At 54.8% G+C, this 61,486-nt stretch overlaps 3 protein-coding genes across 3 annotated transcripts; 1 reads left to right on the forward strand and 2 right to left on the reverse strand.

Annotated features, from left to right (window-relative positions):
* Window positions 1-843: 843 nt before the first annotated feature.
* On the reverse strand, window positions 844-16,265 carry ATG13 (autophagy related 13). Its single transcript, XM_078601697.1, has 15 exons — window positions 16,135-16,265; window positions 15,294-15,390; window positions 12,356-12,436; window positions 11,250-11,369; window positions 10,332-10,378; window positions 9,864-10,004; window positions 9,314-9,354; window positions 8,725-8,821; window positions 8,536-8,634; window positions 8,059-8,149; window positions 7,307-7,392; window positions 6,791-6,878; window positions 4,712-4,897; window positions 3,362-3,490; window positions 844-2,777 (listed from the first exon to the last, which is right to left on the reverse strand). Exons 2-15 carry the CDS (start codon window positions 15,378-15,380, stop codon window positions 2,700-2,702), a joined length of 1,371 nt encoding a protein of 456 aa, XP_078457823.1. The 5' UTR covers window positions 15,381-15,390; window positions 16,135-16,265; the 3' UTR covers window positions 844-2,699.
* A 2,699-nt stretch (window positions 16,266-18,964) lies between these two features.
* LOC144723104 (muscarinic acetylcholine receptor M4-like) lies at window positions 18,965-20,365 on the forward strand. Its single transcript, XM_078601696.1, has one exon. The coding sequence runs from the start codon at window positions 18,965-18,967 to the stop codon at window positions 20,363-20,365; it is 1,401 nt and encodes a 466-aa protein (XP_078457822.1).
* Window positions 20,366-21,400: 1,035 nt separating this feature from the next.
* LOC144723106 (diacylglycerol kinase zeta-like) lies at window positions 21,401-49,415 on the reverse strand. Its single transcript, XM_078601698.1, has 34 exons — window positions 48,135-49,415; window positions 46,524-46,635; window positions 46,197-46,295; window positions 45,678-45,752; window positions 45,475-45,531; window positions 44,873-44,941; window positions 44,003-44,074; window positions 43,504-43,620; window positions 43,262-43,333; window positions 43,037-43,132; window positions 42,269-42,351; window positions 41,784-41,844; window positions 41,521-41,634; window positions 41,272-41,409; window positions 40,608-40,686; window positions 40,438-40,493; window positions 40,250-40,312; window positions 39,369-39,442; window positions 38,924-39,035; window positions 37,979-38,178; window positions 33,890-33,993; window positions 33,508-33,587; window positions 33,270-33,314; window positions 32,568-32,634; window positions 30,141-30,181; window positions 29,566-29,696; window positions 29,356-29,469; window positions 28,806-28,925; window positions 28,658-28,683; window positions 27,654-27,691; window positions 24,866-24,986; window positions 24,031-24,067; window positions 23,750-23,885; window positions 21,401-22,232 (listed from the first exon to the last, which is right to left on the reverse strand). The coding sequence occupies exons 1-34, from the start codon at window positions 49,298-49,300 to the stop codon at window positions 22,116-22,118; spliced, it is 4,092 nt and encodes a 1,363-aa protein (XP_078457824.1). The 5' UTR covers window positions 49,301-49,415; the 3' UTR covers window positions 21,401-22,115.
* Window positions 49,416-61,486: the final 12,071 nt, after the last annotated feature.

Here is a 61,486-nt window from a genome sequence, read left to right on the forward strand (position 1 = left end):
GTGTGGTGTCGTGGCCTACAGTGTGGTGGGTGCGAGTGAGCGGGTGTGGTGTTGTGGCCTGCAGTGTGGTGAGGGCGAGTGAGCGGGTGTGGTGTTGTGGCCTACAGTGTGGTGGGTGCGAGTGAGCGGGTGTGGTGTTGTGGCCTACAGTGTGGTGGGTGCGAGTGAGCGGGTGTGGTGTTGTGGCTTGCAGTGTGGTGAGGGCGAGTGAGCGGGTGTGGTGTTGTGGCTTGCAGTGTGGTGAGGGTGAATGAGCGGGTGTAGTGTTGTGGCTTGCAGTGTGGTGAGGGCGAGTGAGCGGGTGTGGTGTTGTGGCCTGCAGTGTGGTGAGGGCGAGTGAGCGGGTGTGGTGTTGTGGCTTGCAGTGTGGTGAGGGTGAATGAGCGGGTGTGGTGTTGTGGCCTGCAGTGTGGTGAGGGCGAGTGAGCGGGTGTGGTGTTGTGGCTTGCAGTGTGGTGAGGGCGAGTGAGCGGGTGTGGTGTTGTGGCTTGCAGTGTGGTGAGGGCGAGTGAGCGGGTGTGGTGTTGTGTCTTGCAGTGTGGTGAGGGCGAGTGAGCGGGTGTGGTGTTGTGTCTTGCAGTGTGGTGAGGGCGAGTGAGCGGGTGTGGTGTTGGGACCTGCAGTGTGGTGTGGCGACCTGCAGTGTGGTTTGAATGTGGATGAGACGAAACAGTCAGTCTTGCAGACCGAGTCCTCAACAGGGGTCGATAAACTGACGAGCAAGGTTTAATAGAACAGTAACCATGGTGTAGCTATAGAAGCGTGACAGGAGATGACTGACCACCAGTGTTCCCATTGCCATGTCAAACAGAAGACAGGAGGAAGTCTGATGCGGCAGCGGCATTGTTATCAGGTCGATGGCGTTTATTGTACAAACGTGCACAGGCCACGAGTGACGCCCAAAGGAAACGATAAAGCGATGCTCTCTGAGGGGCCTCTCCCCAACTTGTTCTTGGATCATAACCAAATTGGAATTAAAATAACGGGAAATAAATATCCTCAAAAGTGCATATTGGCTGGATAACTTTCAAAAACATGTCATCTCTTGTTTAAACATTACATGCCTGGAGTAAACCGGACGTTATTTTAAAAATATGATCCTTTCCGGACTATGTCAGCAGAAAACCACAAACCCCCCAGCCCTCCCGAGGGTTACGACCTCGTTACATTCGCTTCGTTTCCGTGGCCAGTGGGAACTGTGCTGGCTACCGGTACCAGAGCCGGCGAGGCCGCTGCAATCGCAGCTCTCTAGGGCTCGCTTCTCAAAAGCCAGGCCGATCCCAAGTAGAGCACACGTGTGCTGTTAAACGTCATCAAATGGATTAACCAACAATTAGAATAACGTGACGACCGACTACGTTTAGCTTTGTTAAAATATATACATATTTAAGATAACTCACTCCCTCGCCTTCACCAAGGCTAAGAGGGACAGGGTGGATGGTAACAGTGGGAGAGACCGAGACTGTGAAGCCCCATGGCTCACGGAGCGTGAGGAGAATGACCCCGGCCGATACTGGCCCAGCAGAACCTGGTTCCAAGCGATCATGGAAACGAAGCAACGGTGTCAGAGGACACGCCGAGGGCTGCGCTCTGCAGCACGTCGTCGCATCAACCGCGCCTCACCGGACAACCGTCTACAAACCGCGGGCTTCACCATTGGCCTGACCAGGCACAAAACGAAAAGCTCGGCGTGAATGTCGCACCACTCGTTCACTCCGACCCACGTCGCGAGTGCCGCACGCGCGCGGAGATCCTGCGTGGGGTGCGTGCCGCGGAACGAGAGCGGCACGGGGAGTGTGCCCGTCTCCTGCGCGCGTGAGACCAGGGCAGCCGTGACCTCTAATCCCCATGTGGTTTTTGCGTCGGCCGAGAGAGCAGTCTCTGTGCTGGCTGCTTGTGTGTTCTACATGTTGGCAGATGAACTTCGCACGAGCGAAACTTTGGGATGCGTTGCACAGGTGTGGCAGCGTGGCGTGGGCCAGCCACACCATTCAGGGACCTGTGGGGATGTGCCGAGAGGATGGTGGAATGGGGAGAGGTGGTGATCGAGCAGATCTATTTGGGGGCTCAGGGTCACCCCCTTGGGTAAGGTGAGGGTGACTTGTCTGGCTCAAAAATTAGATTATGTTTTCATTATGCTTGTCACCCAGAAGACTGAGTCTCAATACACTTTTTCCTGGCAATTCTTTACTGTAGGGGGTGACGTTACGATGCAATTTCCATATAATTTTTCTGCATTGGGATGTTTGGCCAACACACATTTTTAGTGTTTCTTAGCTATGGAAGGAAACTGGAGAACCTGGAAACCCATTCAGATCATGGGTAGAACATACAAACTCCACTCAGAAAAGTGGCCGAGTCGGAAATCGAACCCAGATCCTTCTTGCAATGAGGCACAAGTTTCACTGCTGCTGCTGCACACCGCTGCCGAATTGGTGGCAGGGGTCACAGTAAGGAGTGAAGAGGAAGTTGGGGGTTAGAGCTAACGTTGGGCTTAGTGTACTGCACCCAGCTAACAGAGGTAGCGGGGTCAAATGGTAAATGAGAGCTAAGTGGAGGGGAAGCGTTGCTTTGGCTACGGACAAGGGTGAGTGTCGGCTCTAAGTGTGCGCCGGGGTCTGAGTGACGAGGCAGCGGTGGAGGAGGGCGGAGGAAGTCTGTATAGAGTGGAAGCTGGCAGAGTGGGTAGACGCCGGCCTTCATTGTAGCGTCTCTACAAAAGAATCAAACTCCTCCATGCTGCGCTCATATTCAGCCAGCTTCTCCGGTAGAGAGTCCTGTACCACAATGCACACACAGAGCACACAAAACAAAGATAAAGATCCCCCTATAGCCTTAATCGACTACTGGGGAAAGTTATCTTAGCGAGCACCCATGAAGGTCGGCGCAGCGCTTGAGGGTGTAGTTTGGCCAACACCAATCTTCGTGCTGATGTTTATACACTGCACCAAGTATTTAAGGCTGAGTCAAGCTATGGGAGGCCCAGAACCAGTCTAGATATCCATCATCAATGTTGGTCGTGACAGGGAATTGATCTGGTCTTGCCGGGTTTGTAGCATGATGTGCTAACGCTAAACTATTGCTCTCCACAGCACGTCTCGAACTCGAGTCCCTGTCTGTATGGGCTGCATGAATTTCTTCTAGGTTCAATTGGGACCACACTCAGAAACATCGCCCTCTGCTGCGAAAACTTGGCAGGACCCTCCTGAAAAAGAGTCTCGAGTCTCAGTGAAGCTTTCCTGGGTAAATAAGTACAATAATGATACAATATTCTGTTCATTCGCAAGCAGTGACCCATGTGACAGCGCTCAGGAGTCCAATGTCACACCATGAGCTGTGTACAGCAGAGCAGCCTACTCACAAAATCCTCCGCCATTGACTGGGTGATGCTCTCAATGCAGAAGCTGCTGAGGGGTGGGGGGTTCTGAAATTCGCGATAGAAGGATCCAAGGTCCATCGGCAGGAGGTCGTCTTTGGAGAACGCTGGCTTCTGTAGCACAAACACGCACCTCTGTCAGGTGGTTCTCGTCCACTCGCACCACGAGTATCCAGTTATGAAAATGAATAAGCATACAATATAACCTGCTCCCCATATCAGTCTGCCACGTAAACAAAGATTAAGTGATATCTTTTTTACACATGCCATCAGTATGAGAAATCATAATTCAATAGCATTGGCAAAACACCACAAAACTCTGGACCAGTTTCAACTTTCAGTGTCTCATCAGCAGTATTTTTTTCTTGAACCAATGCTGTGTAACTGCGGGATGTTTATAGTCAGGACCCCCTCTGTTCGATATAGGACCCAGTTCGATGCAAATATAAATATTATAAAACACACACTAGGAGGTATATTGTCTGCTTAATAATTTATAATCGCCACAACGACGTATAATTATTAAATCCTTTATATTAAGTTCGCTTGCTTGCTTGCGTGCTTGCGTGCTTGCTTGCTTACGACCGTGCACATCTTTTGGTCGTTTTTTAACCCACTTCCCGTGATCCAATCGAGCTGACATTTTCCACACAGACTCGTTGTGCGTGACAATTAATTTTCGTGAACATTTTTTCCAAAATTTTACACTGTTTAGGGAAAATTTTAAATATTTAATTACCAATTGCTTAATGCTGGCAGACAATCATCTGACCCATAGGTGGCAGCCATCTCAAGCCAGAGGACGAGAGGACTCTAGCCGCCACGCATATAAAGGATTTAGAGTGGAAAAAACTTTGTTTTTACGGGTTAATTTTTTTTGTGTTAAAGTCATTAAAGCAACACCATAAGTCCAGAGGCCGCTGTGCAGTTGCAAAAGCTACCATCAATGATTGTTTACACTTGTTTACCCAAGAAAGCACGGTTTGCTACGTACAGCGTTAAAGACGTTCAACATACATGCGAGACTTTCAGGAGGATCCTGCCAAGTTTTCGCAGAAGGGGGCAACAATTTCTTCAAGTAATTTTCCAAGTTTGGCAAATTTGGACCACAACGCCAGCACATTGGCCTATTTTGACGTGAATTATGTGAATGAAGTCACGGGATCTTCAAACCCCACTGTGAAGCAGACAGCGCGTACTATGTTGTGGTTAATACAGGGCGGGTTGCCGGATTTCAACTGCGAACATCTGTGACGAGCGACAAACGCGCTGCCGCTAGGCCCCTATAACTCCAAGCAAAAATAAATAAAAGAACAGGAAAAGCGTAAACTGCACCAGGTCAACAATGATGAAGTCGTCATGCAGGATTTGGGATCCGTGGGGGGACCCCAAGGAGCCGTGCAGGGACTCCAGGGGACCACTGTGCTCAGGGGACCCGGGGAGCGGAGAGCTGGGGGGACCCTCTTCTGCCGTGGCTTCTCGCACAAACGACGCAAACGGGAGGTCAAGTGCCGGGGACACCTGCAAGTTGTTCCAAACAAGAAACATGCGTTATTGTCCAACCACCGACGATAATACAACTTGGGTTCATAGGGCATGTTCTTTATCAGTGACCAAAGCAAGCATCGTTCAATCTCAAGACTGTTTCAGGAGGGTCCCGTGAAGTTTTTGCAGTCGGGGGCGATGTTGCTATGTGCAATCCCAATTGAGTAAACTGCAGGTCATTTTTTCAAGTCTGGCAAAGATGGACCATGACTCTAGTATGCAATTTCCTATTATTGCATCCAATGCAAAGCACATAGCAAGTAGTATGTCACAATTGTTACACCCGCAGTAATAACTAGGGTGGCCACTGGATTTGAATAGTAAACCTCTCCAACAAGCGGTAAACACACTGTCGCTTGACCATGTCACCGCTATCGCTAGGCTGCGAGGCAAATGTGTTGCCGCTGCATTTCCCTGCCATCCCAATGCTATGGATAGACAGCGTTTGTGTGAATTAACAAACTGTACTGTAAAAACAGATGGCTCGGTAGCATATCGAGCGGTTCGTAATTGGAACGTTGCAAGTTCAAATCCTGTTTGGGGGTTTAATCACTCCATCAACCCTATAGGATTGATAAAACCAGTACCACTTTGGAGGGAAATTAACAGTTGTCCAATGGATAGATTTGCCCCCTGCAATAAAAAAGTGTCATTTCCACCAATGGCCGTGAACAGGAGATGCGCACAGCCTCGATGCTCGTTGAACAAGAAATCACTTTGGCTTTTTTGACTTTGTTACAAAAACAAAGGTTCACCAATACGTGACAGGGCTAGGGGCGTCAGGGCCAGGGTGGGTCCTCATGGTTATAATTAAGCTCCCAAGTGCTGGATGTCATAAACTTCTATGGCAGACACAAAACAACAGGCAACTCAAAGGAACAAACAACTCGAGGGTTTATATTGGGACTGATTAAACAGAGTTGCCCATTAAGTTGATAAATGTTTACACACACAAAGCTCTATCCTGTGCAATAAGCGGGATCAGGAAATAACAGGCGCTGCACTCTAATGGAGCTGCTCTCAAGCACTTCCAGCTGTTCAAAGGTGGTCCTCAAGCGGGCGGCTCCCTGATGAGCGGGCCTCGGCGTCTGTGCAGGCCACTACAGACGCATCACGAAGCTCGCCAGTGTCACAAGCAGCATTAGGTCTCCAACACAGAGGGTGCCACTTAGCATCAGTGCAGTTGTGATCACTCAGGCCGAGGAGCTCAGAGATATTCTCACAGGAAACACTTTACAATCTTCAAAGTGCGGTTGGCTGGTGTAAATACAATGCCCTATTTGTGTCTGAAAACACTTCAAAAGATAGTTATAAACTACACTAACACAAAACAGCACTTACCCATAATGTGTTTCTGTGAAAATAAACATGGGTCGTGAGTGAACACATATGGATTGGGCTGCTTCGATTTTTACCTGTAGCTCTACATTCCACAGGAAGTGCATCTTATAAAGGCTCTTCCCAACACAAAGCCAAAGATCCCCCTATATCCTTGACAGACTGTTGGGGCAAGTACTGTTAGAGAGCACCTATAAAGGCCAACATGGCAGATGATAGAGGTGGTATAGTTAGCACCATAACTGGCTGCCTTTGTCTCCCCAATTTTCATGTTTAGACACCATACCAAGTACTCGTTTAAAGCTGAGCTAGCCTAGGAGAGACCCAGGAGCAGGTTAGATGTTTTGTCGCAGAGCGGGAATCAAACTCGGGTTGAAAGCGCAGTGCGCTAACCACTGCGCTACCACTTACCCAGGTATTCTCACACATATCACTGTGCCTGTATCATGCAGGGTGCATTCACAACAGGCAGCAGGCTCGGGGGGGGGGTCTACTGTGAGGGTCAGGCTGTCGGGCACAGCGGGTGCTCACCTGCGTAGGTGGTTTACTGACGAAAGCCCCTGGCTTGCGACACACAGGGAAGAGCAGCAGGTCCTGCACCCCACTCCTCCCCGCTCCACTGCGATCACGCGACCAAGCACAATGAGATACCCATCAACGCAATCAAACCACTGCAATAACATAGTTCTTATTTATTCTCTGTTAATGCCCCATACATCTGGCCGGGTGGTAAAGTCGTTGCTTTGCTATCAATTGTATTTGGTTGTTTTTGCACTTATTCCATTTTTATTCATTGGTGTATTTTATATATATATTTTTCCTTTGTCATTTTGTTGCCCCAGGTCACTCCGGCAAACGAGACTCATCCTGATATCTCGAGTTATCACTTGCTTAAACAAAATAAACTTGAACTCGTCAAACCTCTGTGACCGACACACAAACCCAGATAAACACTGCACGCTGCCACACAAAATGAGCTTTGCAAACGCAGCGTGCTAGACAAACCACAAGGCTTTGTGTGCGGCTAGCGATGTTAGGGAATTGTACCTTGGCCTAGGCGGCGTGTGCGTACACGTGGACGGTAGTGATGATGGGCCACCTCCATCTCCCTCATCATGGTATCCACAATGCACCTTGGAAATGTAACAATTCAGTCATATAATACAACTAACACACATAACTTATTTTCTTTGGAAAGCCACAGGGAGTCTGAAGACTGTTTTTCGAGAGAGTTATGTATTGTGAGGTTTGGCCAGCACTAACGAAATTGTGCATTTTTATCTGTGGGAGGAAACCAGAAAACCTGGAGGAGTTGGCCAAACATCCCAGTACAGGACAATTTCTGGAGCCGATTCGAGCTGCCTTGCAGCTTTGGCTGTGGCTTCCCACGCGCCTCTGTGCAAGTTACAACTGGACATCTGTGACGAGTGGACATCTGTGACGAGTGGACATCTGTGACGAGTTGACATCTGTGAAAAAGAGCCTCATGGCTCATTGGATTTCTCCAGGATAAAGATTTTAGATTATGACATTCAGCAGTGTTTTGAGATGCATAATGTTGCACGATGTTACAATCATTATGAAAGCCATTCAGCAAAGGGGGAAACAGACATCGGAAGGCGCCCACGTCGGGAATAAAACCCAAATCCTTCTTACGAGGAGGCACAGTTCTCAACCACTGCGCTGGCCTGCCGCTCAAATAACACTGTGCACATTAACACGTTGGTATGAACCCAGTGGAACTGGGCAGGCACGAAACATCATCATTGTCATTCACTGACAGAAACTTCAACACCGACCTGCGACGGAGGCGACGTGGAGAAGGAGGATGCGCACATGTCCTGGAAGTCATCGGTAGAGCCACATGTCTCTTCCCCACCGCCTGCTCGCCTACAACACAACAGAGGTGCACGTTACTATCCACTCAGTCTTCACTACCGGCCGGTGAAGCGCCCAATACGATGATGTGCTGCACAGTGCCAGTGTCTGACCAGGTGGCTCAGAGAGAGAGAAAACGGACCTCAATTGGAATGCTGCGACTTCAAATCCTCAGTACACCTCTTTAGAAGTTTTAGAGGTTAACTGAGCTCATGATCCATAAGGGGTCAATAATATGAGTACGGCTTGTGGGGAAGTCACGGTGATAATCCTTTGGCTAAAGCCATCCCTTCCCAGAGGAATGTGGAATTTTCGCCACTGGTTAAGTGTGGTAAACGGGAGCCGAGCACCGCTTCATTGCTCACTGCAACAGGAATTAACTTTTTGTTTGATAATACCTGTGCATGCAGGGCTGGGCGGCAGATGAGCTGTGCCGGGGGTTGTCGGAGAAGTGATCAATAATGATACCCATCAAGGGCTTGTTCTGTTCCAACTGCCTGTGACAAAAATACACACACACACACTTGGCTCAACACCAGCACGAACATTAAAAGTGTATGCGGGATGTTAACAAGCAGTAGGTTCACCTGTTGGCAATGAAAGTGAGGTTGGTGCGGTAGGCACAGCCCAGGGTAATGGTGCCCTCTGGTGTTCCCACCATGCCCACACGCAGAGTCTGAAAACCTGGGCACACACACATGTACAGACATGCCTGTAAACCGATGGCTGGGATGAAAATGTTTATTTAAAACATTTCTTGTCATTATGTTAAAATTGTGCTATCAGCATCATTTCTGAAACTCTTGCTCCGTTTACTTTTGGATCTCTGCTTTTGAGAAGGGTCAATGACCAAAAAGTTACCTAATTATATATAAATGTTTTTCCTACCAGGGTACTGTTACTTACGAGTTGTTTTTTTTATTTATACTTGTGCACGACTGTCAATGCAGCATCAACAATAATTCATAAAGCAGTGCACCATCCCATGTATAGTCATTGGTTACAAGGATGAGACCATGATCTCACTACAGCAGATAACCTTGTTGCATGGCTTCGAAACGAGTATCTCAGATGTGAGCTCAGCATTCGAGCACACTTTTATCCCCCTTGAGCAACCCAGTTGCATTTGCCTTGGCTTTTTCTGTTCATGTCACGGATTGTCATTTAAATGCTTACCTTCACCTAGGCACCCCAACTGGACTTCATCGAAATAGATTCTGTGAAAAAACCGCACAAGTACACCAAGAGAATATTCAGCATTCTTGTGTGCAGCTCTGAGAAATGTTGCAAAGGCTCTTTTTTTATAATTCTATCATTAATTATAATGATAATAATTATTATTAAGCTTTTTATCCAAGAAAGCTTTACCGAGTGTCAACTCTTTTTTAAGAGGGTTCTGCCAGGTTTTCACAGTGGGGGCAATGTTGCCGTGTGTAATCTCAGCTGAGTAATTTGCAGATAATTTTTGGCCATTGGGACGTTTGGCCAATATCAGTAACATTGTGTGTTTTTTAGTTATGGGAGGAAACCCATGCAGAACAGGACACACAAAATCCGCACAGAAAGTCGCCCGACTCGGGGATCTCAGGACCTTCTTACTGAGGCACAAATGTTACTACTGCGCCACCCTCCCGCCCGATGTAAAGGCGCTTTACAAATGACAATAATAGCCGATGTCGTTGAGATGCGGCATGGGAGACAGGGTGTGGCGGTGATCACGGCATGCCTGTACAAGATGACGTAGTCATGGCCCTGCTTGCGCGAGAGCTTGTAGGCCGGCGTGACGCGTGTGACGGCCAGCAGTGACTTGAGAAGCAGAGAGAGACGGTTATACACAGTGTAGGAGACCTTCACCTCGTGATCACACCTGACCCGCACACCACCACACACACAGCACACCACAACCACGATCAGTGCACTTCTTGTTAAAGGAAAGGTATTCGCTATATGGTTAGATGCATATCCCACAAAGCAGGCTCTTGTTTAAACAAGAGATTTTATTTAACAAAAATGTACGCCGTAAATCGTAATGAGATGATGGATCACGTGGTGAATTACCATGAAAGGCATGTTTTATGTTGTGTTAAGCAGTATGTTTTTCCACTGAGCGAATAAGGCATGTATTTTATGGGTAACCTGCACTGTGATTATTGCTATCCATTAGGACATAGGTTGTGAAACTCCTACTACATACTTCTCATTCATTTCCAAGCTCCAAACTTCTAGTCCCATGGAATCACCCTGCAACACAAGCCACAGCGCAACCATATTAGCAGGGTCGTGTTTCTTTTCAGAAACACTAACTGCTTAATCACACTCAGGGCAGCTCTGTAAGCGTTATTTTTCTCAACAGGTGGCTACAGAGATTCTTTCTTATTTCATTACAAATACGGCATTCATGAATACAACCTCAGAAAACCTTGAAATATGTTCAGATAACAAAATCCTTAATAAAAAATGTGTTTTTCCAGTTGTAATTTCTTTAGTGTTCAAGTAACTACTCTTATGACTAGATCAAAGGAGTCAGAAATTGTCATGTGCACAGCAATGGGAATGTACAGGATTCATATAATTAGGACGCAGACTTCCACATGCCCATTTTTCTGACTTCAAAGCCATGATTTTTTTCTGTAATTTTTTTTCTTAAATCAGGTGTAATTTGTTGGTTAAGTGTAAGCCCGTATGTCTGGTTATGGCTGCATGATCATGTTCCTCATATTAAAGGTGCAGCTCTCCAATTGCTTGGTTACACCAATGCTGGCAGAAGGGAAACCACTAACAAGGAGTTCTAGAGGATATTTAGTCTATTCTTCCTCACTAATTAGACGTGTTGAAGGAGGTGGGAATGCCCACAATTTCCCAACCTACCAATTCACTTAATTGTTATACTGCTGAGTGGATAGTGGCATTGAGGATTTGAGAAACTAGCTCCATTGTTTCTACTGCCATTTCAAAAGATTGAATTAGCTCAAACTGGCGACCTCTGGATTACAAGTCCAGTTTGCTAACATTCTCAGTTAAAAAGCTAAAACTTTAATGCTCAGACATTGGTATATGTGCGGAAAATCAGGAAACTTTTTAAATGTTTTTTTTACATTCGATGACACCTCACCTCGCATGTTTTCAGGGAGACCTCCACGCACATGGGCATGCCAACTCCAGGTAGCTGGTTCCCCATGGCCCTCTTCGCTTCCTGACTCACTTCCGGAATGTCTCTGATCACCAGGTTAAACTAAACAGAGCGAAATGACACTCACAATTATGAGCGGCACATGTTGCTCTACAGCATAGGTAGGGAACCTTGTCCTCACCGTAGACGAAAAAGGACTCGACTACCTTTAGTAGCAGACCACACGTTAACACAAACCTCAGTCATGTCTCTCACTGCAAGAGGCCATTGCAGTAACATCAGCAACTAAGCACAATCAAATGATAAATACACTACGGTTGTCAAATCAAAATTAATCCCCTCTAGTACTCGATTGGTGCGGCCAAGAAACTTGTCACGTCAAAGTGATTTATTGCTCAAATGCCATCCCTATGACAGGGGTGAGTCTATCACACCGATTAGCACACACATAACAACCACTGTTGACTTCCCCACAAAAAAGTATTTTTTTATTGACTTAGGAGGGATGATGGGCTGAGACAAACCCCAACCAGGATCTTAACTCACAAACTTACGATTGCGAGCCTCTCGCCATGTCACTGAGCCACCTGGCCTGTATGCATGCATGTTGAACTTCTTTCGCACCATACGTAGCAAACCGTGCGTATTGGAAGTTACAGGGGTAGGACAACCAAACACAAAAAACTGTTCTAAAGAAATGAGTTTTCAATCTAGATGTAATAGTACATAGCTCCAGTAGCTTCCTAATATCGGAAAGGAAGAACATTCTAGATGGCCACAAAATGCATCTGAAAGCGCGTGACGCAGTGACAGTCTTTGTTTGATGGCCAGCCAAAAGCCTGGCCTGTTAGTGACAGATAAATATTGTTTCATGGCCACTTCAAAGTAATAGTTCCTGTGTGGTCAAGTGCCGCACGAATGAAGTCGTGGGCCATAGGCCAATTACCCCTGCTGTACAGAAAACCTGACGATTTCCACCATTTTAGTCAAATATGTCAAAGTATTATGAGGATAGCAGGGCACAGAATGCTGTGTGTGTAAGGGAGCACAGACACGGGGCGTTGCGGGGGGTGAACGGATGCCCTCACCCAGTCGGAGCCAGATGACGAGGCGCTGGACTTGGTGATGATGCGCTCGCCTAGCCGGGCCTGGACAATCACCTGTACAGACTGCAGCATGCACAACAAGTGGCAGAGCAAATGGGGGTTTATTTATTCAACAAAGTTACTGAGAAAAAGCCCAATACTTCAAGCAGCCAGCAACAATCAGCACCATCACAGTTGTGATAAGACTGTAACACTTTATTGAATTGAAAACGTTATTATAAAAGCTTGACTAAAGTGACTATGGGAGGGAATTCCAAGCTGGAACAGTCTGAGGGAATAAAGAGAAAGTGAAATATTGTGATCTCAAGTGTTGGTGATCTGAGGTGTCGTGAGTGAGTGTTGTGATCTGCAGTGTGGTGAGTGTTGTGATCTACAGTGTGATGAGTGTTGTGATCTGCAGTGTGATGAGTGTTGTGACCTGCAGTGTGGTGAATGTTGTGACCTGCAGTGTGGTGAGTGTTGTGATCTGCAGTGTGGTGAATGTTGTGACCTGCAGTGTGGTGAATGTTGTGATCTGCAGTGTGGTGAGTGTTGTGATCTGCAGTGTGGTGAGTGTTGTGATCTGCAGTGTGGTGAGTGTTGTGATCTGCAGTGTGGTGAGTGTTGTGATCTACAGTGTGGTGAGTGTTGTGATCTGCAGTGTGGTGAATGTTGTGATCTGCAGTGTGATGAGTGTTGTGATCTGCAGTGTGGTGAGTGTTGTGATCTGCAGTGTGGTGAGTGTTGTGATCTGCAGTGTGGTGAATGTTGTGATCTGCAGTGTGGTGAGTGTTGTGATCTGCAGTGTGGTGAGTGTTGTGATCTGCAGTGTGGTGAGTGTTGTGATCTGCAGTGTGGTGAGTGTTGTGATCTGCAGTGTGGTGAGTGTTGTGACCTGCAGTGTGATGAGTGTTGTGATCTGCAGTGTGGTGAGTGTTGTGACCTGCAGTGTGATGAGTGTTGTGATCTGCAGTGTGGTGAGTGTTGTGACCTGCAGTGTGGTGAATGTTGTGACCTGCAGTGTGATGAGTGTTGTGATCTACAGTGTGGTGAATGTTGTGATCTGCAGTGTGATGAGTGTTGTGACCTGCAGTGTGATGAGTGTTGTGACCTGCAGTGTGATGAGTGTTGTGATCTGCAGTGTGATGAGTGTTGTGATCTGCAGTGTGGTGAGTGTTGTGACCTGCAGTGTGATGAGTGTTGTGACCTGCAGTGTGATGAGTGTTGTGATCTGCAGTGTGGTGAGTGTTGTGACCTGCAGTGTGATGAGTGTTGTGATCTGCAGTGTGGTGAATGTTGTGATCTGCAGTGTGATGAGTGTTGTGACCTGCAGTGTGGTGAGTGTTGTGATCTGCAGTGTGGTGAGTGTTGTGATCTGCAGTGTGGTGAGTGTTGTGATCTGCAGTGTGATGAGTGTTGTGATCTGCAGTGTGGTGAGTGTTGTGATCTGCAGTGTGGTGAGTGTTGTGATCTACAGTGTGATGAGTGTTGTGATCTGCAGTGTGGTGAGTGTTGTGATCTGCAGTGTGGTGAGTGTTGTGATCTGCAGTGTGGTGAGTGTTGTGATCTGCAGTGTGATGAGTGTTGTGATCTGCAGTGTGGTGAGTGTTGTGATCTACAGTGTGGTGAGTGTTGTGATCTGCAGTGTGATGAGTGTTGTGATCTGCAGTGTGGTGAGTGTTGTGATCTGCAGTGTGGTGAGTGTTGTGATCTGCAGTGTGATGAGTGTTGTGATCTGCAGTGTGATGAGTGTTGTGATCTACAGTGTGGTGAGTGTTGTGATCTGCAGTGTGGTGAGTGTTGTGATCTGCAGTGTGGTGAGTGTTGTGATCTGCAGTGTGATGAGTGTTGTGATCTGCAGTGTGATGAGTGTTGTGATCTGCAGTTTGATGAGTGTTGTGATCTGCAGTTTGATGAGTGTTGTGATCTGCAGTGTGATGAGTGTTGTGATCTGCAGTTTGATGAGTGTTGTGATCTACAGTGTGATGAGTGTTGTGATCTGCAGTGTGGTGAGTGTTGTGATCTGCAGTGTGGTGAGTGTTGTGATCTGCAGTGTGGTGAGTGTTGTGATCTGCAGTGTGGTGAGTGTTGTGATCTGCAGTGTGGTGAGTGTTGTGATCTGCAGTGTGATGAGTGTTGTGATCTGCAGTGTGATGAGTGTTGTGATCTGCAGTTTGATGAGTGTTGTGATCTGCAGTTTGATGAGTGTTGTGATCTGCAGTGTGATGAGTGTTGTGATCTGCAGTGTGATGAGTGTTGTGATCTGCAGTTTGATGAGTGTTGTGATCTGCAGTGTGGTGAGTGTTGTGATCTGCAGTGTGATGAGTGTTGTGATCTGCAGTGTGATGAGTGTTGTGATCTGCAGTGTGATGAGTGTTGTGATCTGCAGTTTGATGAGTGTTGTGATCTGCAGTGTGATGAGTGTTGTGATCTGCAGTGTGATGAGTGTTGTGATCTGCAGTTTGATGAGTGTTGTGATCTGCAGTGTGGTGAGTGTTGTGACCTGCAGTGTGATGAGTGTTGTGATCTGCAATATGTTGAATGCTGTGATCTGCAGTGTGGTAGTTGAACAGTGTGGATGAGACAGGACGGTCTCAAGTCTTGGCGTCCACGATAGTGAAACGCCTGTCACAGCTATGGCAGTCAACAGAGCATATGCAGAGACACTTTCATCCCTCCAAAATATCCCTAACTCGCCGTCACTTACACAGCAATTTAACATTTATTTGAATCCCTTTAGAATAACTTAAATCCCTTGTTTATTATTAAGTCACCTCATCATTAAAAACTCATAACATGCACTCTCACACAATCACTTAGCGGCCTTAGCCCCTTTAGGTGCAGTATAATTCCACTTTTCATCACATCTCAGAGCATCATTCACATCCAGCTAAGTCACTGTGGACGAGCCGCGTGCGTATCGGCTACAGATGTCACCCACCTTGAGTGCGAAGAATTTTAAAAACTTGTCCAAATCCTTTTTGTCTTGAAGGTTCAACTCCTTCGGTGAATCCATGATGTCGAGCATAAGTCGGCGCCTAAAACAGCAAATCAAAGGCAGCGACATCACTTGCCCCGCGCACAAGACGGCGCCGCACGTCCATGCGGCTCGGCCCCGCTGCGCGCTCCCTCCCCCGCAGGCCTCTCAGGCAACAGCGAGGCTTCTCGACCAGCACAGGCCGTCGGCCTCGCTCCCCTCAAAGCGGGTACATAACGCAGATTAAGACAAATCGATTCTTAGTTTGCCACTTGAGTAACACGAGTCGATGGGATACAACGGGAACAGAACACAACGGACCAGATCCTCCTTCATAACATCGCACGTTGTCCACACAAATCGGACCCCAAAGCTCAACCCGAATCCCATGTCCCACACTCCCCAGATAGCACTCCTTGCAGCCTAACCCCACACTCCCCAGCTCTCACTCACCAGGTCCCATACTCATCATGCCCCACTCTCTACAGATCCAACTCTCACCAGAGGACACTCCAGACCACATGCTCCGTTCACCGGACCCGACACTCACCAATCACACTCTACAGATCAGCTCTCACACTCACCAGATCCCACACACACGCAGACCGCCCTCCACGTCCTCCACAGGAGTCACAACAAATGCGTCTACTACACGTCTCCTTGGTGAGAGCTGCATTCCCAGCTGCTCCTCACAGGACCAAGGATCTCCAGAGGACCCTGGTCCCCGGGCCAGGCCCCACAGGCTTTGGGGGGCAGCGCCGTGGGGAACCTCTGCTGCCCTCGTCGGGGGTTCATCTCGTCTCACCAGGAGGAGGAGGACGAGGAGGAGACGGGGTCACAGGCGACGGCTCTCGCGGGAAGAGGCCTCAATCCTCTCGGCGGGGCCGCGCCATGGCGCCACGCAGCGCGTTGTTTACGTCGCAGGGGGGAGGGGCGGGGGGGAGGAGGGGGAGGGGCGGGGGGAGGGGCGACCTCGCGCCCCTTCCGGGCCCTGTTGGTGGCCGCGCTCGGCGCCTCGACGGCGCCCTCTGGCGGCCGCCTCGCGTGGCGCTGGAAGTTCCCGTGGCGCGTCACCCAAGAGGCTCATGTGGCTGGAGATGTCGGAGACGGTCTTGCTAATGTCTCGCCATCCATGTATCGAGCCGTTCAACTTAGATAATCCCTTGAGATGGAACACCACCGCGTGTGCAAGGGCGTCCGCGGAGTGGATTGACACGGGCACAGCAAGCTGCCGGTGTCTGGTTAATGTGATGCGTGAGGATCATGTGGTGCTGGGGGTTCACATTTGACACTGGTTGTCTTATGGATACACTCATACCTGCCCTGAGAATGTGCAATCTCCACCACTGGCTCAAGGCTGTATAAACATGTGCACTGTTTTACATTCATCCGTTTTTTTGCCTGGTTTTTATTTGGTTGTTTTTGTTCTGATTTTCTTGACGTCATATATATTGTGCAATATATAACCTCATTCTGTGGGTCTTTCGGTAAAGTCGCGTAGATAGGCTCAAAGAAAATTACCAAAAAAATAACAAAAAACTACGACGTTTCGATCACAACACAAGCGATCGTCATCAGGAGGGAAAAAGAGGGGGAACGCTGCTGAGGCAGACTGTTTTAAACCTTTAAAACAGTCTGCCTCAGCAGCTTTCCAGCAGCTTTTCCAGACTGTTTTAAACCTTTAAAACATACTGTTTTAAACCTGACTGTTTTAAACCTGACTGTTTTAAACGTGACTGTTTTAACCCTTTAAAACAGTCTGGAAAGCTGCTGAGGCAGACTGTTTTAAAGGTTTAAAACAGCCTGCCTCAGCAGCTTTCCCCCTCTTTTTTCCTCCTGGTGACGATCGCTTGTGTGGTGATCGAAACGTCGCGGTTTTTTGTTATTTTTTGGTAATTTTCTTCGAACATATCTACGTGACTTTACCGAAAGACCCACAGAATATTAATTCCTGCAGTCACGAAAGCTTGAAGTCAATATATAACCTTATTTTCTTTGACCGTTTTGGTGACCCTGGCCACTGTTGCAAATAAAACGCGTCTTGTGTTCTCACCTGGTTCAACAAAATACGCTTGAAACTTGCGGTGTTTTGAGTTTACGTGGTGTGTGGGGTTCATGAGGTGTGTTGATGTTCATGTGATATGAGAGGTTCACCTGGTGTATGGGGTTATTGTGGCGTGAGAGGTTCACGTGATGTGTGTGGTTCACGCGGTGTGGTGAGGTCCATGTGGTGTGAGAGGTTCACGTGGCGTGCATGGATGAACCGTGAACCCGCGTCAGTGTGGAGCGCCCTCATCTTTGATCCTCTGCCACTTCTCCCGCTCGGAATCCCGAGCCAAATGCCGCGGCTGCGCTGCAGCCCAAAGGGGCAAAGCTCAGCCACGTGACGCTTTGTGTCCTGCGGATTAATCGGTGATCTCACACGCGCCCCGTGCCGTCCTCCACTCTCAAACCTCGTGGAGTTCTCACAAGAGCAAATGCAGCTCGCTCAGTCTGACGAGGGACACGTGAAGGAGACACGCATCACCGGTATTCTGAAGATAGTTTAATAACTTTCAAACAGGTAAAGATTTGCGCCACACCACTCCTGGCGATAGGGTATCCGCTCGACTGATCTCTGGAGGATATCGACATGGACATCCTCGCTAACGAAATGTTTCATCTCAAGGGATTTTGCAGGTGAAATATTATAGTAAAGTGCCTGTTACAGGAAACAACTGTTCTGGTTTGGAAAGTTGGAAAATGACCAACGCCTTTAAATTTCAACAGGGGAACATCGACTCGAATAAGCCGAATAATGTCTCACCCTCCTCGATGGAAACCAGTGACCCGATCTTCACGGCGTCAAGGTGACTCCGTTGCTCCGGGTGGCGCGGGACCCGATTCTCCAGCTACAACATTCCCGAGTGTTGCCACCGAGAGCTAGGCAGGCTGTGCGAGGGCCGTGTTATGCAAGCAGTTGCATAATTGGCTAAACCCCAAATATCTAAGTTTCTCACTATTGCAATGAGGCCCAAAGTCCGCACCATGAAAAGCATAAACCAGCCACGCGCCCGCCACACTGCGCCCACGCGCAGTTTTCCCGCACTCGGCAGCAGCCCGACAGAGCCCTGCCATCACCGGATCACCCAGAAGGCGCGCCGCGGTCTGGAGATCTCCGAAGCCAAGTGGGCTCGAGTGTGGTTCGTTCTTAGGCCAGCGACTGCCTGCGGATAGCACGTGTTGTAAGATTTGGCTACGAGGCGGCAAGATATTTCAGGAGAGACATAGATTATTGAGTGTATATGTGCGGATTTCCGTGTTACCCTCCTCATATTTGCGTCGGGGTTCTTCGGTTGTCCTCCGATTTCCTCGCACGCGAAGCGGACCTCTTTTTAATGGAATTAGCCAACAACTTAATGCAGTAGGACCCTGCTGAAAGGAGTCTTGATAACCAGTGAGGCTTTTCCGGACAGCTAACCAGATTAAACGTAAGATTATAGTTATCATCATAATCAGCAGCAGCAGAAGCAGCGCTGCTCTGCCGACGCCCTCTGCCCGCGCCTGTACCCACTGGCTGGTTGAGAGGGGACTCCAATGCGCGCCTGCACCACTCGCTGCGCCGCGCGTGCGCGGGAGTGAGTGGCCACTCTGGGATGGAGACCGTGTCCCTACCGCCTCTGCTCACGGAGAACGCGACCTTCTCGGCCGCTCCACGCTCGGCGCTCATCTTCGTGGGCACGGGCGCGCTCAGCCTGCTCACGGTGCTGGGAAACGCGCTCGTCATCATCTCCATCTGCGTCAACCGCCGGCTGCAGACGGTCAACAGCTACTTCATCTTCAGCCTGGCGTGCGCAGATCTCATCATCGGCGCCTTTTCCATGAACGTGTACGCGGTGTACGTGTGGCGGGGCGCGTGGCCGCTGGGCGCTGCGCTGTGCGACCTGTGGCTCTCGATCGACTACGTGGCGAGCAACGCGTCCGTCATGAACCTGCTCATCATCAGCTGCGACCGCTTCCTGTGCGTGTCGCGGCCGCACACCTACCCGGCTCGCCGCACGGCCCGCGCCGCCGCAATCGCGATCGCGGCCGCCTGGCTGCTATCCCTGCTGCTGTGGGCCCCGGCCATCGTGCTCTGGCAGTTCGTCGAGGGCGTGCGCACCGTGCCCGAAGACGCCTGCTACATCCAATTCTTCTCCAACCCCGCGGCCACTTTGGGCACAGCCATCGCCGCCTTCTACCTGCCCGTAGCCGTCATGTGCATCCTCTATCTCTACATCGTGCGCGCCAGCAGGTGCCGTGTGCAGCCGGGCGAGCGGCCTCAGCAGCGGCCGCAGGGCCCAGTGAGACTCATGGCCTCGGCCAAGGTGCTGTTCCAATGGCCTGGAGGTGGCCGCTCTCGCAGCGCTGAGAGCGCCGCGAGTGAACGCGACGCGGAGGGAGCAGCGCCGAGCGCGCGGCTGGAGCTACGAGCGGCTGGGCACGACGGCGCCGCACAGATGGATTGCAGATCTCGTCAGGGAAGTTCCCTCCGCGAACTCAGCCCAGGTTCCGGAGACGAAGACGTCGACGGCGGGAGCAGCCCGGGAGCGGCGCCTCGCGTCCCCCCCGCGCGGTGCCGCCGCGCGCGCCGCCGTCGTTTGTCGAGCGAGATCGGAGAGGCGAGCGGAGAGGCGGCGAGTGGCGGCCCGCGGCTCCGAGTGGGTGGGGGAGGCGGTGCAGGCGCCGCGCGGCGGAGTGGGAGCTTTGGCGGCGCCCGGGCGCGGCGCGAGAGGAAGCTGACCCGCACCGTGGCCGCCGTGCTGCTCGCGTTCATCGTCACGTGGACGCCCTACAACGTGATGGTGCTGCTCGCCGTGTTCTGTACGGACTGCGTGCCCCACGCCGCCTGGGAGCTGGGCTACTGGCTCTGCTACGTCAACAGCGCCGTGAACCCCGCGTGCTACGCGCTCTGCATCCGCGAGTTCAAGCGCACGTCCCTGCAGCTGATGCGCTGCCGCTGCGGGAGCCGAGCGCAAGCCCGGCGCCTCGCGACCGGGATAGCGCGGGGCAGGTGAAGCGAGGTGAGGGGGGCAGTGACGCAAGATGTGGGGGGGGGGGCAAGTGGAGAGAGATGTAGGGGACAGTGACACAAGATGTGGGGGGCAAGTGGAGAGAGATGTAGGGGACAGTGACACAAGATCTGGCGGACAGGTGAAGCGAGATGGCCCCTCTGAATTGAGGAAGCAACACAAACCAACATCGCGAGGGGCCTCAGGGTCACGATAATTTCTCGTCTTCTGTAAGTTTCTAATCGAGAGCAGATCCATGACTCAAACTCCTTCCTCTCCTCGCCCAATCCCACTCCCCCACTTAGACCCGCAACACCGCAACAGATGCGCCATGTACTCGAGTTCCTAGCTGGGCAGTGGTGGTGGTTATGCACGTGGCGGCCTGTAATCCCGCATTGTGGAGGTACAAGTGAGGTTGGTGGAGCACACACGTTGCAAAACTCCCTTCCCGTGGGTGTAGAGGAGGTGGACCCGCCAACATGTGGACTTCACCTGTTCCATTTGTACAGGACAGTTTCTTTCTCGCACGTGTGGGGTTTCTCCGAGTGCTCCAGTTTTCTCCCACAAGTAAACACTCATTAATTGGTTGGTAACACCTTCATATATAGAGGACCGCAGACCGTCTGTCCGTGGTTCATCCGCGTCCCTCCGAGTTATCCTCTCTACGAGAGCGAGCGAAATATGTGCGGCGGTGACGCAGTGTTACAAGGCGACATTGTTATTGCTACTACTGATGATAGAGTCGTGCTGAAGGTGGCTTTGCGTCGGTGTTCTTGAGGCTGGAGTCAGGACACGCGGGCGGCGAGCGCGGCGGAGCTGTAAACACGGCGTCGCTTTATTAGAAACGCGCGGCGCGCGGCCACGGACGCGCGCCGCCCACCGTAGAAACGCACTCCACGCGACGCCAGCCTCCATCATCACCGGCCAGAAATATATAAAATGTCGAGTTTAAAATCTCAAGAAGATGTTTCACACGCACAATATGCAAAACGAGCACGACCATCATTCCCTCGGTATGTACACACACGCGGCACTGGGGGGGGGGGGGGTCACGCAAGGTCACGGAGTCATGCAGTCACGGCACGTGGCGCGGTGCGCCAGGAAGCACGGGGGAGGTGAGCGCTGTTGGCGGTAAGAGTCGGGGGTGGTGGGAGGGAGGGAGGGGGGGACAGGGTGAGGCAACGAGAGCGCCACCAGGCTGGTCACCTGGACGCACTCAGTAGAGATCATCGTCGTTTCATGGTCAGACCCAGGAGGGATCGAGATCGGGGTTCACGAATGTACAAGACACGGCGACACGGCCGGGGGAGGGGAGGGGCGGGGGGAGTCAGGGAGAAGAAGCGGCGGGGATGATAAATCAACGTGAGATGAGCGGGCGGGCGGGAGTTTCACTGCCGCGGCGACTGCAGAAGAAGTAATCTCAGCTCCACGGAAGAACTCGCCCGCGGGGCTCGGCGCGGGACCCAACACCGGGCAAGTCCAGCGAGCAGCAGCGCGGGGCCACCGTGCTGAGCGGGTGGCACTGGTGAAATCGGTGGCGTCACTGTTGGAGCTGGGTTATTGCTTGTGGAGTTTGTGGAACTGGTGGAGCTGGTGCTATCATTGCTGGTGGCGCTCACGATGGTGACGGTTGCGCTAATGTCGGCTGCTGGGGCCGCGAGGTGATGACGGAAAGTTTGGTGGTCAAGGTGATAGTCAAAGTGGCGGTGATAGTGGTGGCGGTGATTGTGGCGTTGGTGATGGTGGACGGTGGTCCTCACACGGCCGTCTCCTGGTCGTCGCGCGTGATCATCTGCTGGTGCTGCCGATTTTCGAGGAAGGCGGCGAGCTCCAGCTCCCCGGCTTCACGCGCCACATCTCCCGCCAGGTCCCCCTGCAGCGGCACCGGCACGAGTGCCAGCAAATTCAAGCGATTGGTCGGCGAACCCAAATCCTTCTTTGTATTGTGCAACCATAATCTCCTGCGACTTCTTCGTCTAAATGCCCACGCGATGTAAATTCGGGCGACAAATCGCAGAGCAGATGAATGCATCCAAGCTGAGTCTGTCTGTACTCTACAACCAGATACCACCAGATGACAGCAGAGTCGAGCACTACTGTGAGCAAGCGGTGGTTGGAGAGACGACCACATGGGCGATTCAGTTGCAAGACGGCCGAGTTGCAAGCAACTACCAGCGGCTGCAGCCTCACAAGGTCACGCATCCTGCTCAGGGTCAGTGCTTACACAAAGCCAACTCTGAATGTGTCCGAACTTATTTGATATATGAAGCTGAGCAGAGTTCGACCCAGTTAATACTTGAAGAATAAAACAGGGGGTGCTAAGATGTTCAAACACCAAATATCTTGATCAAGTTCTCATTGACCACACGGACTTGCGGTGAACATGCAGAGAAAACATGCTCTGATCAAATATGCATTGTCTTTGAGACGGATTGACCTACGCCAGAGGCAGCTTTCCTCATGGCCTAATTGCACCAATGTTAGACCAGAAAACACCAAAAGGCGACCAGTGCATGCTTACCGCAAGCACGTGTGCTTAATGCAGACTTGTGTCCTTGCGAAAGGGATTTATTTGGTGTTTGAACACATTGACACCTGTTGTATTGCCAGAGAGGGTAAACGCTACTCTTATTTTTCATACTTTGATACTGCCAAAAAAGGTCCCATGGTTAATACTTGGATGGGAGACTGCGTCGGGACGCCAGGTCAGGTGTTGTCGGCTTGGACTGTGTCAGCAATGTGTTGGATCTATCTGTGAGGAGGTTTAGTGTAACCCCCTCGCGTGGGCGGGATATCTCCGAGTTCTTCTCACGTGAAGAGTACTCAGACTCGATACGGTTTCCCTAGGAAAAGGAGATAATAAATACATGATAATTTCTGCTGAGGATGCCGATGATGAATAGGGATGGAATGATTCACCCTCTCTTCCTTGGTGATTCGTCGTTGCAGTCGGGATGACATTCTGCTGCAATAATCGATCATTTAATTTCCCATCGTGGTGGATGAATAGCATCTGTAGCGGCTGCAGGGGTCACGTGACAATTAAATGAACAGCATCGACACCCGACAAGACCACCGATTCGCCCACTAGATCCCACGCACAGACCGCGAGCATAAGAATCGGTTAACCTATGCATCACTCTATGATTAACGATGATGTGCCGTTTCTGTTTCCATTGGGCTACCTCAGTGTTGAATTGGCGATGAACATGGAGAGAGCTCCCAGAGGCACACCGTCCCAGGAGAAGGGGAATGCTGGGAGTGGGGAGAGAGGGAGGGGGTATGTCGGGGTGGGGAGAGAGGGATGGGGAATGCTGGGGGTGGGGAGGGAGGGGGTATGTTGGGGGGGTGAGCAGAGTGGGTATGTCGGGGTGGGGTACTGGATTGAACCTTGGAGTTGGTTTTGAGCAGCGAGGCTCCGGCCTCTACCAGGAAGTAACAGACGGTGCGGTGCCCCCCAGCAGCGGCACCGTGCAGAGCGGTGTTCCCTCTGCGCGACACATCGTCATCTTCATCATCGTCATCACTGGAAACTCATCACGCCATCACGCATCACAACATTGAAGTACATCATAGCAACATTACGCATCACAGCATCAGCACATCAAATGAGACCATAACACCATTGCAATATCACAACATTACGCGTGCGTGTGTCTGTGTATACGCACGTGTCAGCCTCCGCTTCATCCAATAGCTCTAGGGGCCCTGTTGGAAATACAGCAGCGCATCAAAAACAGCACGCCCCAATTTCACCGCATCACGCAGACTCCCACCATACCACCACAGCACGAACGCTGCGAGCACACCATGATCCTCCCACCACACGACTATACCACACCACCACACACACACACCATCACACGACTATACCACACCACCACCCCACACACACACCACCACCACCCCACACACACTATCACCACACGACTATACCACACCACCACCCCACACACACACCACCACCACCCCACACACACACTACCACCACACGACTATACCACACCACCACCCCACACACACACCACCACCACCCCACACACACTACTGCCACCCCACACACACACTACCACCACCCCACACACACATACTACCACCACACTCCCGTCACACCCTTCAATGTAATTCTCAGCGTGCATCTCTCCGTGCTTCTCTGCACACTTCAGTTGTTGGACATTTCCGGTAAATTGTCGCGTCTCTGAACCACGTGGCACCTACGGATTAAACACCGTCACCTCAAGGCTCACCGCTACTTCATTTTTCATTACCATGTTCAGCTTTCCAAAAGCAGTCAACAATGCTGACTGTCCCATGAAGAGACTCACTCCCCACCAAAGGAATGAGGAATTTCCCGAACTGCCTAAGGGAATTGAACAGAAGATGATCACCTCCTCAATGTTCATTTGAGTGGCGGAAATAACTTTGGCCTTTGTTAGATTTTTCCAAAAGCCGTGCTCAGCACGAGCAAAGCAAAACACGGCCACGGTGACCCTTGGCAGAACGGACCGGTCTCAAGGATGTGCTTGACGAGGTCGCGGTGGCCCCCAGCGGCCGCGTGGTGGAGCGCGCTGCGCCCCTCCGAGTCACGGGCCAGGAGGTCGGCCCCCCGCGAGTGGGCATCGATCAGCTGGCGGGACGCACGGGAGGAGAAGGAGGAGGAGACAGCGGGTAGTCTTTGGGCCATTGGCTGAAAACATGTCTAATCGGTACCACGCGGGGTTGCAAATGCTATAAATTATCTTCTCGAAGAATATTATCTCTGGATCACAAAAATGTGAAATAGAAATGTTACGGCGGTAGCTTTAATAAACGAAATTGTTTATAGAAGCGTACCAACATGTGTCATGATAGAGATTATGGTTTTTGAAGGGAAAACAGCCGAATGCGATTGGAAACAAAAAAGAGACGACAGTGTCGCTCAGCCTCCTGCCCACGGCGGACACCGCCCAGCCCACTCCCTTGACCGCTCTGCCAATCTGCGCTGCCTGGTCAAGGACTTAGGCCGCTACGCCGCCCGCACGCTCTGCAACTTACTTCCCAGGGAACTCCGCTTATTCCCCCTCTCCGCTTTCTCTCCTCAACACGTTCCTCCACTACGCCATGCTTTCACGAGTAGGTGAGTGTGCGGGTAAGTAAGTGGGTGCGTGAATGAGTAAGTGGGTGAATGGGTGAATGAGTAAGTGGGTGAATGGGTGAGTGAGCAAGTGGGTGGGTGGGCGAGCGAGCAAGTGGGTGGGTGGGTGAGTGCGTGAGAGAGGGGAGGTGAGCAGGTAGGCGAGTGATTGGGTGGGCGAGTGGGTACGTCGAGTGTGCTGTCGAGTGGGAGAGTCGCTCCTTTTCGCTCGCTCCCTTGCTAACTCCCTTCCGTTCCCTCCCGTTCCCTCCCCGGGTGCATCACGCGTGCAAGTCGTCATCATCGTTATTGTTGGGGTCTCCGAGTCTTGGGCTCTTCCTCAAATTTATGACCGTGCCCCACCCACTGCGCGCCCCATTCGCGTGGCGCAGGGCTGCGAGGGGGTGTGGTGTGCGGGGTCCTGTGGGGGGCGGTGGGGTGCGGGGTTCAGGGTGCGGTGTGCGGTGTGCGGAGTGCGGAGAGCGGTGGGGTGCGGTAGGGTGCAGGGTGCGGGGTTCGGGGTGCGGTGTGCGGGATGCGGGGTGCGATGGGGTGCGGTGGGGTCCGGGGCGCGGGATTTGGGGTGCGGTGTGCGGGGTGCGGGATGCGGTGGGGTGCGGTGGGGTGCGGGGTTCGGGGTGCGGTGTGCGGGGTGCGGTGTGCGGGGTGCGGTGTGCGGGGTGCGGTGTGCGGGGTGCGGTGTGCGGGGTGCGGTGTGCGGGGTGCGGGGTGCGGTGTGCGGTGTGCGGGGTGCGGGGTGCGGTGTGCGGGGTGCGGTGTGCGGGGTGCGGGGTGCGGGGTGCGGGGTGCGATGTGCGGGGTGCGGTGTGCGGGGTGCGGTGTGCGGGGTGCGGTGTGCGGGGTGCGGTGTGCGGGTGCGGTGTGCGGGGTGCGGTGTGCGGGGTGCGGTGTGCGGGGTGCGGTGTGCGGTGTGCGGGGTGCGGGGTGCGGTGTGCGGGGTGCGGTGTGCGGGGTGCGGTGTGCGGGGTGCGGTGTGCGGGGTGCGGTGTGCGGGGTGCGGTGTGCGGGGTGCGGTGTGCGGGGTGCGGTGTGCGGGGTGCGGTGTGCGGGGTGCGGTGTGCGGTGTGCGGGGTGCGGTGTGCGGGGTGCGGTGTGCGGGGTGCGGTGTGCGGGGTGCGGGGTGCGGGGTGCGGTGTGCAGGGTGCGGTGTGCGGGGTGCGGTGTGCGGGGTGCGGTGTGCGGGGTGCGGGGTGCGGTGTGCGGGGTGCGGTGTGCGGGGTGCGGTGTGCGGGGTGCGGTGTGCGGTGTGCGGGGTTGCGGGGTGCGGTGTGCGGGGTGCGGGGTTGCGGGGTGCGATGTGCGGGTGCGGGGTGCGGTGTGCGGGGTGCGGTGTGCGGTGTGCGGGGTGCGGTGTGCGGGGTGCGGTGTGCGGTGTGCGGGGTGCGGTGTGCGGTGTGCGGTGTGCAGTGTGCGGGTGCGGGGTGCGGTGTGCGGGGTGCGGTGTGCGAGGTGCGGTGTGCGGGGTGCGGGGTGCGGGGTGCGGTGTGCGGGGTGCGGTGTGCGGGGGGCGGTGTGCGGGGTGCGGTGTGCGGGGTGCGGTGTGCGGGGTGCGGGGTGCGGTGTGCGGGGTGCGGTGTGCGGGGTGCGTTGTGCGGGGTGCGGTGTGCGGGGTGCGGTGTGCGGGGTGCGGTTTGCGGGGTGCGGGGTGCGGTGTGCGGGGTGCGGTGTGCGGTGTGCGGGGTGCGGTGTGCGGGGTGCGGTGTGCGGGGTGCGGTGTGTGGGGTGCGGGGTGCGGGGTGCGGGGTGCGGTGTGCGGGGTGCGGTGTGCGGTGTGCGGGGTGCGGTGTGCGGGGTGCGGTGTGCGGGGTGCGGTGTGCGGGGTGCGGGGTGCGGTGTGCGGTGTGCGGGGTGCGGTGTGCGGGGTGCGGTGTGCGGGGTGCGGTGTGCGGTGTGCGGGGTGCGGTGTGCGGGGTGCGGTGTGCGGGGTGCGGTGTGCGGGGTGCGGGGTGCGGTGTGCGGGGTGCGGTGTGCGGGGTGCGGTGTGCGGGTGCAATGTGCGGGGTGCGGTGTGCGGGGTGCGGTGTGCGGGGTGCGGGGTGCGGTGTGCGGGGTGCGGTGTGCGGGTGCGGTGTGCGGGGTGCGTTGTGCGGGGTGCGGTGTGCGGTGTGCGGGGTGCGGGGTGCGGTGTGCGGGGTGCGGTGACGGCGCCACGGCGCTCACCTTCTCGAGCGACCCCTGCCGTGCGGCGTCCAACAGAGCTGCGGGAGAGGAGGAGAGAGGAGACATTCAGCCCGGAGAGCAAATTCACGCGCCAGGGAAACTTATCCCAGCAACGTGACAAAGGGACAGACGGCAATGAAACAGACAAGTGGAGTCCGTCTTCTTGGTTCTTTCGGTAAAGTCACGTAGAAGGGAAATAATAAAATAATAAAAATAAAACATCATAAAATAATTATCACGACGTTTCGGCCACAACGCAAGCAGCCGTCCTCAGGTGAAGAACAGGTCTGTCCTCAGGTGAAGAACAGACAGCGTCAGACGCTGTCTTTCCGACAGACCTGTTCTTCACCTGAGGACGGCTGCTTGCGTTGTGGCCGAAACGTCGTGATAATTATTTTATTATTTTTTATTTTTATTATTTTATTATTTCCCTTCTACGTGACTTTACCGAAAGAACCAAGAAGATGAATCCCTGCAGTCACGAAAGCTTTAAATCGAAATTTAAGTGGAGTCCGGTTTCCTCCTTATTACGACTCATCAGTACAGTAGAGTCACCAATGCTCACTGCTGCACAATCTGCCTCTAGTAACCGTGCATGAGGAGTACACAGCTGTGCGTCTCTGTCTCACTGTTGTCCCTGTCAGTCGGTCAAATTTGATCACATTTATTTGATGGTGCCCTAGGACAAGAAGACCACAGTGGAGTTTTTGAAGAACTCCTGCTGCATATTGCGCAGAGTCCGAGTGTTCTGTGCACACACCCCTGTGTGGTTTGACACTCACGGATGCCTGCACCACATCTCTGCTATCGCGAGGTTCCTCCTCGTATCCGCGTGTGTGTTGAGCTTTCTTAACGAAGTTGCCGAGCGCAACTTCTGGCCACACCACCCCCTCGTGTTGTTGACCGGCCTTCAAAGGCGCTACTCACAAACAGCCCTTGCCCCAATAGTCAGTCAAAGCTACACGGGGGATCGTTGTCTTGTGTGTGAGTGAGGGGCGCGTTACCTTTCGTAGCAGTCGACATGGCCAACCTGGCAGAGATGAAAGACGCATTAGTCCCGGGTGTGTGTGATAGCGATGGTGGTGGTGAGTGTGTGTGGTGAGTGTATGTGGTTTGTGGTGAGTGTGTGTGTGTGGTGAGCGGTGGCAGCACCTGGTGAGCGCCTTCATGGGCGCGGGGGGGGCGCTGTGTTGCCGGGACAGTCGGTCCGTCACGCAGCAGCCGTCGCTGGACAGCCTGCGGCGTGCGCCGGGCACGTGGAACCCAACTGCCCTGTGGAGATGCAGGGGGGGGGTGGGGCAATGCCTAGTGCTGGAAATAACAATACATGTTTCCGGTATCCGGCACATCACATCCAGTACATATCCCTCTGACGACCACTACTCCGACAAGTTGCGCGCCAACTACCCCGGGCTACCAGCGGCCCGGAACGCGGCGAGAAATGAAGCCGCGTGCACAGCTACGCGCAGGAGCGCCCCTGCCTCTCCACGGCCTCCTGCCCCAATTAACCAGCCCCTCGCTCTGAACACCAACCCAGGACTAGAGACGCATGGAGATAGATAGAGATAGCGATGAAGGTGAGCGCAGATGCAAATTACCGGAGGTATAGATTGGTGGGGGAGAGATCATGGATATGAATGTTGACAAAAGAGGTGATTGGGATGCGTCGAGACAGACGAGTAGAGTGGCGCTGCGCTGGTACCGGCGCCGCAGGGGGAAGTGCGATCCGCTCGGGGTCGCGGGGAAGAGCAGCGCAGGGCGGCACGGGGGCGCCGCCCTGCGCAGGAGCTCGCTGTCCGACATGGGGCTCGGCACCCTGGCCACGCACGACAGAGGGCACAGAAGAGGGGTGAGGAGGAGGAGGTGAGGCGCGAGGGACGCGAAATGGGAGGCAGCGAGGTGAGGGCTCTACCCGGGAGAGGGCTCCACGAGGTCGGGCATGCCCGGCGCGGCTCCGCTGGACACGGACGCCGGGCGCGGGGTCTCCGGGTCCAGCACGAACAGCTCCTCGGCCGACATGTCCGACAGGAAGTGCAGCTGCTCCTGCAGTCGCGAGGACGCACGCGGAAATCAACACCATCAACATCATCGCCATCATCACCATCATCAACATCATCAGCCATGAGGAATGCAACACACTGCTGGCAATCATCCTCCTCTCTCCAAGATCTGTCCCATCACACTAAACAAAACCACAAATGTTTACACAACTCATCAGTCACACGGCTTTCTGGGAGTGCATCATTTCATCAGCATTGGTTCAACACAAAAACACTCTGGACCGTTTCAACATGTGGTAACTCGTCAGCAGTCAGGCTTGGCTGAACCAAAGCTGAGGAAGTGCCACACGCTGAAGAAGGCGGCGTCTTTCTGCCTGCTCAATAACAAAGCCGTTGTTCGTCCATCCTTTAAAAGTCTGTGACTCGAACTCCGTGTGAGTGTGACGATGGGTGTGAGGTCCACTTACGCAGGACGCACGCGTCGTACCTGCATGCGGTCGATGCGGAAGAATCGATCTGCTGATGTGGCTGTACACACGCACAGGCACACACACACGCACGAACCCCGACACACACAACAACAACCGCCATTCGCCGCTAAGTGGCGGTGACGTCACCACGGCGCTTGTGCCAGGCTATGTGTATGTTAAGGCCACGTGAAGTGTCGAACGCCCGCTGGCACGAGGTCACGGGGCAGACCCAGGTGCCACGGGTCGATTGACTAAGATGACTGGCTGATGCACCACCTGTGCCCCCTACTGTGCCAACTTGCTGTGCTTTAGTCACCCGGCGCTCCGCTCGTTGTTGTGAGCGTCGCTCCTCTGCCCTCCGTTGTTGCTGGAGGGCGACTGCCTCCAACTGCCCAGTAGCATCCTTCACGAGCCTCCTCTATAGAGGCCGATCTTGACACTGCTGGTACCATCATCGCCAAGTCCATCTCTTTTCAAGCCTGTGCCATGCCCGTTTAGCCCCGTCTATCCGGTCAAACAAAAGTTGTTTCGGCATGTGGTGGCTGGGCATGCTGGCTACATGACCCAGCCAACACAGCCTTGCCTGCCGGAGGAGCTCACCAACATGACTTTGTCCAGATCTTTCAAGGATTTGTGAGCTCCTCACACAATCCAGTCTGGTTAAACCCAGGATGGATCGTAAGCAGGCCTGCCTAAATGTTTCTAACTGGCGAAGATGTTACATTAGGGGGGGATCCACGTTTTGCAAGCATACAGAAGGGAGGGCATGACCGTGGCCGAGAAGACTCAAACCTTCGTGTGGAGCAACAGACCAGGTAGCTTCAGCGTTACGCAACCGATAAAAATTAACCCGTAAAAACAAAGTTTTTCACTATAAATCCTTTACATGCGTCGCGGCTAGAGTCATCTCGTCCTCTGGCTTGAGATAGCTGCCACCTATGGGTCAGATGATTGCCTGCCACCATTAAGCAATTGGTAATTAAATATACTTTTTTTCCCTAAAAAGTGTAAAGTTATGGAAAAAGTTTTTCACGAAAATAAATTGTCACGCACAACGAGTCTGTGTGCAAAACGTCAGCTCGATTGGATCACGGGAAGTGGGTTAAAAAACGACCGAAAGATTTGCACGGTCGTAAGCACCCAAGCAAGCAAGCAAGTGAACTTAATATAAAGAATTTAAAAATATAATGCCGCTCGACTGATTCGGAGTGAGACCTCTGCTGTCAAACCAGAGTCGGTAATGAGCACCCTGCCCATGTATGGAAACTGCCCATCACCAATTGGGAGCTGTGGGGGTGGAGTGTCTGATGGCACAACATACCCAGGTCGGTGCTTAATGTTGGTGGAGCTGATGGTAACACACACGCGCAGACACACCAACAGAGCCACACACCGCACAGTCAACTGTGGCGGACAGGCAGTACCCTCTCTGGTCGGTGTTTATTTCGAGTGTTCATTCAGGGTTGCTGCGCTTCCCACTCGAGTCGTTTGCGGCGTAATTTTAGAAATGTGGCAGATTTGTGCCATGACAACGGCAAACAATAGCTTATTCCTCTTCTAATGGCATCACAGGGTCTTTGACGTCAACTGACGTGCAGAGTTTTATGTTAACACACCACAATATTAACCGGGGCGGCCTGCGGGATTCGAACCGCAAAACGCTCATAGGGAGTTTGGGGCACTCGTCTGTTTTGATACTGCATGGGTCCACGCAATCACCGCCCCGTGGTGGGAGTGAGCGAGCGAGTGAGAGTGAGTGGGAGAGTGATAGAGTCAATGTGTGTGAGATGAAGAGGCGTGAGAATGCGTGTGTGCGAGTGTGGAGAGCAGTGGTGCATGGTTAGCTCACCACACTGCAAATCCGCTCATTTCCAAAAACAGTGGCGAATATTTGAACTGGTCCTGGGATTCCTCTAGGTCAACTTAGCCTTAAATGAGTACCCTGGTGCGGTTTGTAAATATCAGCCCTGGGGAGACAAAGGCGGTCAGGCGTGGTGCTGGCCACCCCCCCCCCCCTCGTGTGCCGTGCCAGCCTTCATAGGTGCTCGCTAACAGCACTTGTCCCAACAGCCTGTTAAGGCAATACGGGGGGTCATTGTCTTTATGTGAGAGGGAGTGTGTGAGTGTTTGAGCGTGAGTGTGCATGAGAGTGAAAGAGTGCATGAGTGACGTGAGATAGTGTGAGTGTGAGAGAGTGAGAGTGTGAGTAAGAGAGAGTGTGAGTGAGAGAGTGAGAGAGAGTGTGAGTGAGAGAGAGTGTGAGTGTGTGAGTGTTTGAGCGTGAGTGAGAGAGCGAGTGTGCATGAGAGTGATGAGAGTGAATGAGAGTGAGTGTGTGAGAGTGAAAGAGTGCAGGAGTAACAGTGAGAGAGTGTGAGTGTGAGAGAGTGTGAGTGTGAGTAAGAGAGTGTGAGTGAGTGAGTGTGAGCCAATGCTGTCCTCACAGTCCAGGAAGCACCACTTGGGGGAGAGTTTCTGCGAGGAGAGAATCCTCGTCCTGCCTTCCCCCTCCTGCGTGAACGCAACAACAACAGCCTCCATTCGTCACCAACAGCGACCTGACCGCCAGCGCCTGTGCCAGACTAGGTGCGTTTTGAGTTCGCTGCTGACAGGAGGTCACGTGCCATGGGCCGGCTGAGATGGATGGCCGGTGCACCAATGTGCTCCTCGCTGTATGTTAGCCGCCCGACACTCCACTCGGTGTCGGGTGCATCTCGTGAGACACGCGCGAGGCATTCATGAGACTCGTGACACGTGGACCACGCTTCAGATTCACAGTGGCACGATTTAAACACACGACACACTGCGTCATGTGCACGGGGACACAATGCGTCATGTGCACGGGGACACAATGCGTCATGTGCACGGGGACACGGCGTCATGTGCATGGGGACACGGCGTCATGTGCATGGGGACACGGCGTCATGTGCATGGGGACACGGCGTCATGTGCATGGGGACACGGCGTCATGTGCATGGGGACACGGCGTCATGTGCATGGGGACACGGCGTCATGTGCATGGGGACACGGCGTCATGTGCATGGAGACACACGGCGTCATGTGCATGGAGACACACGGCGTCATGTGCATGGGGACACACGGCGTCGAGGTCCGTGACGCTCGTGAAGTGCGTGGGAGTCACGCACGTGCTCGGGGAGCCGTGGCAGCGCCGCATCCGCAGCCGGGAGGTCCTGTGTGGGGATCGGTGTCAATCGTCAACCCTCGCCACCATCACAGGGCCATTCGCAACACCACCACATCACCCCATAACAAGTTAAACACGCGGACACTACGACACCTCCATGCCATATCTGCCCCTCCGCATAAAATATAATTAATTTTGTACAAATCCCATCAGGAGGGGAGGGAGGAGCAGGAGCTGACCTCTTGCAGACGCTCGATGTGCTCGCGGCAGGTGTCCAGGTCACAGTCTCCTGGCACCACGATGACTCCCACAGGCACCGCTGAGTGTGAGACGCATCGCATACGGGACAAGAGCAGGGATTCATTTCCACGCGGGGACGCGCGGGCATGCAGCTGTGTGGGTGTGAGCGAGGTGTGGGGGTTAGTGGGTGTGAGCGAGGTGTGGGGGTTAGTGGGTGTGTGGGTGTGAGCGAGGTGTGTGGGAGGTGTGAGTGAAGAGTGAGCGAGCGAGGTGTGGGGTGCGTGGGTTTGAGCGAGGTGTGAGCGAGGTGTGTGGGAGGTGTGAGCGAGGCATGAGTACAGGTGTGACTCCACCGATGCGTGTTGAGACGGTGATACCTACAGGCCTCGCGCAGGCGGTCCTTGTGGTAGCGCAGCTCCTCGTAGTCATGGAGACGGATGCGACTGATGCGAATCCGCAGCCTCTCCGGGGGGGTCGCCACGCAACTACAGCGGAACAACCACGAGCACACATGCACAGCACCGCTCGCCCTCACTGCCACCCACGCCGCCACCCGCACTCAGAAGACGCGCGGAGCGTTCCATCCTCGCTCCAGTAGAATATGTATGTACGTTAAACTTCTTTCGCACCGTACGTAGCCAACCGTGCTAATCGGAGGTGCGGGGGAAGGACAATCAACTAAACACAAAGATCAGAGAAGAAGCTGGTTGTAACACACAGGGAGTAGTGACACACCGACACGCCACGGGACACAGGGACACACACACCAACATGCCACGGGAGATAGCGCAAATGGCACGTGCTACGCTGGCACACCATGGAGGATAGTGGCACCGTGACACTGGCACACCACAGGAGATAGTGACACCGTGACACTGGCACCCCACAAGAGATAGTGACACCGTGACACTGGCACCCCACAGGAGATAGTGACACCGTGACACTGGCACACCACAGGAGATAGTGACACCATGACACTGGCACACCACAGGAGATAGTGACACCATGACACTCGCACACCACAGGAGATAGTGACACCATGACACTGGCACACCACAGGAGATAGTGAGAGTGGGACCCCACAGGAGATAGTGACACCGTGACACTGGCACCCCACAGGAGATAGTGAGAGTGGGACCCCACATGGATAGTGACACCGTGACACTGGCACACCACAGGAGATAGTGACACCATGACACTCGCACACCACAGGAGATAGTGACACCATGACACTCGCACACCACAGGAGATAGTGACACCATGACACTCGCACACCACAGGAGATAGTGAGAGTGGGACCCCACATGGATAGTGACACCGTGACACTGGCACCCCACGCCGATACAGATGCAGGAGAGTGGCACACTGGCAAAAGAGCAAGAGGACGCGTTGACGGACAGTGACGAGCATCGACACGAATGCAGTGGCACGCATCACCCGCGCATGCCGGCATCAAGTGCCAGCGCTCCTGTCACTGGCAGACGAGAGGTCACTGCAGTCCACGATGCGCGCATGCCTTGGCTGTGGCACACGGAGCTCGTGCGTTCCGTGGACATGCGTGGCACGCACTGTACACACGGCGCTGTACACAAACACATGCAAGCACCATGCACATGCAAGGGGCACACGTGTCCACGTGCTCGTGCATACGCCATGCGTGTGTCGACGTGTTTGCCACACGCGTGATTGTGGTGTTTATGGGGCAATGGTTGGGGTCCCATGATCACCCTGAACTCGTCCAAATGTTATCAGATCTCAGAATCTAAGCAGGGTTGAGCCTGGTTAGAACTTGGACATCGGGCCAGGCGGCTCAGTGGTAGAATGAGCGGCTCGCGATCATTCATTGAGAGTTAAAATCCTGGCTGGGGGTTGACTCGGCCCATCATCCTCCTGGGATCGATAAATAAGTACCATTTTGTGGGAAAGCCAACAGTGGTTGTCTTATGGATATCCTCACTCCCACCATAAGAATGCGGGGTTTCCACCACTGGTTCTCGGCTGTCAATAAGAGGCGACCATCGATGATGCCTCGGTGGTCGCGTGAGTCGCAGGAGCTCGGAGGAGGAGGAGCCGGGTGAAGACGGCGCTGGGCGGGCGCCCGTCGAGGCCATGGGCAGGGCCGGCCGCGTCTCGACGCAGCCACACCTCGAGAGGCTTCACAGCTCTGCCTTATTGTATCTATCTGTGTGGAGCTTTGGGTGATGTCATCGAATCTCCGAAGGCAAATCTGCGCAGCGATGTGGACCGGCAGGTCACTGCTTGTCGCAGGGGTTCACGGACGAAATGTACATGTATTAACCATGCAACTCGGCACAATCCGCTTTGCACGTTGAAGATCCCGTCACGTCATTCGAAAGAGTAGGCCAATGTGTACCGGTCACAGTCTGAATTCTCTAAATTACACCGCAAATGACTCCATTAGGATGAAACGCAGAAATCATCGCCCCCTCAAGCACAAACCAGGGTCAACGCGGGTTTTTGAGTTCATAAATTTCCACCACACCCCCTCGGAGCCCGGGGATGATGAGTGAAGTTCAGTCCGGGGATGGAGAAATTTCCCCCCCCCCCCCATAAAAGCACAGCCCCAGCCCCCGCGCCCTGGGGCGGCCCGTGTGCGTGGGAGTGTATGGAGCAGGCAGTGCTGGTGGTGACATCACAGAGGGCTTCAGTGGGGGGCTACTTACACGGGCGAGCTAGCGGGGGGCGCCGAGACGCGCCGGGGCACACACACGGGCAGCTTTTGCACGCTGATGCACGCGCAGACACACGGACACACGCGCAGACACACATACACACGCGCAGACACACGGACACACGCGCAGACACATGGACACACGCGCAGACACACGGACATGATCACAGACACATGAACACACGCGCAGACACACGGACATAATCACAGACATCAGTGACCAACACGGACCCGGGCAAATGCACTGACACAGACACGCAAAGAAACACGGACATATGGGCACAATATACACAGACACAAGCATTAACAAAGACAAAGATCCCCTGTAATATTTACACATTGTACTCGGTACACATTTGAGGCTGGGTCAACCAAGGGAAAGTCGAGGACTGGTTCAGATCAGCATCACTGGTGTTTGCCGTGAGCGGGAAATGAACTCAGGTCACCGGGTTCGTAGCGCAATGCTCTAACTGCTACACTACGCTCCTCACACAACAACAACAACCGCCATTCGCCACTAAGTGGTGGTGACGTCACCACGACGCTTGTGCCAGGCTATGTGCACGTTGAGGCCACGTGAAGTGTCGAACGCCCGCTGGCAGGAGGCCACGAGGTAGACCCAGGTGCCACGGGTCGACTGACAGACGACTGGCTGATACACCACCTGTGCCCCCTACTGTGCCAACTTGCTGCGCTTTAGCCACCCGACGCTCAGCTCGTGGTTGTGAGCGTCGTTCCTCCGTCTCCGTTGTTGCTGGAGGGTGACTGCCCCCAACTGCCCAGCAGCGTCCTTCACGAGATGAGGGTGATCTTGACCTCGCTGGTACCAGTCTTCGGCAAGTTCACTCAGCTCCACTTCCTCATGTTCTGCATTAGTCCATCTCTTTTCCAGCCCGTTTAGCCCCTCTATTAGGCCAAACAGAAGATTATTGGGCATGCGGTGGCTGGGTATGCGGGCTACATGACCCAGCCAACGTAACCTTCTAAACATAGAGAAGGAAGGGGATAACTGTGGAGCGCCAGGCCAGCCAGCTTCCACACTTTACTTAGCAGCTGATGAAAATATAATGCTGATCAACTGATTCAAAGTTAGACCTCTCACCAAACTTGACACGGCCATGCGCACACTGCACAGGAATGAGAACTCCTCAACTCTCTCCACAACTACCACATTGCCCATGGAGAGTCGATTGGCTCATGCAGCTGCACGAGCCACAGTCATGAAGGTGGCCCATAAACAAAGAAACAAGCAGACACATGGACACACAAATACACACGTGGACATACACACCGTGAAAGAGAGACATAATTATGGACACAGAGAAACATGGACAAACAAAGGCTCACTACACGAACATGTTGAAAAATGTACAACACGGACACACAATACACAGAGTTACAAGACACATGGACACGCAAGGACACAGATATACAAATACAGTGAAAGAGAGACAAACATGGACACAGACACATGGACACACACACATGTACACAGGGACATCACTGCAACCCTCACTCAGCTCATCCCATGACAAACGGAGGAGAACTTTTGGGATTGGGACACCTGGGTCATGCAGAGTGATTGTGTCTCTACAGCGTGGGTCCACCACAGGGCACGCGAATGAGCACGCGAATGTGATGTGTATGAGATATAGTTCGAGATCCAGGTGCATGTCAGCCGTGTTAGGTGTGTGCCATGTGCATGTCAGCTGTGTTAGGTGTCTGGCAGGTGCATGCTAGGTCTCTGCGAGGTGCACGTGAGGTGAGCGCCGGCTCACTCGGTGAGCAGAGGCACGGACGCCCTCCGCTTGGACTTCTGCACCATGAGCGCCTGGTTGCGCAGGGAGATGCGGATGATGGAGGGCGCGAGGCGGCACGGCTCCCCGTCCACCTGCACGGGCGTGGTGCGCAGCGTGGCCAGGACGGCTTCGCGGCACTGGTGAAGGCGCTCGCCGTGGCCTCCCACCTGCAGCGCCGCCTGCCGCCGCAACCACGACAGACGCGGCACTGGGACCGGTGGTCGATTGCATTGAAAGGTGGAGTCGCGAATTCACAGACTTGTGCGAATGTACAAACAGCACGGCAAAGATGGTAAAGTGAGATGCAGGCGCAGCCCTGCAAGTGCTAGCTCACGCTATTGCAGGCGGGCATACCCATACTTTACCCCACCACACATGACCTGCCGTTCAACTAACTGCGGTAGAAATATTTACACAGCGGGGTGAACAGAGGAGGCGGAGATTTAAGAAACTCGCCCCCATTGTTTCAACTGCCGCACCGGGAGATGGAATCGAACCGGCAACCTCTGGATCGCGAGTCCAGTGCGTTGACCACTACCACCACCTTGGCCGCTCAATTAAACGCCAACGCATCTCCTTTTCTACACATTCAGAAAACCCGTGGTACGTTCTACTGAACGAGTCATTAGCCCAGAGCGCATCGTGTAACAGCCGCTGACGGTGTGAGGCGCTGCCTCAGTGAGTGTTAGGTGGGGGGGGGGGGGTCAGATCGTGTCATGGTGGCAGATATTCACGACTACCGATGCAGTGCGAGTTCATGTTAGTTCATTTAGCGCGCGTCCATCTTGGTCCGATCATCGAGCACCGTTCGGGGAGATCTAACGCTCTGCCCAAGGGACGCATCCCCCAGTCACCGTTTTTACCGTTAAGTTTTGTACGGTCAGCGTCAGTGCAAACAAATCGAAATTAACTGCCTGGTCCTACCAGGGACGCCATGGTGAAGCCGATGACCTCGATGTAGCCGTCGTCGTGGCGCTGCGGCTCAAAGTCGTGGTGGTCGGCCGGGTTACCCCAGGGCACGGTGCCTGCGCAGTACCTGGCGGGGCGATCACAATCGACGAACAACGTCGACACAACAACCATCGACGGCAATGCCACACGGGGCTGCAAGCACCGCGGCTCCTCCCGTCACATTTAACAGTGATGGTCTTCGTCCATCGTGAAACCATCAACATGCCTGGCTCAACAATCGCATCCGAGCTGTCGTTTTCAATGCCAATGTCTTCAACTCCGAGACGTGATTACTCTCGTACGAAGCACGTCCATGGCACGCTAACACTCGGGGTGGAGAGGCACTGCACGCAGAGACACGCGGATACCCAGAGGTCGTGGGGCGAGGGAGCGAGCGGGCGAGTGGCGCGCGTCTCACCGGGGGATGTTGAGGAACACGAGGCACTGCAGCTTCAGCTCCTGGATCTTGGGCGTGAGGTCCACGCCGTCGCACTGCGCGCAGAGGGGGGCGGGGCGGGGGGTCGTCAGTGCAAGACTGCAAGGGCCTCGAAAGTGAACGGCGGACTGGGGGAAGACGGCGATAACAAAACACACTCACCATGACACTCACCACGGTGCATACTCACCATGACACTCACCACGGTACACACACTGACGTCGATACACACTCACCGTGACACTCACCACGGTACACACTCACCATGACACTCACCACGGTGCACACTCATCATGACACTCACCACGATACACACTCACCATGACACTCACCACGATACACACTCACCATGACACTCACCACGGTGCACACTCACCATGACACTCACCACGATACACACTCACCATGGCACTCACCACGGTGCACACTCACCATGACACTCACCACGATACACACTCACCATGACACTCACCACGATACACACTCACCATGACACTCACCACGGTACACACTCACCATGACACTCACCACGATACACACTCACCATGACACTCACCACGATACACACTCACCATGACACTCACCACGGTACACACTCACCATGACACTCACCACGATACACACTCACCATGACACTCACCACGGTGCACACTCACCATGACACTCACCACGATACACACTCACCATGACACTCACCACGATACACACTCACCATGACACTCACCACGGTGCATACTCACCATGACACTCACCACGGTGCATACTCACCGTGACACTCACCACGATACACACTCACCGTGACACTCACCACGATACACACTCACCGTGACACCAATGCGACACTCACCACGGTGCATACTCACCATGACACGCACGTGCTTTGCAAGATCCCGGGAACTCCTCTGCAAAAAGTCAGAGAAGGCGGCCTAGACAGCACAGACCACAGCACGCACACCAGCACAGACCGCAGCACAGAGAGCATCCCAGTGTCCACCGAGCCCCAGCCGGCTCTCTGCAATCTCCCGTCCGCGCGCTCTCAAAGCCCCCTCACCCCGGCGTAGAACATCTTGTTTCGGAAGCGGCTGTTGAACTTCTCTGGGTTGGCCTCTGTAACGGAAACGCACGGGAAGCACGCGGTGAGCTCCGAAAAGACACGACGCGGCGTGGACCCAGATGCGGAGGGGAGACGCCGGGCGACGGGGGTGTGGGGGCTCTCCTCACCTCGGGACTCGTGGAACTCCAGGGTAACCCGCGCGTCGAAGCCGAGGCTGAAGTAGTTGTTGAAGACGTCCAGGGGCAGCTGGTTCGGGTTAGGGGGCGGCAGAGAAGGGGAGCTCAAGGAGGCGCTGCTGGGAACGAGTTTGTCCAGCGATGCACAGGCGTGCGCCAGCCTCCTGCAGCAGCCTTCACGTGGCTCGGCGCAAGGGTTTATTCAGCACCGCTCGGTGAACTTTAAAGCAGGGCTCTTTGTGCACTCTGTTGTTAAGGAAACTCATTTCTTGAAAACTGCTTTTTGCGTTTAGTTTGTTGTCTTTCTCCCGCACCTCCGATTGGCACAGTTGGCTACGTATGGTGCGAAAAAAGTTCAACATACATAGTACAAGAACACAAGTTTGCAAACAGTATCACCATCAGCAGCAGCCATCGGTAACGTCGGCTGAGTTAATTAACCATGGCTATCTCCCACCAGTCAGGTAGTCCTGCTTGTTATGTAATCAACTCCAGCCCGATTTGATGCACCTGCTCTTAATCGGGGAAATCCCTCCCAAGGCTGGGAATTCCAAGAGTCGGCAGAGAGTTGAGGGCTTACAAGAGGCGATGCATTTCTATGTAATAATGTGGTGCTCCTGCTGCATGCTCCATGAGGTTCACGTGGCTCCACCACCTTGGAGGTGCCCTGCTCCTGCTCGTCTCGCCCCACGTCCGGGTTGGGCCTCACGTCCAGATTCCAGCGGTCGAGCTGCACCGTGGCCCCCTCCTCCACGTGGGACAGAACCTTGGAGATCGGCTCGTCCGTGTAACCCTGGCGCGCGGGGCACGCACGGCGTTCAGAACATTTACCAAAGGAACGGACACTCGGACGCGTGGACATTCGGGTGCGTGGACATTCGGACTCGCGGACACTCGGACGCACCCCTCCCCAGTTCAGAGTGCGCGCCAGGTCATTCCCCGTGCCCAGGGGGAGGATGGCGACAGGAGGAGGTGGCACGATCTGCAGCTGGTCCAACACAGACAGGATCCATCCCACCTGGAGACACGTGTGGAGACAGAATTGGAGACAAGGAGAGGGAGATGTAGTCGCACGATGAGACACACGTAGAGATTCACGCAGATCCACATGTAGAAACAAACACCGAGCCGCGTGCACTTCGGCGCACGTAGAGACGCGCGTCTCACCGTGCCGTCCCCGCCGCACGCCAGCACGCGGAGGTTGGGCACCTTCCTGTAGAGCTCCAACCTGAACGGAAACGCACCACACCGCACTGTCGAGTCGAATTCGACACGCAGCATTTGATCACCTTACACATTACAGCACCGCACTGCAGCACATGGCACCACACCGCACAACAACGCACTGGTCACACGCAACCACGTCGCACCACGCTGCGCCAGACTGCAATCTACCGCACTACAGAGCAACGCTTCACACCACAGCCGCACAAGCTGCACGCTGCCACTTTACTCACAGCCAACCCAGCACAACAGCACGCAGCCATGTCCCACAGCCGCACGCCACACAGCCCCACGTATCATCATACCACGTGTCAGCACCACAAAACCACACCACACGCCACCACTCCGCGAACCACCACCCAGCTCCACGTAGCGTGACCCGTTGCGGTGTGGAGCTTTGATGTGCGCCGTGCTCGCTCTGTACTCACGCCTCCTGCGGGCCGCCCGCCCCCAGATCAAACACCTGGCGCGGGTTGAGGAGCCACATGAGGCTCTGCATGATCTTGTTACCCTGCGGGGGGCGGAGAGCGGGCCGTGAGCGCGGCCAACAACAAATCTCGAAGCGAGCTTCTCCTGCTGCTGCTGGTCGAATCGGCGTCGGGGTGTCGGTGCTCATGGCTCCTGTTTACAGCCCGGAACCTATGGCGGGAGTGAGTCTCTACATGGGACAACCTCTGGTGACTTTCCCACAAATAGATGGTGGGCTGAGTCAACCCCGAAACAAGCTTTGAACTCGTAACCTTCTGGCCGGCATTGCCATTTCCACTTGGGCCTTAAAAGGGAAATATACATAATAGTTGACTTGAAGCATTCGTGACTGCAGGAATTGATATTCTTTGGGTCTTTCGGTAAAGTGACAAGTGCCTCAGCAGTTCTCCTGCTGTATTTTTTCACCTGAAGACGATTGCTTGTGTTGCGATCGAAATGTAGTGATTTTTTTTATTAATTTTCTATCTACGTGACTTTACCGAAAGACCCAAAGAGTATACACAATAGTGTATATGTAAACCAGGTGGCGTTTCGGGAAATGACCCTCCTTCACAGTACATTGCCCGGAGAGATGGAGTGAATAACAGTTGGATACTGCACTGTCCCCCATATACATGATGGTGCGCTGATAAAAGACATGGTGAGAATGGTTCGCAGGTGAACGGTCTTAATTGGACATCTGAGAGCAGCGTGGGAGCTGGTCCCACCTGGTTCCCGCCGCTCTTGGGGTTGATGAAGACCACGAGCGGCTTTACGAGCGGCGACGCCGCCGCTTTGACGGCGAACGGCCGCCATTTGCATTCCTGCACGCGGACGCGCGGAGCCAACGGACGCACGGAGCAAGGTCAAGGCGGTGACCTCCGCTCCTCGAGCGTCGTGGGGTCAGCCGAGGTGGCCATGCAGCGTCGTGCGGTATGGGTCGCGGTTCTTGCCTCTGAGCCCTTCTTGCTGGATTTACGCTTGAGGGAAGACCGCTTCTTCCTCCGACTCGACTTGAGAGAGGCCTGCGCACCGCACGGTGCCACCATCACCACCTTCGCCATCATCGCAACCACTACCATCACCGCAATCACTGTGCTGGGCTGTGATAGACCGAGGTGGGCCGTGACGGGCCACGATGGGCCGCGATGGACTGTGACGGCCCGTAGCCCCCTCACGATGACCCGTGACGCACCTGCGGCCGCTTGACCCGAATGATCCACGTGGGAGGCACGATGACTGCGGCGTGGACCCCGAGCGAGCACGGCTCCTCGATTTGCTGCAGCATGAAGCACGACACCTTGTTGTGGTACTGTGGGGGTAGGGTCGGCCGCCAGCCGTCAAGTCAGCCAGCCGGCCAGTTAGTCACTCAGCCATAAACTCACTTAGCCGTAAATTCAGGCAGATGGCCAATTAGTCACTCAGTCATCATTTCAGCCACTTATCAAATGAGTCGCTCAACAATCTAGCTCGTCAGTCATCAGTTTTGTTATCCGATTAGCTATGCCACACGATCTGCCTGGGCGATAACCCAGCGCCTGTGACCACACGGGGAGGAGAGGCGACGCTCTCGACCCAAGAGGTGGGAACAAGAGAAGCCCCCGCCCAGAGTGACCGGTGGCAAAGGGCCAAGTTCGATTGTGCGGGCGACGTGAGCGCCCGAGTGTGGGCGCGCGAGTGGAGGCACAACGCACGGCCTGCTTGCACCACGAGCAGCTGATCGCCACGATCTCCTTGCTGTGGAAGGTAAACTTCTGCTGGAAACCCTGAGATGGGGAGCATGGGGGCACGGGGGGCACAGACGTCAGTTTTATGGGCAGGGTCAGGATCTTGCACATCCGATTATCACGGTTGGCTATGTACAGTGCGAAAGAAGTTCAACATAATACAGGGTCGACGTTCTGGTTTATGGCCAGGGTTAATATTCGGGTCTGGATCAGTATTAGTGTAATGCGGGCGTAAACGGCTTCGCGGATATGACGTCATGGGGGGAGGAGTTAGGTCACGTGGGAGACAGAGTTAGAGTGAGGCCACTCAGGCGGAGGTCGAGGAGTGGCGAGATCGCCACATACACGGAGGGTAAGACTTGGCACCGTCGGCCAGCGGTGACCAAGCACGGAGGAACGACGGGCAGCGGTGGAGCTGCAGTGAGGGCAGCGATGGAGCTGCAGTGAGGGCAGCCGGAGGACTGCACAGGGGGTCTGCAGCGGTGCTGCAGAGGTGTGGAGGCTACAGGAGCGAGGGCAGCTACGGAGCTGCCAAGGGGAGAGCTCTGAGCGAGGGCCGTGCGGGAAAAGTGTAAGAACCCGAATAAAGGACGACGGAGACAGAACCAGGATCGAGTCCCTTATTACATTAGGAACAATGTTAGGGTCATCATCAGTTTTAGGGCCAGGGTTAAGGTTTCAGAGTTCGAGTCAGATTTGGGGTTCTGGCTGTTCTGGCTGCTCCCCGCACCTGCAAATAAGTTCAACATGCATACACGTAAGAGAGGGAAGTGAATTATTACTCAGACGCCGCACGGCCTCCCTTAACGAGGCCCATGCCTTGCATTGGTCGCTCACCTTGCCACACTGGCGACAACGGCCCTCCTGCCTGTGACGGTGAACCCAGTGGTGCCGCACAGCCGAGGCCTGCGCACGTACGGTCACACGGAACACACACGAGAATCCACGTGGCCATGGCCAGGCAGCACACACGCGGGCATGGGAACCCACATGGGCATGCGCACGGCAACACACGCGGGCACACACGCGGGCACGGCAACACACGCGGGCACACGCACGGTCTGTAGAATCCGTGTTCTCCCGCAGCGTGGCTCTCAGAGGATCAAGGCGGCGTGGATTCCACCCTTTCATCTCGCGCGAGTGCGTGGGTGCACGTGTGTGTATGTGTGCGTGCGTATAATTGCTCCTGTGTGTGCCTGTTTGTGCGTGTTTTATATTACCCGCTTGTCCACGTACGCATGTGTTTGTGTGTTGCCTGATGGGTCTGTTTGATGGGGACTGTAATGGGGTCTGTGTAATGGAGTTTGTGTGACGGGGTCTGTGCCATGGGGTCAGTGCGATGCGTACTGTTATGAGGTCTGTGGGATGGGGACTGTGATGGGTTATGTGTAATAGGGTCTGTGTAATAGGGTCTGTGCGTTTGGTACTGTGCGATTCACCTCCCTCGCACTCCTGGTCCCTGCTTCGCGAAATGTTGGCTTGCAGCGAAAATTGATCTGTGGAGAGAAGAGAGGCGTACGGAACTGTGGGAATCCCATGAGAATCCCAAGAGAGGAGTGAGAGTGCCGTGAGAGTCCCACGAGAATCCCAAGAGAGGAGTGAGAGTGCCGTGAGGCCTGTGGGAGTCCCGTGAGAGCGGTACCTGCTCGAGTTGAGGGATGCACGCCACGTGCACCACGATGCGACACGACGCGCACTTCTTCCGCGACATCGACTTCTGCAGAGCAGGGCAGAGGAGACGAACCGTGACGTGTGGACACGAGAGGACACGACGGGATACGTGGGACACGAGGAAATACGTGAGGATTCGTGGGGACACGTGGGGACACGGGGGGACACGTGGGGACACGGGGGGACACGTGGGGACACGGGGGGACACGTGGGGACACGGGGGGACACGACGGAACACGAGGGGACACAAGGGGACACGTGGGGACACGAGGGGACACGTGGGGACACGGGGGGACACGACGGGACACGTGGGGACACGTCGGGACACGACGGGACACGAGGGGACACGAGGGGACACGTGGGGACACGTGGGGGACAGGTGGGGGACACGTGGGGACACGAGGGGACACGTGGAGAGGCACGTGGGGACACGTGGGGGACAGGTGGGGGACACGTAGGGACACGAGGGGACACGTGGAGAGGCACGCACCACCGTGCGCACGACGCAGCCGTCCTCGCCCAGGTAGCAGCAGCCGTCCCCCGAGTCCCCCGAGTCGAACCACACGTGGTCCCCGGGCACCGCCGCCTCCTGCGCCCCCACGGACACACGGGGCGCACGCGCGTGGGGAGATTGCACGGGTGTGCGCAGGGTAAAGAGAGTGCAGGGAAAGTGCACGACGGTGCAGTGCGGAGTGTAGGAGAGTAGGCAGCGTGCAGGAGAGGAGATGAACGAGAGTGCAGGAGAGAAGCGAGAGTGCATGAGAGTAGGGAGAGTGCACGAGAGTGGAGGAGAGTGCAAGAGAATGGGGTCACGCACGCTCCAGTCCACGGTCCCGCGCGCCGGGATCCGCTCTCCGCCGTTGATGAAGGCCCCGAGCGCCTCGTCCTGAGCCAGGAGATGCTGCAGCCCTGAGCGGGAGATGGCCTTCCTGGGGGCACGGTGAGCCAGGACATGGGCTTGCGACACTCGCTCTCACTCGGTAACACTATCAGCGACACTCACTCTCCCCTCGGCCCTCGCACACTGAGCGTGGCAGTGGAGACTATTCACACAGCAGCATATACACCATCCCTTCCATATTGGTTTTCGTACGCAAACAATACTTGTTTTACACATCTCTTAAGCCACACATCCTTCTGAAAGTGCAGAAAAACAAAGATACCTTCATTAACAAACTGGTGGGGCGAGTGTGCTGTTAGCAAGCATCCAGCACGACGGAGTGGGTCGTGCTGCCTTTGATGTTTACGCACCACACGAGGTGCTCATTCCAGGGAAGGCGCAGGACCGATTAAAATATTCGCTGTCACTTAATGGTCGTAAGCGGGAATTGAACTCGGGTCGCCGGATTTGTAGTGCAGCGCGCTAAGTGCACACATAGACACGCTAACCGCTACACTTCCGCTCACATAGACACTACCGCACACACACATAGACACTACCACACACACACACATGGACACTACCGCACGCACACACATAGACACTACCACACACACACACACATAGACACTACCGCACACACACACATAGACACTACCGCACGCACACACACACATAGACACTACCACACACACACATAGACACTACCACACACACACACATAGACAATACCACACACACACACATAGACACTACCACACACACACACAGACACTACCACACACACACACACATAGACACTACCGCACACACACAGAGACACTACCACACACACACATAGACACTACCACACACACACACAGACACTACCGCACACACACACACTTAGACACTACCACACACACACAGACACTACCACACACACACACATAGACACTACCGCACACACACACACATAGACACTACCACGCACACACACATAGACACTAACACACACACAGACACTACCGCACACACACACACATAGACACTACCACACACACACAGACACTACCACACACACACACACATAGACACTACCGCACACACACACACATAGACACTACCACACACACACACATAGACACTAACACACACACAGACACTACCGCACACACACACACACATAGACACTACCACACACACACACAGACACTACCACACACACACACATAGACACTATCGCACACACACACATAGACAATACCACACACATAGACACTACCACACACACACACAGACACTACCGCACACACACACAGACACTACCGCACACACACACACACACATAGAAACTACCACACACACACACAGACACTACCACACATACACACACATAGACACTACCGCGCACACACACACATAGACAATACCACACACACACACACATAGACACTACCACACCCACACACAGACACTACCGCACACACACAGAAACTACCGCACTGGCTTCCCATCCAACTCTGCCGTCACGGAGATTCGCCGCGTCTCCCGCCCCTCCCCACGCACCCCCCCCGCAGAGTTTCCGCTGCGTGGCTCCTCCAGGTGGCCCTGCCGGAGCTCCCAGCAGCGCTGGTCCCGCGCTTCGCGCAGCCAACAACAAGACCTACATCTCCGCGCTTCGCGCAGCCAACCCCCGCGGTGTTCCCCACGGGGCCGCGGCGCGCCCCGGCATGGGCCCCGCAAGGGCTCTCGGGCCCCTGTAGGGACGAGTGCCGGCGGAGGCACGGAGGTGGCCTCAGGTAGCGGCGGGGTCTGCGCGCCGCCCCGCCACAGCCGCGGGGAGCTTCGCGAGGGGGCGCGGGGGCCTCGACGCGAGACTCCTCTCCACAGGGACCCCCCGCCGACTCCGTTCCCCCGCTCGGCTTCATCGAAGTGGCGTGGTTGTCCCCCCCTCCGCTCGCGGTTTCCTCGACGACGATAACGAGGTCGGCCCTGTCCTCGCTGCCCGCCGGGAGTGCAGGCAGGAACCCCGCCCCGGACCCCTGCTCCAGTCCCCTCCGAACGCGCTCGGGGAAGCCGAGGCCCGGCGGCAGGAGCAGCTGCATCCAGTCGACCCGCGGCGCGGAGCTTCCCCAGGCAACGTCGACGCGGTCCGTGCCGTACGATCTCCAGGCGCGGCTCCCCTGGCCCCGGTTGGGGAGCAGGGCCCCGCGCTGAGCCAGCACCCAAAGCGCGCGGCTCACGGCTCCGCGTGGGTTCGCGGCTCCGCGCTTCGCCTTCGAGACGCTGCTCCTCCTGCACGGCGCCGGCTCCGCCGCGCTCGGTTGCCTCGCCGCGTTCCGCGGGCTCGGGGTCTGCTGCTGCTGCGCGGATACGCGGCGCCGCGCTCTGGGCGGCTCCGAGAGGGGGTGCGCGGGGGGTACCACGACCCCACGCCGGCGGGCCAGGGGACTCGGCGCGGGCATCGCCGCCTCAGCTGCCGCCGCGAGGGTCGGGCCCGGGCGGCGCTGCGTGGAGGAGGAGGAAGAAGGGGAGGAGGAGGAGGGGGGCGCGACCCCCGCGAGAGATTTGCGCCGCGCGGAGAGAGACGCGGAGGGGAGACCCGCGCTGGAGCGGCGCCGCGCTCTGCTGCTCACGAGGGGCGCGGCGCGACTCTCCGTGCCGCCGCCCACGACACTCGGCGGACCCCCCCATCTGCTCGGGCCCTTGAAATGTCTCTTGAACTTTTCCATCGCTCGCGAGGAGCCGTGGACTCAACGCCGCCGCTCGTTCTCGCGCGGGCGCTCACCGCCGCTCGACCTGCTGCTGGAGTGAACTCGGGGGCGCAGGAGACCGCCTCTTTGTTCCACCGCTCCGGGTCCCTCGTCACCGACGCGCGAGAGGGGGAGGTGGCCGCGGAGAGAGTCGAAAGCGAGGGGAGGCGGCTCGGGGGAGGGAGCAGCACGACGGCAGAAGGACGAGGAGTGACGAGGGCGATTGGAGGAGGCGCACCTCCTCACACCTTTTCACAGCTACTTGCACATACACCTGTGCACACTCACCCACATTTATAGATACACATCCTTCCACCTACACCTGCTCACACTCTCACCCATTCGTTGCAAGAAGCGAGAGTTTGTGAGTGGCCGTGCCCACACTCTCCCCCATCACACACCGACTATGCTGCGCCCATGTAGACTGCTGGGCGGGCAGCGGCGTGGGAGGCTGGGGAGGAGTGATAAACTTTGACCCATCGCTTCACTGTCCCGCCGGTAGGTGAGATCGAACCGTCGACCTGTACGTAGCAAGTCCAGCGTACGAATCATGAGACTGCGGCTGCTTGGGTAAGTAAATGAAGTGCGCGATAATGAATGGATCATTGTTTTCACGAGAGCGAGACTCCGTGTCGCCTTCATTATACCCGCTTCGTGCGTGAGACCCATTTGAAGTCGCAGATCTCGCGTCGCCGCTCCCCTCTCGATCCGAATTTGCATCGCGTCTCATTAGCACCTCAAAGACATCAACGGCGATGGGAGAGGAACGAAGCGCGAGCGAGGGAGGTCACGACGCAGTTCGCGACGCGCGTCGCGGCCAGAGCGTGACAGAAATCGTCAGGAAGAAGAGAAACGGTTCGGATCGATTTGGTCGAAGTGAAAATCGTGCTGCTGTCACATCTGGGGTGAAGTACCCAGTTCCTGCCTCACTGCACAGGATCGAGTTCACAGATGGATGATGCAGCAGTCACCAAATTCACTCCAGCCACTCGCTCACCCGCGGTCAGTTGCCTCCATATCACCCCTCGATCGCTACTGCCATCGATTCCTTCACACATGTTGAGAAGGTCTACGAGACTGACTGGTCTGTCTCATCCACAGTGTTCACATTCACTCCCTCACCCACCCACACTGAAGGACAAAACACTTCTCTCTCTCTGCTCCTTCCCTCGCACCGCTCCACTTCGACATTACCTCCTCCTCCCATTGTCTCTGTTCCCCAAGCTCTTATAATAAATAACCTCTCTTAATTCGAGCAACGTGTTCACTTTGATCGATGACAGCTTTGATCGTGCTGCCTGTGGCTGATTGCTTGATATGTTGCGACTTTGGGCCTGTCCTCGGCGTTTGGGAAAAGGACACGCGCGTGTGCCCTGCGTCCCTTGCGGGTGAAACATGCAGAGCAACCTCTGGGCTGCAGCATCTAACAGCTGAGCAACGCATTGCACTTCCGCAAGGCAATGCGCTCCATGTGTTTCACGACCGTTATTGGCCATCACCCCCTCACCACCACCACCACCACCGGTCCACACAGAGCCCGTTTGAAACTTTCGACAATCAATTCTCTCGGTAGTGAGAGTACGAGTCTCGCGAAACTGGCGCTCACATACACACCACACACCACACACCCGCACACCACACACCCACACACCACACACCACATATCACACACCACACATCCACACACCACACACCCGCACACCACACACCACACACCCTCACATCCACACTCCACACACCCACACACCACACACCCACACATCCACACACCCACACATCCACACACCACACACCCACACATCCACACACCACACACCCACACATCCACACATCCACACACCCACACATCCACACATCCACACACCACACACCCACACATCCACACACCACACACCCACACATCCACACACCACACACCCACACATCCACACACCCACACATCCACACATCCACACACCACACACCCACACATCCACACACCACACACCCACACACCCACACACCACACATCCACACACCAGACACCCTCACATCCACACTCCACACACCACACACCCACACATCCACACACCCACACACCCACACACCCACACATCCACACACCACACATCCACACACCACACATCCACACACCACACACCACACACCCACACACCCACACATCCACACATCCACACACCACACACCCACACATCCACACACCCACACATCCACACATCCACACACCACACACCCACACATCCACACACCCGCACACCCACACACCACACACCCACACATCCACACACCCACACACCACACACCACACATTACACACCACACATCCACACACCAGACACCCTCACATCCACCCTCCACACACCACACACACCACACATCCACACACCACACACCCACACATATCCATATTCGCACACAAAGACAAAGATACCCCGTATAGCCTTTAACAGACTGTTAGGGCAAGTGCTGTTAACGAGAACCTATGAATGCCGGCACGGCAAGTTAGGGGTGGGTGGCAAACACCACGCCCCGTCGCTTTTGTCTCCCCAGTGATGATAATTACACACTACACCAGGTACGCATAGGGGTGACCCATGACCGGTTCAGATAATAATCGTCACCGGTGTTGGCCGTGAGCGGGAATCGAACTTGGGTCGCTGGGCTCGTAGCGCAGCGCGTGGTGCCGCCTCGTGTGCCGTGGCGGGCTTCAAAGGTGATCGATCAAGGCACTTGCTCCTACATTGTGTGAACGCTATACGGGGGGACCTTTGGCTTTAACATACACACACACAGACTCATATTACACTCATATACTCGCGTACATACACATGGCTAGAGAAGGTAATGGTGAATATTGAAACAGGTTCTCACATATACTCTCACACACCGCACTTACCCACCCCTACACTAACGCACACTCGCGCTTACACACATTCACTTCAAATCAACACACACAGCCACACGCACACGCTCAGCCATACAACACATTTGCACGCACTCCGGGGCAACTACGCTCACCAGTCCCCACGCACTCGCCAGCTGCATTCAGCAGCCGTCACTGGGGACCAGTAGTGGAGGACACCCACGGAGCGAGAGAATATTCCTCAGCCACTGCGCGTCAAAGCGTTCCAACGGCAGTGTGTGAGCCGATACATCTGCGCCACGGCTTCATTTCTCACCGAGTATTTCCAGGGTCGCTGGTCGACTGGACTAGGCACGTGCCTAGTAGCCACAATCCATAGCGAGAGGTATTGTGGATGTGGAGTTCCGGGTGCGGTCGTGTAGTGGCATCGCGGGATGTCACTGGGTAATGTCGGCCCGAGAGAGGCACGGCGTGCGGTGTAACGACATCGCGGACACCTCAAGGATGTGGGTGCAGTACCGGCCCTAGAGGGGCTCCGTGAGCGCTGATTGATAGCGCTGGATGGCACCACGCTTGGCGTGCAGTGCTGGCCCCTACAGGATAGGGTGTGGGAGTGCCGGCCATGGGAATGGGGTTACTAAGGGCCGTGGCACTCTGGTTGACCCCAGAGGACACGTGACCGGTTAAGTCTACACAGGGGCCCCAAGTGAAGGCTAGGGGTGGTCACGTGTCAGGGTCGAGATCCTGCTCGAGGATTCTGCAAGGTGGTCGTGGCCAAGGGCAGAGCCAGCCACGCCACAGAGGATATAAGCCGGGTCCCCCAGAGGGACTGGCGCTGTTGTTCATCCTGAAGAAACCTTCTTCTGCATCCTACAGAGTCTCCAACACGTGGACCGGGACCCAAGCTGTGGTCTGGTCGGTTGTAGCAAGTTACGGTGTAATTAGTGTACTTAGCCTGGTGGTCACCACCATCGGTTTATATTCTTTTAAGGGGCAGTGACCCCGTGTGTTGGTGTTAATAAATGTGTTGCCTCCAAAGAGTATGTCTACGACTCAGTTGAACTCACTACAACTCACTACAACTGGTGTTGGAAGTGGCCAAACGTTATGTTTACGTGAAGCAGACTATGCACCAGGATGTCAGACGATGAGGAAGACGAACTCATCCCTCAACAGCTCCGGGGATGGCGACCCCGGAGAAAGGAAGTGAGGCACCATCGGTGGAGCAGCGCGTCAACCGACCACACGACAGCTCACCGCCGTCGGGTAGGGAGCGCCGTACAGCACACTCCTGCCTCACAAAACTCCTCCAAGCCGCGGCATCCATCGTTCCACCGTGAGGAGCCAGTGGTGGAGGAGAGAACAACGGAGCTGAGCGGGACAGAAAATCCCACCACCATTTTCTTGCCAACAGGGAACCTCTGTGGCGCAGCCCACACATGCGGCCGCCATTTTGATGGAGGAGCGGAGCGAGGAGCCCGCCAAATCTGTGGCTGCGTCAAGTTCGCCAGTGGACATTCCTTCTCTCCGGCGATGACTACCCTTCGTTAAAGAATTCACAGCCACCGGAGGTGACTGGGTGACCTTCAAGCGGCGGTTCAAGATGAACATCGACTTGGTGGGGTGGACAGAGGCGCTGAGAGCGCTGCCCGCCGTACTTGACGACGACGCCTCAGCGGCGTTTCTCACCATCCCGCCGTTGGAGAGGGCCACGCTACGTCAAGCCTTTGACCAAATGGCGGCGATCTACGATCCGCCGTCAAATGTGCGCCATAAGTTCACTGTGTGAATTCATTCCACCTCCACTACGCAGGGGCCGAGTATGAGATGTGTCCGGCGAGCTGAGGTGTGTACCCGCTGAGGTTGGTCCTCAGCGGAGTCATTTGATCCCGTCCTCAGGTGCCGCGCGTCTAACATCCCCCAAGCCCCCACCTGTGCCGTATCCGCTGAATTCGGGAGAGGAGAGCCCGTCCACCCGGCCAACTGCTCTTCGTGTAAAGCCGGCTTCGATGGGACATTTGCAAATTCCCCCCGTGACCTCCAGGGAGAGGGAGCCCACCTCCCCTGGGGGCCCGGCCACAAGGACTCGATCAAAGACTCTTCGGTTTTCTTGATTCCCATACACACACGCTCCCACACCGTCAGTTGGTTGTCGCACTCGGCAAGCCGTATCGGTTATTGGCTGAACCTCGCCTTTATTGTGCTTGTGGGTGTTGTTACACGGTGAGGGTGGGAAATGCTGGTGATGGAGGGACTCCCGAGCGTTCTCGTTTTACTGCGGTTTATTTTTTTTATCTCTCTTCCTTTGTTGCCTATTGTTGTGCTGTACTTTCGTCCCCTTTCCCCATTAGTTACTGTATATTTGTAGATAGTGTACATATTGTATAGGTAGGTTGGGGTATTTATTTGTGGAGCCACACATTGGGGTTTTGTTCACTTTATTCACTTTGTTCGTTGCTAAAGGGGGAGTTAACAGGCGGGATGGCTGAGTGCTAGGAAGGGGGGGGGGGGTGACGTAGTGACATCGCGGGATGTCACTGGGTAATGCCGGCTCTAGAGAGGCACGTCGTGCGGTGTATTGACACACGAGGCCCCTTCTCCAATATCAGTGCCTCACGTTGTGCCTAGGTGACGGACGCTGGATTCGTCTTGCGCAGGAGGAACATCCCAAGACATGTCGACCGTTTTGTGGCTGTCTTGTCAAACTCGCTGAATAAGCGCAGGAACGTGGAACGCCGCTGTCTTGCCGCGTTATGCTCAGAATTACGATTGCAGCGAGTGAACATATCTCCGGATGGTATAATAAAGGAATACATCCCTACGAATATTACAGCCTGTAGGTGTCTGGAAGCAGGGAACCCACGAGGGTGCGTGTCAGGCGGGCAAGAGGAGGCCGATAAGGCGGAGGCCCAAGTGGATCTCCCGGGGGGTCGTTCGTGCTGTCACTCTCTGGGCGAATGTGCGACTACGTGAAGAAGATGAGGCGGTGACCTTGAACAGAAATCCACGCCATGACTGGGTGTGCGTGATGAGGCACAAACCTGCCACTGTAGAACACTTCATGCTGTGTATGCGTCTGAGTCATGAGGGGACGAGAAAATCGAACTACCCCCACTCTGCACATTCCACTCTCTCTCTCTCTCTCTTCCCGTGGGATACCTTCCTGTTAATTCCTGCGTGAGACGTTATTCCTCCGATGAAAAAAAACAGGTGTTGCTGTGTCTCCACTTATGATTGCTACTGAAGTATTGTTGGGGTGTTAATTATTATCGTTGGGGGTTGGGTGACTGCAGCACGTGTGAGAATGCTCTGGATACGCACACACATGCACCCGTGGGACCGTGGGTGACAGTGAACAGAGTAGTCTCCAGCTGTGATCCACCCAGACTTAGGCCTGCTGTGAAGAAGGGCCATTTTCCAAAGTTTTGCCTATTACATTTGTTTTCTTCTGTATGTCATGTTTTTATTGACACGAAATGTGTTGAGTTGTTGCTGTTGGAATGTGTGCTTGTCCACCACTGCCAATGCGGTGTCACCAAATGGCACGAGTGGTCAACATCACCGAGGGGACAAGAAGCCATCCTACGGAGGCGGCGCTCGCCTCGTCCCTCAGCCGCTCGCCCACGTCGCTGTCGTCCGCCTGTGATTCTCCCGAAAGCAGGAGGCAATGCGCACGCCCGAGTCCACAGCCCCTGTCACGATGCCTCTGCACCATATCGCGATCAACAAGCTGATGCGGTTGAGGGCGTGACCATCACCCGCATCAGAACATCAACAGGCTGATGCTGCACACATCCCCTTTGTTAATGGAACATTAAAAGCAAGTGGCCATGCAACCCACTGTAGTCTGCCCTCCTTCGGTTGAGGAGGATCAGCAAAACTACACAAATTCTGCCTCCTTGAAGCCCTCTCGTGGCCAGCAGACGTTGTCAACATTGGCATTTAGCTCGTGAACATATTTCCATCATACGCCAGAATAGAAGGGATCATCCAGGTGAAACATTGTAAAAATAACTTTAAATATCCGTTGACACTTTGTGTGCGTTTCGTAATTAGCGCACTGCACTGAGTAGCATCATGTAGAGGTGACGTCATATCCAGACGAACACGGCTGCGCTGGGTGGCACCGGGGAGGGGGGCCGGTTGCCGATTCCGGCATTGGAGTGGTCTCCACGAGTTAGGCAACCAAGGGGACGAGAAGACCTAAGGCCAGAGAGTGGTGGGGGAGACGGTCAGGGCAGATCGTGGAGATCGCTGCGACTCTCTACTGTGTAGCAGCAGTAGCTGCGCCATCTGGCGGATGGCAGAACGCGGTGGTGGAGGGGAGGTGGTGGTGGTGGCATCATCAACGGTTTTGATGTCTCGATCGTTCGATTTCTGTGTACAGACACTGTGCACGACTTCGTGACAGTGCGCTATTTCACAGTGACACTGATACAGCGACGTTGTAATATCATATCGAAGGTGAATATTTAATCATTTCTCACATCCAGCACACAAGATGTATACAGAATATCAATGCAATGTTCTGCGCAAAGCTCCATCACATGGGATGTAAATTTAGATTATGTGCTGTCTGCTGTGACGAGGTCCCCGGCTACTCCGCACTGCACCCTGTAATCGGTTTGTAAAACGATAACCCGTAAACCGGTAACTCGCAAACCGGTAACCGTTTACATAATCAATTACCGGCTCAGAAAGTCAGGAACCAGTGGTCGATTGCATTAAAATGGAGTCGCGAATCCACCGATTTCTGCGAGCGAGCGAACGTTCAAACTGCACGGCAAAGAAGGCAATGCAAGGTACAGGCGCAACGCTGAAAGTGCTCGCTCACGCCACTGCTGGCAGAAGGGCCTCCACTCGGAGCAGCTCTAGAGGGTACTTGGTATCTCTTCCGCACTGACTGGCGTGTTGGGGGCACCCACACTTTACCCCACCGCGCAACCTGCCAAGTGAATCCACTGTGGTATGGACAGAGGCGAGATGGAAGCGAACCGGTGACCCATGCATTGCAAGTACAGTGCGCTGACCATCACACCACGACAGGTCCAACACATTACGTACATCGGGATATTTGTATATGTGCGGCAAAGCAGTTTCTTGTCATGCAGTTACCGCTCGAGCAAAGCAAACGATTTGAGCCACCCACCCCTCCTCGTGTCGCCCCCCTTCCCTCGTCGCAGCAGCGTCAGCTGCTCTCCGTGATGGAAACATCACCGCAGCCGCTGTCCCTATTGATTTTATTCTCCTAAGTGCTGAAGAGCCCCCCACCACTCGACACCATCCCCTCGCACCCCCCAGCACCCCCCGGCTGCGTAACCACCCACTCCAACATCTCCACGTGTACGCGAGCCCTCCGCGCCACCTGCAGCGCAGCCAATGGAGGACAGCACAAGGGCCGAATGTATTTATAGCCGGAGCATTAAGTATGGGATACATTTTATTGGCAAATGCGCGTGGGAATCCACAGTCCACGGTATTGGATACCCCAGAGACACCCTGTGTGAGGGAAGGATCGACTGTGAAACCATTGTGAAACGTCATTGTGAAGATGCATCAGCTCCCAGTGAAGGAGATGCATCGTCATCCAGTGAAGGAGATGCATCGGGACCCAGTTTAGAAGATGCATCAGCACCCAATGAAGGAGATGCATCAGCACCCAATGAAGGAGGTGCATCATCACCCAATGAAGGAGGTGCGTCATCACCCAATGAAGGAGATGCATCATCACCCAATGAAGGAGATGCATCAGCACCCAATGAAGGAGATGCATCATCACCCAATGAAGGAGATGCATCATCACCCAATGAAGGAGATGCATCATCACCCAATGAAGGAGATGCATCAGCGCCCAATGAAGGAGATGCATCATCACCCAATGAAGGAGGTGCATTATCACCCAATGAAGGAGGTGCATCATCACCCAATGAAGGAGGTGCATCATCACCCAATGAAGGAGGTGCATCATCACCCAATGAAGAAGGTGCATCATCACCCAATGAAGGAGATGCATCATCACCCAATGAAGGAGATGCATCATCACCCAATGAAGGAGATGCATCATCACCCAATGAAGGAGGTGCATCATCACCCAATGAAGGAGGTGCATCATCACCCAATGAAGGAGGTGCATCATCACCCAATGAAGGAGGTGCATCATCACCCAATGAAGGAGGTGCATCATCACCCAATGAAGGAGATGCATCAACACCCAATGAAGGAGATGCATTGGGACCCAGTTTAGAAGATGCATCATCACCCAATGAAGGAGATGCATCAGCACCCAATGAAGGAGATGCATTGGGACCCAGTTTAGAAGATGCATCATCACCCAATGAAGGAGGTGCATCATCACCCAATGAAGGAGATGCATCATCACCCAATGAAGAAGATGCATCAACACCCAATGAAGGAGATGCATTGGGACCCAGTTTAGAAGATGCATCATCACCCAATGAAGGAGATGCATCAGCGCCCAGTGAAGCGAGGCGCACAAGCTGCTGCTGCTGCTGCTGCGAGTGTGAATGCAGCAGCAGCTTGGTAGCAATGAGCATGGGACGCCTGACGGCGAGAGGGAAGGGGCCCCTCCAGGGACTGTTTAACCTCACACACGAACACACGAACACACGGTGTATAAATACATACACACATGTGTAATTGTACATGCACGTCACAGTTCCCCCGTGTGCACATCATCGCAGCTCCGCCTGGGTCTGCACCGTCCGCGCGGGCTGTGATGCCTTCATTGGCTCTGCAGAATCTCAAGAGACTCGCAACGCTGAGCCGAGGCTGTCCATCCGGTCAGCGCCCCTAATGACATTACGCGCACTGACGCCCGGCGCTCGGGCAAGGATGCGATGCACCCCCCGGGGTCTCGCTATAGGTGGATGGGTGGGGAAGAGCGATGATCCGCAGTGAAGGCAAAAACCAGAGCCCAGCTCCATCCAATAATAGAACCGACGCTGAGAGCACGAAGCTTAATTAAGCGCGTAACGAGCACTGTACGAAGGAAAGACGCCACGTCACACAGATACACAAAGACAAATGTCCCCCGTATAGCCGTTAACAGACTGTTGGGACAAATTATGTCAGCAAACACCTATAACGGCCGGCACGGCACACGAGTCGGTGGATGGCCAATACCAAGCCCGCCGCCTTTGTCTCCCCAATGCTGATGTTCACACACCGGTACTCATTTAAGGCTAAGTCGACCTTCGGGAGGCCCACGACCGTTTCAAATATTCGCCAGTTATTGGTCGTGAATGGGAATCGAACTCTGGTCGCCGAGTTTATAGCGCAGTGTGATAATACACGGCCGTTCCCCACGTATAGACACGCAAATACATACACACAGACACACACACAGACACACACACAAGACAATGATCCCTCGTGTATTCTGAAGGCCGGCATAGCACACGGGGTGTTGGGGGGGGGTGAGGGGGGGTGGCCACAGGACGCCCGGCCACCTTTGTCTCCCTAGTGGCTATGTTTAAACATCGCACCAGCTACTCATTTGAGGCTGAGTCGACCTAGGGGAGGCCCTAGACTGGTTCAGATAATCGTCACTGGTATTGGCCGTGAGCTGGAATCGAACTGGAATTCTTAGCACAGCAACGCTGACTAACCGCTCCACACAAACACGGGGGGGGGGGGTGGCTGGCGCCTCCTCGTTTGTACACGCGGCCCACAAGGACGGTATCAAATCAAGCACGTATGGTAGTCACCCGTGTCATAGTAAGCCCTGTCAGTCGCCCGTGTCATAGTAAACCCTACCAGTCGCCCTTGGTGATAGTAAACCCTGTCGGTAGCCCGTGTGGTAGCAAGCGCTGCCGCGCATTGCAGGGGAAGGGTTGCGAAATCAGCATCCCGGGTGAACAACAGCACCTTCAGGCCGCGCCGTGAATTCGTTCAGCACCCACCGGCGCGGACAGTTCCCGGGTCTCACCGATACGAGATCTGTTTGCGGATGGCGAGATGCGGGAAGCGGCTCTCCAGGGACGTCCCGGCCTCCTCCCCCGGGCTCGCACCGCCCGCAGCCGCGGCGGCGGCCACCCTCATCACCGCGTCCGCCTCTCCTCGATCGGCGGGCGCGGCCGACGCCGAGTCTCTGCCCCGCGCCTCAGCCATGGCTGTCGGGGCCTCGCCTTGCCGCGCTGCAGTCGGCTCGCCCAGCGAGGCGGCGGCTGGGCTTGCGTGGCTGCGCGGCGGCGAGATCTCACGTCCCCTCGCTGGCTACGCCTCTCTCTCGCGGCGCGCTCATGGTTGGTGACGGAGCTGCGCGCTGCTGCCGCCAGCTGACACCGCGGATCCGCGGCGAGGCGTGCGACGCGCATGCGCTTCCCCCCGCCGCGTCGCCCCGCCGCTCCTGGTCTTGGGGGCGACTTCGTGAGTGGAGCGGGGGGGGGGGGCACCGAGATGACGCTCGACAAAGGACGGGGAAGTTTGGTGCGAGGTGTCAAAGTAGGGGACGGTGAATATGCGAGGGACTGGCCAATGCGTGAGCGATCCCATAATTCTGCCTGCAAGACAGTTGTTCACCCCATAAGCACCAAATATGTCGCCCCAATCAGCGTGGGCATCCCCAATCGGAAACTGAAAGCAACGGAATAAGCGAACCCAGCGGCACGGAATACTCGTGGCAGAAAACTCATAAATGAAACCCTCCAACGTATCCCTCGTCTTCGTATGGCAGCACATCCTATGCTGACGCCTGTACATGGTTTTGAGATGTGGCCACATTCGGACTGTGATAGCGAGGTCGAGACGTCACCGTGGCCAGACACGGCACCTCCTCGCCACCAATGCTCTCCACTCTCCGCCAGAACCCACGGCTGCTGCTGCGGCACAGGAAGACACGCAGCGACCGCCAATATCTGCCACGACAGTCTCACGCCATCTTCCCTGTAGGTCTTCCCTTCTGCTTGGTCGCCCAGCTCGTGGAGACCTCTCCAGTGCCGTCCTCCCATCTTGCACACGCGTCCCACCCAGGGCAGACGTTCCTGCCTCATCACACCCACACCACTCACCTTGTCACGTTCTCTTGTGGACTTCATCATTGCTGGATGTTGAACTTCTGTCACACCGTACGTAGTCAACCGTTCAAATCTCATACACCTGGGTTCGAATGCCATCAATTTATATTGAAGCTGCCGAGTTGAGGTTCAGATCTCTGATCCGTACATTCAGATCGCACTCATTGTATTCGCGAAGCCCTCTGCATACGATCTCCATTAGCTACATGGACAGTCCGTTTGTCAATCCACTGCTGGATGATGGCCTCCCCGCACCGTGAGGGTAAT

This window comes from Lampetra planeri, chromosome 16 (assembly GCF_965212315.1).
Source record: "Lampetra planeri chromosome 16, kcLamPlan1.2.h2, whole genome shotgun sequence".
Taxonomy (NCBI): domain Eukaryota; kingdom Metazoa; phylum Chordata; class Hyperoartia; order Petromyzontiformes; family Petromyzontidae; genus Lampetra; species Lampetra planeri.

Excerpts from the sequence above, each read along its gene's own strand:
- ATG13 (XM_078601697.1), bottom strand. The coding sequence starts at position 15,380 with ATGCTCGACATCATGGATTCACCGAAGGAGTTGAACCTTCAAGACAAA. Across the intron at positions 3,491-4,711 it reads ACTTCATCATTGTTGACCTG|AAGCCAGCGTTCTCCAAAGA; the intron begins GTGCAGTTTACG and ends TTTGTGCTACAG. Across the intron at positions 2,778-3,361 it reads AGTCAATGGCGGAGGATTTT|GACTCTCTACCGGAGAAGCT; the intron begins GTGAGTAGGCTG and ends ATTGTGGTACAG.
- LOC144723106 (XM_078601698.1), bottom strand. The coding sequence starts at position 49,300 with ATGGAAAAGTTCAAGAGACATTTCAAGGGCCCGAGCAGATGGGGGGGT. Across the intron at positions 44,075-44,872 it reads GTTGTCGCCAGTGTGGCAAG|GGTTTCCAGCAGAAGTTTAC; the intron begins GTGAGCGACCAA and ends TCCCCATCTCAG. Across the intron at positions 33,315-33,507 it reads ACATCGAGCGTCTGCAAGAG|GACCTCCCGGCTGCGGATGC; the intron begins GTCAGCTCCTGC and ends ATCCCCACACAG.
- LOC144723104 (XM_078601696.1), top strand. The coding sequence starts at position 18,965 with ATGGAGACCGTGTCCCTACCGCCTCTGCTCACGGAGAACGCGACCTTC.